General features: G+C 43.9%; 1 protein-coding gene across 1 annotated transcript; it reads left to right on the top strand.

The window, feature by feature from the left end:
• The first annotated feature begins 26,724 nt into the window (after positions 1-26,724).
• On the top strand, positions 26,725-66,439 carry CSRP1 (cysteine and glycine rich protein 1). Its single transcript, XM_082248365.1, has 6 exons — positions 26,725-26,884; positions 38,860-38,975; positions 57,114-57,282; positions 60,990-61,119; positions 64,591-64,684; positions 66,162-66,439. Exons 2-6 carry the CDS (start codon positions 38,864-38,866, stop codon positions 66,236-66,238), a joined length of 582 nt encoding a protein of 193 aa, XP_082104491.1. The 5' UTR covers positions 26,725-26,884; positions 38,860-38,863; the 3' UTR covers positions 66,239-66,439.
• Positions 66,440-72,089: the final 5,650 nt, after the last annotated feature.

The raw sequence follows: 72,089 nt of genomic DNA, 5'->3' as shown, positions 1-72,089 counted from the left end.
GGAGACCCAGAAGTTGAAGGGGGCAGACCCGTCATTCACTACATGTAGGCGTGTGCACACATACTGCTCCACCATGTTGGTGAAATGCTGCCTCCTGCTAAGACGTTCCATATGAGCTGCTGGTGCTGCTGTTTGTTGTGGCGTGCTGACAAAGCTTTTCCACACATGCTAACCCTGCCTTCTGAGGTTCTGGCAGTGCCCTGGTTGTGTTGGCGACCTCTTCCTCCTCCTCCTCCTCCTCTGCCTTGGCCTTGTGCTTCCACTGTGGCCCCGCTGTCAGGTGGGAATGCCAGCAGCATCGCGTCTACCAGCGTGCGCTTGTACTCGCCGCATCTTGCGATCGCGCTCCAGTGAGTGAATTAAGGGCGGTACGTTGTCCTTGTAACGGGGATCCAGCAACGTGGCCACCCAGTAATCAGCACAAGTTAGAATGTGGGCAACTCGGCGGTTGTTGTGGAGACACTGCAGCATGTAATCGCTCATGTGTGCCAGGCTGCCCAGAGGCAACGAAAGGCTGTCCTCTGTGGGAGGTGTATCGTCTGTGTCCTCTGTATCCCCCCAGCCACGCACCAGTGATGGCCATGAGCTGGCCTGGGTGCCACCCTGCTGTGAACATGGTTCCATCTCCTCCTCCATCTCCTCCTCATCCTCCAGAACTGTGCCCCTGCTGGACAATTGTGTCCCTGGCGTTTGTGTGTGCAGGAACCCACCCTCGGAGCCCCTTGCGAATGACTGCCCTGAAAGCCTTGGAAATGTTACCTCTTCATCCTCCTCCTCCTCCTCATCCTGTGCCACATCCTCTTCCATCATCGCCCGAATCGTTTTTTGAAGGAGGCATAGAAGTGGGATAGTTAAGCTGACAACGGCGTCATCGGCACTGGCCATGTTGGTGGAGTACTCAAAACAGCGCAACAAGGCACACATGTCTCGCATGGAGGCCCAGTTATTGGTGGTGAAGTGGTGCTGTTCCGCAGAGCGACTCACGCGTGCGTGCTGCAGCTGAAACTCCACTATGGCCTGCTGCTCGAACAGTCTTTTCAGCATGTGCAAGGTGGAGTTCCACCTTGTGGGCACGTCACATATGAGGCGATGAGCGGGAAGGCCGAAGTTACGCTGCAGCGCTGACAGGCGAGCAGCAGCAGGGGGAGAACGCCGAAAGTGCGCACAGACGGCCCGCACTTTCTGCAGCAGCTCTAACATATCGGGGTAATTTTTAAGGAACCTCTGCACCACCAAATTCAGCACATGCGCCAGGCAAGGGATCTGCGTCAAACCGGCTAGGCCCAGAGCTGCTATGAGATTTCGCCCGTTATCGCACACCACCAGGCCGGGCTTGAGGCTCGCTGGCAGCAACCACTCATTTGTCTGCTGTTCCATGCTCCTCCACAACTCCTGCGTGGTGTGTGGTTTTTCCCCCAAACAGGCAAGTTTTAAAACTGTCTGCTGTCGTTTACCCCTGGCCGTGCTGAAGTTGGTGGTGAAGGTGTTACGCTGACCGGATGAGGAAGCGGAGTAGGAGGAGTTAGGAACAGGAGGCAAACTGAAGCGCCCTGCAATCCTCGGTGGTGGAAGGACATGCGCCAAATTGCTATCCGCCTCAGGCCCATCCGCCACTGCATTTACCCAGTGTGCCGTTAGGGAGATATAATGCCCCTTACCGTGCTTACTGGTCCACGTATTGGTAGTTAGGTGGACCTTGGCACAGATGGCGTTGCGCAGCGCACACCTGATTTTTTTCCCCCACTTGGTTGTGCAGGGAAGGGATGGCTTGCCTGGAAAAGTAGTGGCGGCTGGGCACGACCTACTGTGGGACAGCCACCGACATAAGGCTTTTAAAACTGTGCGTCTCCACCAGACGGAATGACAGCATTTCAAAGGCCAAGAATTTTGAAATGCTGGCATTCAGGGCCAGGGATCGCGGTTGGGTAGGGGGGTACTTCCTCTGAAGTGTTTGGGAGATGGAAAGCTGAACGCTTCCACGGGACATTGTGGAGATGGTTGGTGACCCAGGTGGTGGTGTTGCTGACAGATCCTCTGTTTGCGGGGTGGCAGGTGCCGGTATCACTACAGATGTGGATGGAGAGGCCGAGACTGCAGCAGAAGAGGAAGCAGGAGGAGCCAGAGACCTTTCTTGGTTTTGAAGGTGTCTACTCCACTGCAGCTCGTACTTTGCACTTAGATGCCTGATCATGCAGGTTGTGCTCAGGTTGAGAAGATTTATGCCTCACTTCAGGCTCTGATTGCACAGGGTGCAAACCACTCGTGTCCTGTCATCAGCACATTTTCTGAAGAACTTCCACGCTAGAGAACTCCTTTGAGCTGGCTTTGGTGCGCTCGTTCCCTTGCTGCGTTGGGCAGTAGCAGGCGTAGTGTCTAGGGCACGGCCGCTCCGCTTCTGCACCCTGCTCCCTCTTCTGCTGTGCTGGTGGCTCTGTGCGACCACCGCCTCTTCCTCCAAACTACTCAGGTCACCTGCATGACCTTCATTCCATGTGGGGTCGAGGACCTCATCGTCCTCCACATCATCTTCCACCCAGTCTTCACCCCTGCCCTCCTTGTCGGTCTCCACAATTCTGAATGCCGCAGCAGTTGGCACCTGCTTTTCGTCATCATCGGAGACGTGCTGCGATGGTCCTTCCATGTACTCATCTTGAGAAATAAGTGGTTGGGCATCGCTGCACTCAATCTCTTCCACTTCTGGGGCAGGGCTAGGTGGATGGCCCTGGGAAACCCTGCTGACAGAGTCATCAAAAAGAAGAAGAGACTGCTGTATGACTTGGGGCTCAGACTGCTTGCCTGATTTGCAAGGGGGTGAGGTGAAAGACGGTTGGACATTGGCTGCAGGTGCCAACTCTGACCTTTCTGCAGTAGACTGGGTGGGAGACAATGTGAAGCAACTGGAGGCACTGTCAGCAACCCAATCTACTATCGCCTGTACTTCTTCTGGCCTCATCACTTCTAGAGGCGCATTATGCCCTACCAAATACTGCTGCAGGTTCTGTCGCCTACTCACACTTGAGGAAGGTGTTTCACTTGTGCGTGTAGCTGGCACAGATCGACCACGTCCTCTCCTTGCAACAGGAGCTCTACCAGCAGCACCATGACCCAGGCCATGGCCCCTATTTGACGGTCTCCTCATATTTCTGTAATTTATGATCTTGCCCTAGAAAGGTGTTTATTGAATAGCGGAACAAAACAACAACAGTATCGCACGGGTGTATCTCACAGTCAAATATGCAAACTATGCCGCAATTTAATTTTTTTTACCCCAAAAGGGTGTATATTGAATAGCGGAATAGAAAAAAGGATAAAAAACGGTGTATCTCACACGTACAAACACAGACTAGGCCCCGATTAAAATTTTTTGTACCCTAAAGGGAGGATGAGGAAGAGGAGTAGGAGGAGTTCGGAACAGGAGGCAAACTGAAGCGCCCTGCAATCCTTGGCGGTGGAAGGAGATGCGCCAAACAAATTTAAAAGGTGTATCTCACACGTACCGATACAGACTATGCCGTAATTTAATTTTTTACACTCCAAAAGGGTGTACAGTAAAACCTTGGATTGCGAGCATAATTCGTTCTGGAAAAATACTTGTAATCCAAAGCACTCTTATATCAAAGCGAATTTTCCTATAAGAAATAATGGAAACTCAGATGATTTGTTCCACAAGTCCTTCAGTTTATAGTCTATATACAAAGATTATAGCAATGTGATAGGTTGTGTAACCATAAAAAGTCCATCCACAATATGCAGCCTTCCCAAGGGGATTAGAAGCAAAATCTAGCAGAGCTACAGAATATAAGAGAGATGAGAGGCGCCTCTAAGTGTAGCAATATGGTTACATTTAATGAAGGTTCAACATTTAGCATTTCACATGGTTGATGATTAAAATAGGCACACCTAAGTATGCAGGCATCCGGGGTAAAGCTGTCCACATAGACCATCTTCTGAACCACCGGCTCTCACCACTGTCAGTCTGTAATCATGACCGGGAAGAATAGCCTGCAGTAGAGTGATCTGAAAGTGAGGCTTTAAATCACTCGTGGAGTGCAGCGGGGAAGGGATGATGAAGATGGCTGTGCAAAGGATGGTCTATGTGGACAGCTTTACCCCAGATGCCTGCATATTTAGATGTGACTCTTTTAATCATCAACCATGTGAGTTGCTAAGTATTGAACCTTCATTAAATGTAACCATATTGCTACACTTAGAGGCCCCTCTCTTCTTTTTTATACATGACGCTACTTGTATATCAAGACATCGCTTGTATATCAAGTCAAAATTTATTTTAAAAATTTGCTTGTCTTGCAAAGCGCTCTCAAACCAAGTTACTCTCAAACCAAGGTTTTACTGTATATTGAATAGCGGAATAGGAAAAAATTTATAATACGGTGTATCTCACACGTACAAACACAGACTAGGCCCCGATTACAATTTTTTGTACCCTAAAGGCAGGATGAGGAAGAGGAGTAGGAGGAGTTGGGAACAGGAGGCAAACTGAAGCGCCCTGCAATCCTCGGCAGTGGAAGGAGATGCGCCAAACAAATTTAAAAAGGTGTATCTCACATGTACCGATACAGACTATGCCGTAATTTAATTTTTTACACTCAAACAGAGTGTATATTGAATAGCGAAATAGGAAATATTTTACAAAACGGTGGTGTATCTCACACGTACAAACACAGACTTGTTCAATTTATTCATAAACAGCATTGAGGACGGGATCAGTAGTTCGATATCAGTTTTTGCAGATGACACAAAATTAGGCAGGGCAATAACTGCACAGCATGAAGCAGATATCCTACAGGATGACCTGGACAAAATAACGGAATGGGCAACGACTTGGCAAATGAGGTGTAATGTGGAGAAGAGTAAGGTTTTGCACTTGGGGACTGGAAACATAAAAGCACAATACACATTAGGAGGGGAAACCTTGGGGGAATCAAAAATGGAGAAAGATCTGGGAGTCTTGGTTGATGATAGACTAGGCAATAGCATGCAATGTCAAGCGGCAGCTGCCAAAGCCGGCAGAATATTAGCATGCATAAAGAAAGGTATGTATTCCAGAGATAAGTCTATAATCCTTCCACTTTATAAAACTCTGGTCTGACCGCATCTGGAATATTCTGTCCAGTTCTGGTCGCCAGTCCTCAGGAGGGATGTGTTGGAGCTGGAGAGAGTCCAGAGAAGGGCAACTAAACTAATTAGGGGATTGGAGGACCTTAATTATGAAGAGCGTCTGCAATCGCTTGATTTATTCTCCCTGGAGAAAAGACGCCTGAGGGGGGACATGATAGCAATTTTTAAATATCTCAATGGGGATCTCAGCTTAGAAAATAAGCTGTTCAGTCGAAGGGATTGCATGAGGACTCGAGGGCATACAATGCGATTAGAGGAGAAGTGTTTTAACCTCAGGCAACGTGGGGGGTTCTTTACTGTTAGGGCTACAAGATTGTGGAATTCTCTACCACAAGAGGTGGTTTCTGCGGGTAGTATGGTGGCTTTCAAAAGACTCTTAGACGTACATCTCAAGGATCAGAACATTCAGGGCTATGTGAGATGATTACAGCCACACACACCTACACAGGTTGAACTGGATGGACTATTGTCTTTATTCAACCTCCCCTACTATGTAACTATGTAAATTGAAAATGTCCACTTAGCCATTTTCCCTCCCCAGTGTCGTTTGACTCATTAGTGTTACAAGGTCTCAGGTGTGAATGGGGAGCAGGTGTGTTAAATTTGGTGTTATCGCTCTCACTCTCTCATACTGGTCACTGGAAGTTCAACATGGCATCTCATGGCAAAGAATTCTTTGAGGATCTGAAAAAAGAATTGTTGCTCTACATAAAGATAGCCTAGGCTATAATAAGACTACCAAGACCCTGAAACTGAGCTGCAGCATGGTGGCCAAGACCATACAGCGGTTTAACAGGACAGGTTCCACTCAGAACAGGCCTCGACATGGTCCACCAAAGAAGTTGAGTGCACGTGCTCAGCTTCATATCCAGAGGTTGTCTTTGGGAAATAGACGTATGAGTGCTGCCAGCATTGCTGCAGAGGTTGAAGGGGTGGGGGATTAAGCTGTCAGTGTTTCGACCATACACCGCACACTGCATCAAATTGGTCTGTATGGCTGTTGTCCCAGAAGGAAGCCTCTTTTAAGGATGATGCACAAGAAAGCCCGCAAACAGTTTGCTGAGGACAAGCAGACTTAGGACATGGATTACTGGAACCATTTCCTGTGGTCTGATGGGACCAAGATAAACGTATTTGGTTCAGATGTGTCAAGCGTGTGTGTGGCGGCAAACAGGTGGGGAGTACAAAGACAAGTGTGTCTTGCCTAAAGTCAAGCATGGTGGTGGAAAAGTCATTGTCTGGGGCTGCTTGAGTGCTGCCGGCACTGAGGAGCTACAGTTCATTGAGGGAGCAAACCTACAAAATCTGCAGGGGATCAAATAATTATTTTCCCCATTGTGTGTATCACTATATTGTCCAAATATGCTGCTGCATACTGTTGTTGAGGTCTTAATACTGAAATGATCCCTCAGTGGTCACAAATGTAGTCTTTTTCTGGTGCTCACGGTCACGGGGATTTGCTATTTACCTTTTTTGTCAAGTCCAAAGTGGTCATATAATGGGCCTTCCAAAAGTCTTTCTATGAGCTCATCTGCCCTGGGCGTAGGTGTCAAATTTTGTCACTGAATTAATTTTTATGAAGTCGTTACAAACCTCCAAGTATCGTCTTGTTTTGAAACTAACACAATGGGGCTAAACCAGTCACTATTGTACTCTTCAGTGACGTCTAATTCAAGCATCCTCCTGACATCTTCAATGATGTATTTTCACCTTGCTTCAGGAATCTGGTACGTTTTGAGTTTGACACGAAACCCAGGCTCAGTGGTAATGTCATGCTGAAAGGAGGCAAAAACTTTTTTTAATGTCCTTGTTGCTGATTTCCTACCTTCACCAACTATGACATCCATCTTCTTCGGAGCTCAGTAGTTCGTCTGAAATAGCCTGACGATTTTGAAGAAAAAATGTTAATCCCCAGCTACTTCCATTCCCACTTGCTGTAGTGGGCAGAGTGGTCTCACAGACCCCTGGTCTGCACCGCCCATGGAGGTGGCGTCATCCTCCTCTGCTCCCTGCCAGCACTCCATATAACCACCCCAACACCCCCGCCACCTGCCAGCCATCCACCTGTTACTGCTGCAGGGGATTATGAGGAGAGCCTGCCCGATGACACAGAGCGGGGATCTCCCATTGTGACAGATCTTGTAGATGAAACTCTGGACGCTGTAAAGTCCTGCCTCCTGGACTAGCATTAGACCAGTGTGCTGTCTATCACAGGAGGTGGTCCAGGAGGTGGGACTTTACAGCGGCTGGAGTTTCACCTGCAAGATCTGTCACAGCGGGAGATCCCTTCTCTGTGTCATAGGGCCAGCTCTCCTAATGATCCCTGCTGCACAAACCATCCCTGCTGCATTTATGGGCACAGATAAACTGCACTGATGGGCACAGATAAGCTGCACTGATGGGCACAGATAAGCTGCACTGATGGGCATTAATACAGTAGTGGAGCCAGAGGGCTAGCTGGGGTAAGAATTGCTACCCCAGACGAAGTCCTTGCCACCCCTGTTGCCACCCCGCTGAAAACATTACACTCATAGGTAGGGCTGAACGATAGAGCGTGGGAGATAGTCACATCGCCGAACGTACGATACTCAGTGGTTGTAGAAGGTAGCAGAACAGAGCCCGACATCCGTCCCACATTTTCCTTCATCCTGCTAGTTCTCCTAACTGAGCGGTGAGCAGCGGCGCGTGCCTGCACACGTATGGGGGACCAGGTCCCCCAAATAGATCCCCCCTTACAGCAGGCCAGGGTGAGGTGAGGACCCCCATATAGATCCCCCCTTACAGCAGGCCAGGGTGAAGTGAGATCCCATATAGATCCCCCTTTACAGCAGGCCAGGGTGAGGTGAGGTCCCCCATTAAGATCCCCCTTACAGCAGGCCAGGGTGAGGTTCCATCCCCCATATAGATCTCCCCCCTTACAGCAGGCCAGGGTGAGGTGAGGTCCCCCATATAGATCCCCCCCTTACAGTAGACCAGGGTAAGGTGAGGTCCTGTCCTCCATATAGATCTCCCCCCGTATAGTAGGCCTGGTTGAGGTGAAGTCCCCGGACCTCACCTCACCCTGGCCTGCTGTAAGGGGGGATCTATATGGGGAGAGGACCTCACCTTACCCTGGCCTACTGTACGGGGGGAGGTCTATATGGGGGACGTGTTGCTGCTACACTTTTCATTGGTTAAGCTGACACGCAGCTCCTTTGTGCTCCAAACGGCTCCAAAACAAAACATGACGCGGCAGCACACACAGGAACCTTTTTTTTAGTGTAATTGAACACTTTGTATATTGACCCCCCAAAATAATACCTTGCCACCCCTTTGCCACCCCTGTTTTAAAAGTCTAGCTCTGCCACTGTATTAATAAGCTGCACTGATGGGCACAGGTAATCTGCACTAATGGGCACTGATGAGGCTGCACTTATGGCACAGATAAGCTGCAATAATGGGCCCAGATAAGCTGCAATAATGGGCACAGATAAGCTACTCTGATGGGCATTAAGGCAGCACTGACAAGGCTGCACTTATGGGCACTGATAAGCTGCCCTGATGAGGCAGCACTGATGGGAACTGATGAAGCTGCACTGATGAGGCTGCACTAAGGGGGCACTGATGAGGCTGCACTAAAAAAGCAGTACTGATGGGTACTGAGGCAGCACTGATGAGGCTGCGCTTATGGGCACAAATGAGGCTGCGCTTATGGGCACTGAGACGGCAGTGATGAGGCTGCACTTATGGGCACTGATAAGCTGCATGGATGAGGCTGCACTGATAGACCGCACTGATGGGCACTGATAAACTTCACTAAGGCAGCACTGATGAGGCTGCACTTTTGGGCACTGATAAGCTGCACTGATGGGCACTGATGAGGAAGCACTGATGGGCATTTTGTTAAGCTGCACTGATGGGCACTGATGCAGCACTTATGAGGCATTGATAGGCTGCACTTATGGGCACTGATAAGCAGCACTGGTGGGCACTGATGAGGCTGGACTGATGGGCACTGATACACAATGGTTTCATTTTTTATGTCTTATTTTCAGTTTGATGTGTATTATATGTGATGCTACATATCACAGAGACCGGTATTGTGGTAAAATTTAGGTTTATTGAGATTTCCATACATTAGAAGGGTCCACCATTTTTGTGGTATTATAGTAAAACACTAGGGAAATATCTGCGCCAAATAGTAAAATGACATTAAGATTGCATGAAAGCAGCCCGCATAAATTTTTTTGATTGAAAAAAAAAAACTGTGTATAGAAAGTCCATATGCAGCTCTAAAAACAGAATATACAGTAGTCTGTTTGTAATGATGAAATGAAGAGATGAGATTCCAACACCAGCTTCAGTGTGAATTAGCACCACACCACACCACACCAATCAATTCTTCTTACCAGAGCAAAGGAAGAAAATAGGTGTATATGAATGTGTATGTGGTCAATATCAATTCATCAGGTGAACGGCTCCACATCATGCCACCTTCACTAGCAGGAATCGCTTAAATCCCTTCCTCCACACAGAGCACATACAGTATGTTATGCTGGAAGTAACGGTTTAAACCCTCACACACAAGGGTGGTGCCACCAAAAAGAAATGAATGAAACAGCACATAGTGAAAGTCCGTATGGAGTCACATAAAGTTTATTAGAAATGTACTTACAAAAGGTGGATAAAAATCAAGCATCATGAATATACAGGGAGCTGCCGTGACTCGTTGCGTACTTGTGCTTCAGCGTCCCAGATTCTCTAAATTTTAGGGGATATTTCCTTAAATATTCATGAGTTTATATATTATATGTATTATATATTGTGTAAAGAGCAGAGTTGTATAAAGTACTCGAAACCCATACTTGAGTAAAAGTACAAGTGCTTGATCAAAAAGTGACTTGAGTAGAAGTACTAAAGTATTCAACATTTTTTGTACTTAAGTATTGCAAGTAGTTTTTTTTTAAATTTTGCTACTCAAGTACTGAAAGTAAAAGTACAAGTACTGTGTTATGTAGTTATTAAAGAAAGAAGTCAAAAGTTTGAACATCATGTTGGTTTTTATTATTTCAAATGCAGCTTTTATTTATACATACAGTAGCATTTATTTTCGTATGCGCTGATAATACACATGTTTTGAGTTTCATGAAACCTGCCATCTACTGTTCTGGCAGTGGTAATTTTTATAATTGTAACGAGTAACTATGCAGCACAAAAAAAAATATCGGAGTAGAAGTATTGAAATGATTGAGAAAATGTAGTGAAGTAAAAGTGGAAGTAGGAGAAAAAAATTCTACTCCAGGAAAGTACAGATACCGCCTTTTGGTACTTAAGTACAGTAGTGAAGTAGTTCTACTTAGTTACTATACATCTCTAGTAAAGAGTAAAAAACATCCTTACAGCCACATCCTCTTTCACTGGCGTCTTGTGATATATCATAGTCGTTGTTTTCTCCTGGGAGTCTATTGCATGATGTAATTGTATATATTGGTAAAAGCATTGTTTTGGTATAGAAAACTCTTCCTGTAACTGTTAAAATGATTTCAGGAAATCATTATAATATAACTGCTCAAATTATAAAATACCCTATTTTTTCTGAAGGGTGAAGCCCTTCAACTTTGCCACTTATACATACATAATAATAGTATAAAGCAGGGATCGCCAAACTACTGCTCTCCAGCTGTTGTGGAACTACAAGTCCCATGAGGCTCCGTAAAACTCTGGCGTTCACAGACATAACTAGGCATGATGGGAATTGTAGTTACTGAACAGCTGGAGTGCCATAGTTTAGAGACTCCTGGTATAAAGTGATGTGCTGCTGTGGCTAATGCAATAAAACTGAAACTGCAATAAATATACAAAATATATAAAAAATAGATCTTATATAGCTCATCTGAGAGTCTTGTTTGTGGTGCTGAGCATGGCAGCTGTGTGTCTGATTCTCCCTTAGAAAAGGGAAAAGCCTTTTCAGATCTATTATAATACACTGCTCAAAAAAATGTAAGGAACACTTTGAAAGCATATCAGATCTCAACAGGGAAAAATATCATGCAGGATATCTATACTGATATGGACTGGGTAATGTGTTAGGAACGAAAGGGTGCCACATCATTTGATGGAAATGAAAATGATCAACCTTCAGAGGGCTGAATTCAAAGATACCCACAAAATCAAAGTAAAAAAATGATGCAGCAGGCTAGTCCATTGTGCTGAAATTTCATTGCAGGAACTCAAATGGTAGTCAGTAGTTTGTTTGGCCCCCACGTGCTTGTATGCATGCCTGACAACATTGGAGCATGCTCCTAATGAGACGGTGGATGGTGTCCTGGGGCATTTCCTCCCAGACCTGTACCAGTGCATCACTGAGCTCCTAAACAGACTTAGGTGCAACCAAAACCATAATGTCCCAGAAGTGTTTTATTGGATTTAGGTCAGGTGAGTGTGGAGGCCATTCAGTGGTATCTATCAATTCCTTCATTGTCCAGAACCTGGCTGCATACTCTCGCTACATAAGGTCGGGCATTGTCGTGCACCAGGAGGAACCGAGGATCCACTGCACTAGTGTAGGGTTTGACATTAGGTCCAAAGATTTTATCCCGATTCCTAATGGCAATCAGGGTGCCATTGTCTAGCCTGTAGAGGTCTGTGCATCCCTCCATGGATATGCCTCCACAGACCATCACTGACCCACCAACAAACTGGTCGTGCTGAACAATTTTATAGGCAACATAATGTTCTCCACGGCTTCACCAGACCCTTTCATATCTGTCACATGTGCTCAGGGTGAACCTGTTCTCATCTGTGAAAAGCACAGGGTGCCAATTCTGGTGTTTAATGGCAAATGCCAATCGAGCTCCACGGTGTGGGGCAGTGAGCACAGGGCCCACTAGAGGACATTGGGCCCTCAGGTCACCCTCATTATGTCTGTTTCTGATTCTTTGGTCAGAGACATTTACATTAGTGGCCTGATGGAGGTCATTTTGTAAGGCTCTGGCAGTGCTCATCCTGTTCTTCTGTGCACAAAGGAGTAGATACTGGTCCTGCTGATGGGTTAAGGACCTTCTATGGTCCCGTCCAGCTCTCCTAGAGTAACTGCTTGTCTCCTGGAATCTCCTCGATGCTCTTGAGACTGTGCTTGGAGACACAGAAAACCTTCTGGCAATGGCACGTATTGATGTTCCATCCTGGAGGAGTTGAACTGCCTGTGCAACCTGTAGGGTTGGCCTTCCAGTTGTTGAGAAACTACAATTCCCATCATGCCTAGTCATGTCTGTGAATCTCAGAGATTTACAATGCCTCATGGGATGTGTAACAGCTGGAGGGCCGTAGTTTGAGGATCCATCTCTATCACGATCTATAGGGTCCGGGTATCGCCTCATGCTACCAGTAGTGACACTTGACTTTAGCCAAATGCAAAACTAGTGAAAAACAGTCAAAAAAATTAGTTATTTTTCAGAGGCCTCCACCTGTAAAACCATTAATGTTTTGGGGGTTGTCTCGTTATTGCCCATCTAGTGACCCTGTTGTTAATTTCATTAACACCAAAGCAGCTAAAACTGATTAACAACCCCCTCCGCTACTTAACTGACCAGATCAATATCCCAGGAGTTTAATGGACTTGATGCTGTACTCTGATTAAAAAGTGTTCCTTTAATTTTTATGAGCAGTGTATATAGGTCCAGATAACAGGTAAGGGTTCATCTGAAATCACTGCATGGTGGTGCCCATTACAGAAAGTGTTTGGATTTACAACGCTGGGACTTTGGTTTTACTAACCAGCAGTTTTCCCTGAGGCAGGGCTCACACTGCCACATGGAGCAGCTCACAGATGGGGTCCAGTGCATCCCTGTTTACAGTTTCAGGTTCTATTTCAGTCCAAATTCTGGGCTAAATTCAGACCTGAGACGAACCAAAAGATGCACAGGATTCCTGTGCAATTTGCACCGGAGCCGAACCGGAGATATGTGAACCGGCTCCATAGAGAGCCTGTCACAATCTCCTGACATGCGAATTGGATGCTGGGAAACCCGTAACCAATTCACAATAGTGTGAACCCAGCCTCACATAAAGTTTTTTGGTGAAGAACTAAATCACTATTTAACATTTGAGTGTCGCATAAGGTTCTGAGTCTTGGGCTTCACAGTGGTACTGGGACCTGGGGATTCAGAATTTCAATTTTGCCTTTTGCTAATATTTCCTGTTGTGTTGAAACTGTACCTGTTTATTTCCTTCTTACATCAGTAAATTGATATACTGATATTCAAGTGTCATTGTTGTCTCTCTGAGCTACCATGTCAGAACCAATAGTGTCCAGCGGGTTGGAGGTGCCTCAGGGCCAAGGGAGTGTGGAGGAAGTGAACATATTTAGTAGCCCCTGTGGGGGTCGTGCTACACTGGTATTTCACTTACAGTACTGTAATAAATAATTATTAGATTAGATAGTGGATCCCCTTGCCCCAGTCCACAAAATGTCACACCTTTGCAGCTATACAATAAACAGTATATGTGGATGTAGGGTAGCTATATCTGCCTCATCAGCTGGATACTGTAGTGTTTCTATATGTAATATTTTTTTTCCTATATATTAGATCTCTAAAACATTTTCTAGAGGTAACTTTTGTAATACATATGAGTGAATTATAAAGTACAAATAATAACAGACATTTAAATCATCCTTATGTAGCACCCTCCAAGGTAGGTAGGTGGTAGGCAAAGCATCTATTGCTCCTTCTGCTTATCAGCAGAAGGAGCATATATGCACCATTACTGTAAAAATGACACTGGCAGGGGAGGGGTTAACTATATTGGTGATCAAGGGGTTATATGTGACCCTAGGGGCGTGATTCTAACTGTCAGGGGGTGTGGCTTGTTAGATCATCATAGAGACATGCAATCCTATATAGCAGGATCACATAGCCTCTGTGACCATCTAAGGGAGAATGACAGACGGCTCTGTTCTTTGGGAGGCACGATCTCAGAGGTACTCGGACCAGCCACTTCTGGGGGATTCTGGGGATTCTTCAATGTCCTCCTCCTCATGTTCCAACACACAGGAATCTGATGTTTCAAGAGCGGTCAGTTCTTCTTCAGAGAAAGGTGCAACCTCCTCCTCATGATCTTCATCATCAACTACTTTTTCTGGAAGCATGTGAAAAGGTATGAATTCGGGGGCTTCTGCCCGAAGGGTTCCTCTTTCAGCCAATTCGGATGAAGACAGGGAGGCAGGTGTGGGTTCTGGTAACTGAGATGACCACATCCAGTCAGGTACCTCCTCTTCATCTTCCAGATCTTCAGATGAAGAATTTCCCTCCCTCACATCTGGGAGTGTTAACTGAGATCTGGTGACTGGTCTGGACAGGCGAGAGGTCGTAGGGGTATCTGGCGAATCTACGACAGGAGGCATGCGAACTGCTTCAGAGAGAGGCAGTAGATGGTTCCTATGCCAAGTCTTCAATGGGCCCACACTTCCTTCAGGCCGAATTTGATACACTGGGAGGTTTGGTAGTTGCTTGCAGATAACATAAGGTTGGGACTTCCGGCGGTCTGCCAACTTGTGTTTTCCCGGGACACCCAAGTTCCTCAACAATACCCTGTCCCCTGGTTGCAAGTCTTGGATCCGAACTTTTAAGTCGAAATTCCTTTTATTCCTCATTCCACGTTGATCAGATGTGGCCTGAGCTTTATCATAGGCCGATTTCAGACTCTTCCGCAGTCGGTCCACATATCCCTTGTGCGATGCTGAAGAGGTGTGATCGGGCGAGATGCCAAAGGCCAAATCCACTGGCAACCGAGCCTCTCGTCCAAACATTAGACGATAAGGGGAATATCCAGTAGCATCACTGACAGTACTGTTGTATGCATGCACAATGGCAGCTACATGTTTGCCCCAATGCTGTTTCTTCTCTGAGCTCAAAGTCCCCAACATGTCCAAAAGAGTCCTGTTAAATCGTTCCGGCTGGGCATCCCCTTGTGGATGGTAGGGAGTAGTTCTAGTCTTTTGGATGCCTAACAGATCTAACAGTCTCTTGATCAGTCTGCTTTCAAAGTCTCTTCCCTGATCTGAATGGAGGCGTTGTGGTAACCCATAGTGTACAAAGAACTTTTCTACAAGAACTTTGGCTACTGTAGAGGCCTTCTGATCCCTTGTTGGGAATGCTTGGGCGTATCTGGTAAAATGTTCTGTTACCACAAGGACATTCCCTTGGCCACTCAGATCAGGCTCTAGGCAAAGGAAATCAATGCACACCAGTTCCATGGGTCCCTGGCTTTGCAGATGGCCCATTGGGGCTGCTTGACGTGGCAAAGTCTTCCTTTGTATACATCGGACACAAGAATGACAGTATCCTTCAACTTCGGCCCTCATACAGGGCCAGTAGAACCTGTCTCTGACAAGCTGAAAAGTTCTTTCAGGTCCCAGATGGCCATGATTATCATGAAGAGCAGCCAGAACTCTCTCCCTGTATTTAGCTGGTAAGAACAGTTGCCACTTCTCCTCCAGATCTTCAGATGGGCCTCTTCGGTAGGCCACCCCTTCTCGGATTTGTAACCGGGTCCACTCTCTATGCAACAGACGGGCCCCCTGAGGAGAGTCGGTTAGAAGCAACTCAGGGCGCTGGATCTCCAAGGCTTCCAAAAGAAGTTTTCCCAGAGGGTCTTCCAGCTGCTCCTTCCTCAAGTCCCTTTTGGATAGCCGGGGTAAATCTTCCCCTTCAACCTGGGTCACCCTGCAATAGTATTTGGGTACTCTGACAGCCGAAACCCCAATCTCTTCGGCTCTTGATCCTCCTCTGGATCGAAGTTCAGTTCCCTGATATAGGGCACGCACCCCTTCTGGAGCCAAAATGGGTCCATTCTTCATCAGGTTCGTGTGGTGCATGCAACCTTCTGGATAGGGCATCTGCATCCCTGTTCCCGATTCCTGGCCGATACTTCAGGCTGAAGTTGAAGCTAGAGAGGGCAGCCAACCATCTGTGTCCTGTGGCATCCAGCTTGGCTGTAGTCAACAGATAGGTAAGGGGATTATTATCCGTCTTGACAATGAATTCAGCTCCGTACAGGTAATCTTTCAGTTTGTCAACCACTGCCCACTTCAAGGCCAAGAATTCAAGTTTGTGGGGAGGATAATTCCTTTCAGCAGGTAGTAGACTCCTGCTCACGTAGGCGACAGGTCGCAAGTGACCCTCATGTTCCTGGTAGAGTACCCCACCCAGCCCATCTCGGCTGGCATCGACATGCAGTTCATATGGTTTCATGGGGTCTGCATAGGCCAACACAGGGGCAGTGGTTAGATTCTTTTTCAGCTGAATGAAAGCCCCTTCACATTCTGGGGTCCACTGATCCTGGATGGATTCCTTAGCCTTCCGGGGTCCCATGGTGGACTTCGTCGGCTTGACCAGTTCAGGAACGTCATCTTCCTCGTTCTTTAGTAGCTCATTGAGGGGTCGGGCAATCTTGGCGAACTCCTCCACAAACCTCCTATAATAGGAGCAAAAGCCCAGGAACGACCGAAGTTCGGTCACATTTGTAGGTCTCGGCCAGGAGGAGACAGCATCCAGCTTGTCGGGGTCGGCGGCCCTTCTTCAGACACGATGTGGCCCAGGTAATGGACCGAGGACTGATAGAATTGGCACTTCTCAGGAGAAAGTTTCAGGCCTTCTTCATGTAGCCTCTTCAGGACCTTTTCCAACCTCTCCTCGTGTTCTTCCAAAGTTCTGCCAAACACGATAACATCATCCAAGTATACCAGTACCTCTATCAAATTCATATCTCCAACGGTCCTTTCCATCAGCCTTTGGAAGGTAGCAGGGGCCCCTGACAACCCCTGAGGCATGCGATTGAACTCAAAGAACCCCACAGGGGTGATGAAGCTGTCTTCTCCCGATCTTCAGGGTGCATGGGGATCTGATAATACCCACTCTTTAAGTCCATCACACTGAACCACTTCGCCCCTGACAGGCTCTGTAGGGCGTCTTCAATTCGAGGAGTGGTATACTGGTCTGGGATGGTTCTTCTGTTCAGTGTTCGGTAGTCGATACAAAGCCTCAAAGATCCGTTTTTCTTCCGGACTACCACTATCGGAGAAGCATATGGGCTCCTGGATTCTCGAATAACCCCAGTCTTCTTGAGTTCCGCCAGCTGCTGACGTAGATCTTCTAAGTCACCCAAGGGAACTCGCCGGTCTCTTTCTCGGAAAGGTTTGTCCTCACTCAGGCGGATCTTATGAGTGACACTCCTGGCGCAGCCCACGTCGAACTCATCCTTAGAAAATATTCCTCGCCATCGAGCAAGTTGTGCCTTGGCCCTCTTCACCCATTCCGGTGGGAGGGCAGCGCTTCTAGAGCAGAGCTCTTCTATGACAACTTCACCCCTTTCCTCCTCTTTAAGATCAGATGGGACAACTGGGGTAGCCGGGTTAACTTGGCCCAACAGCACTCTGGCCGGTACCTTCACCGGTGTAGTAGAGGTGTTTCTGACACTCACTAAAACCCTTCCACGGTTTTTCTGTAACACCTTCAAAGGGATCACTTCAGGGATTACTTCTATCCCCCTCTCCTCTTCCTGTGGACCTGATTCAAAGATGATAAAAGGGCCAGGCTGTTTCCATGTGAGTTTAACCGAAGCTTTCAGACAAGCCACCTCTCCTGGCTGCAAGACCTTTTCCGTTCTGTCCAACTTCCAGAGTCTTCCAACTCCTTCTGCAGGAGTCTCTTGCTCCAATACTAGTCGTTGATAGGCCTGCCGTAGCATGGGGTGAATCCTTGGCGCTGGAGCATCCTGTCCCTGGACCAGTTGTGTCAGGAGGCGCCTTACTAGGTCAGTGTTGGTCCCTACGATGAGAGAGCTTTTGTTGGCCCCTGGCGGACGAGGACAGACCACCGCTAGGGTGTCGAAGGTTTCAGCTTCACCAGCCACTGATGGGTCAAAGGTCAACTTGATTGGCAGATACCCGTCATAGGGAAAACTTTGAGTCCCGATACCCCATATCTCCAGATCTTCCAACTTATGCAGATGTAGATGGGTAAGGTGTTTATCATAGAAGTCTCTATACAGAAGAGTCACTTGGGCCCCAGTGTCAAGGAGGGCTCTTGTGTAAATTCCTTCTACCTGGACAGAGACTACAGGGGAAGGCCCGACCAAGTTAGTTGGGAATTCTCTTGAAGTGGCCTTGTTGTCTGATTCAGTTCTCTGCACCCAGGCTCTTTTCTTCTTTTTTTTTTCTTCTGGACTTCAGTCCCCTCTGGGCCCGGTGTGCATTGATTTTCCTCCTCTCAGTAGCCTGGAGTATAGAACTAGGGGCGTTGTACCTGGATCTGACTCCCTGTCTCAGATTCCCTGAATCATTGAGTCTCTTGGATTCACTTGAAACTGGCGGGCACCCGGTCGACTCCTTCACGGGTGCCCTCTGAAGTTTTTCCGCTGGCTTGCGAGGTTCTGAGGCGACATTTCCTGGGCTGGGACATACTCCTCTAACATGTCCTACTCCCCCACAGTTGAAACAAGTTAGCGATCTCCTAGGTCTCGGTTCCGGGTCTACTCTAAGGTTAGAAGGTTTATCCGGCTTCTCTGACGCGTTCCCATCAGGTAGAGTAGATGCCTGACTAGTCAGGATGGACACCATTTCTATCAACTGGGACACCTGGGTCTTTAGGAGTTCAACTTGCGAGTCACTTTCTTTTGCACTTATCACTCTGACAAGAGCAGTTGAGTCAAACTGCCGACTCTTCCTTTTGTTGTCCAACATGACCTCTTCTTCTCTGACCATTCGGATCAGGTCAGGGTATTCCAGAATGCCACCATCTTGGCGAGTTCGCAACAGTATGGCAATGGGATCTAAGGGTTGAGCCCCTCTCAGCACCTGCCGTGCACGAGTCTCATCTACCTTCCGGGGGTCTATCCCTTTCTTTAACAAGATCTGGTGGATGATCAATAGAGATGGATGATCTGGTGGATGATCAATAGAGAGAATGGCAGCAAACAGTTAGTAATCACCGCAGGGTGTCTGTGCAGGATTGGCGGTAAAACTTCTGTGAGAGATGTACTGGGCCACCTGGTATATTGCCTTCTACTACTCTAAGGCTAATCCTGACTAAAGTTACTTCTTTGATAGACAGAGTCAGTTTTTGGGCAGGTGCCCTCTCACCAACAGGACTGTCTCCCAGGAAGCCTCCGCTGCTGTCTCAGTCTCCGGCCTCTGTCACCAGCCGCATTAGGTATTGGTGGTGGATGAGTCTGGTCTCTGTAGAACATTGATGGGACCTCCAGGAGGGATCCTCTACTGGAGATGGAACGCTGCAACTTAGTCACTTAAGGCCCAGGAGTTTCGGCCTAGCATGCAGCATCAGCCCACAGCGCTGGCTTCCTGCTTGTCTGACTGTGTCTCTCCAAGAGAGCGAGCCTGGCTCCTCCCTTCTTTTATAAAGCTTCCCCCAGAAGGCTGTGCGGTGCGGCCGTGCACCCTGGTCCTTGCAAAGCACCATGGACGATGTAGTCTCCTCAACTTCCTGAAAAGAAGGTCACAGCCCGAGAAATTCCATGCAGCTGCCACTAGAGGGAGCCTAGTTCCTTCCCAAATGTCAAACAATATCCTTCAGGCATATATAACACTGCTACACATAGTTTAGGACAGGTAGTCCAGTGTAGGAGTTTACCTAGAGAAAAGTGGATTTTACTTAAAAATGGGAAGAGTCCGCACTCAGTCAGACCTCTCCTGTGTAAACAGTTGCTGATGAGGCATATGAGGACATGCTAAAAGCATGTGCCCAGGCATGTCTGGCCTCAACAAATAGGCACCTGAACCAGATCATCATCTGATGTGATTAATGCCCCATACACACGTGCAGATTATCTGCAGGCTTTTGTCTGCAGACTTACCTTTTCTATGTAGTGCAAGGGCCTGCCGGATTGCATACAAATTGAAAGTGTTTAGGTTTGACCTCATATTATATGGTTTTGGTAAGTCTGCAGACAAAAGTCTGCAGATAATCTGCACGTGTGTATGGGGCATTAGAGTTGGAGATTATCTAGAGAGAAAGGCAGTCATTGTGTGAAGTATGAATGGATGGGCACCCAAATGCACAAACACTGACTACCTATGACAGGGCATTTTTCCATTTTTGCTGGGGCATTTTCCTCTCCTTAATGAAATGTAGTTGGATCCCAAAAAGCATGTAAGCATAACAGAAAACAGGAGGAAATAATGGTCTGGGCCAAAAATGTCTCCAGAGATAGGGGACCTATAACAGTATGACTAACCCTCACTACATCCCCATACACTTTGAATCTCTGGATGGGCACTCTGACATCTGCTCCATGGGCACTTCACATGCTAGCTCCACTTCTGTCACACTTTGTCCACCCTTTTTTTTTTCCTTCAAACAAGTTTTATTAAAGAGATTGTATCAATACAAAGTGTTGACATATTGAACATAGAAAGACATCAAAGAGATGTTCATTATGAACGTGAAAGCAATCATTGGTACATATCTAAGACACTTGAATGGCCGACAGTTCCAACATTCAACAGGAGTTTATGCTTTAATAAGAACAAGAAAGTTAACCAGACCAAAACTTGTGAAGCATGGCGCATGTTGAAGTGATATCTCGTTTTTCATTCTTATGCTAAGACTGGCTCAGAGGGGTTGAAATACAAGCTCAAGTGTCTAATAAAGAATGGAAGGGTGGGGGCGTGGCCTGACGATGCATGTGAGCAGACGTGCTGCACGGAGCTCCCGCTGCTTATCCTGCAATTCATCCTGTCCTCACCTACGATCCTGCCCGGAATCCACAACAATCGGTACCCACCGGTGCCCTGCCCTGCCCGGACCTGCTGAAAGGTGCCAAAGAGCGGATGATGACCCGGGGGAGTAGAGGAGAAGCCATGGCCGGGCGCCCCATGCAGGCCAAGATGGCGCCGGACAGTCACACCATCCTAAGCCGCCACGAGGCATGGAGAAGACAGCTGAGAAGGGGGTAAGTCCTCTAAGCCCCCAAAGTATAAAGACCAGTCTAGGGACATGCTGTACTGTGCCCAGAAGCTCCCTGTGCCTGCTGACTCTCCTATGCCTGCCGTTGAGGGCCCTGTACTCTCCCCTTCCTCTACTAGTGGGGAGGACGTGGGCCTTCTGGATGATACAGTCCCCCTAGACCAACTGACCGAATCTCTGCCGGACATGTTTGCTGATCCCTTGGAGAACGCTGCCCAGCCCTCACTTAGTGAGATCCCGCATGTTATCCATAAGTGTACGGCGTCTGTAGATGACCTTAAGGAGAAATTTGGGGGTCTGCGGGAAACAGTGTCCCTTTTACATCAAGATTTCCAGAAGATCAGGGAGCGGACCACGGCTGTTGAGGGTAGGGTGAGTGTTGTTGCTGACCAACTGCCCCCCCTGTTGCGTGATGTTCGGGTGGCCACCCAGCAAGCATCTCAGGCGTATGACAAAACTGATGACATTGAAAATCGCCTGCGGCGCAACAATGTGCGCATAGTGGGGCTACCTGAGAAGGTGGAAGGCAGGGACCCAATAGCATTTGTTGAAGAATGGCTGCAAGACATCTTTGGCAGGGACGCTTTTTCCCCTCTCTATACCGTGGAAAGGGCATGACATGACACGGTATTGCATTTTAGATTTCTACTTCCACAACAAGGTCTCATTCGCAAGGCTGCAAAGGACTGTACAGCATACAAAGGAGCGTTACTTGTAAGTCTGGGATACGAAAAGTTGTTCAAACTCCTTTTTCGAAAAACGAATACTCGGTCGTGAGAGCAGACGATCGTGCCATCATGTAATGACCTAATTTTGATCGATAAACCATTCAGTGGACATAAATGAATCAGTTTTTCATTCATTTTGTCACATTTGTGCAAACAGTTTGGGCAAGAAACACATTAACCTTTCAATTTATCGTTCGTTCGGCAGAATTTTCCAGCTCTGAAAAGTTAAAACCGATTTTCTATCTTTGCCCATTAACTGGACGAAAAACAAACGACTGGACCAAATGACAGATTTTCGAACAATTTTTCAGCTAGTGTATGGCCAGCATAAGGCTGACCATACATGTTCAATTATCTTGGACACTTCTCCTTTTAGATTTACTAAAAACCATATAATACGGGGTAAAAACGAAATAACTTTCAATTGTATCCAATTAGGCAGGCCCTTGCACTACATAGATTAAGGTAAATCTAAAAGACAATTGTACAAGAAAATTAAACATGTATGGCCAGCTTTACAGGTGATTGCTTATAGCGCTGGGCTGCAGCCTATATTAGTTAATGACAGGCTTACAGACTTCGGGGTTGTACACACATCTGAGCATTTACGTTGTACAGGGATGAATGACACAGTTTGCATCCAGGGCTGTTCATCCTTCATTGTACAGATGTATGCGTTCAGCCGCAGCATCTGTCATTGATTTGTACAGGCTGCTGTACCTAAACAACTGTGACTCCTGGCATACAATTCAAGCTCCTTGTATGCTGTACGGCCCTCTGTAGGCATGCAAATGAGGCTTAAAGGGTGTGCACCCTTTAACTACTTTAAGACCGGACGGATTTGCCCCCTTAATGACCAAGCCACTTTTTTCAACTTGGCACTACGTGACTTTAACTGACAATTGCGCGGTCATGCAACGCTGCACACAAACAAAATTGATGTCCTTTTTTCCCCACAAATAGAGCTTTCTTTTGCTCCCCTGTGCGATTTTTATTTTTTGCGCTATATACAAAAAACGAGCGACGATTCTGAAAAAAAAAATCATTATTTTTCACATTCTGCTATATAACATTCCCCCCCAAAAAAATGTAAAAATCAAAATGTTTTTAACATTTTAGGCCAATTTGTTTTCTTCTACATATTTTTGGTAAAAAAAAAAAAAAAATCTCAATAAGCGTATTTTGATTGGTTTGCGCAAAAGTTATTGCGTCTACTAACTACAGGAAAGATTTATGTCATTTTTATTGGTTTTATTATTTTTTTACTAGTAATGGCGGCGATGTGCAATTTTTTGCGAGACTGCGACATTGCAGCAGACAGATCGGACCCCTGACTGACATTTTTGACACTTTTGGGGGGGACCAATGACATTACTACAGTAATCAGTGCTAAAAATATGCACTGTTACTGTAATAATGACACTGGCAGATAAGGGGTTAACATTGTGGGTGATCAAGGGGTTAAATGTGAGCCTAGGGGGAGTGATTCTAACTGTGGGGGGGGGGGGGGCGTGGCTTGTGGAATGACCATAGAGATCTGTGATCCTATATAAAAGGATCACAGCGGCTCTATGATCATTCCAGGGAGAAGAACGGTCAGCTGTGTTTACAACGGCTGACCGTTCTTCTCTCTCAGTGGGGAACGATCGCGGGCGTCAGGTGGCAATCAGAGCCGCCTGCCCGCTGCATTGGCTTGCCCGCTGACGAATGGGGTGGAAGCGTGCCCCCTAACCTCCTGCTAGCAACCGCTGTACAGTTGCGGCGATTCACGCAGGAGCGCCTACCTACCGCAGTACATCTGTGGCAGGCGGTCGTAAAGAGGTTAACCACTTAAGCCCCGGAAGAAAGTTATTGCGTCTACTAACTACGGGAAAGATTTATGTCATTTTTATTGTTTTTTTTTTTTTTTTTTTACTAGTAATGGCGGCAATCTGTGATTTTTTTTTTGCAGGACTGCGACATTGCAGTGGACAGATCGGACCCCTGACTGACATTTTTTACACTTTTGGGAGTACCAGTGACATTACTACAGTAATCAGTGCTATAAAAATGACACTGGCAGGGAAGGGGCTAACTTTATTGGTGATCAAGGGGTTAAGTGTGTCCCTAGGGGCGTGATTCTAACTGTGGGGGGGGGCTTGGCTTGTGATGTAACCACAGAGACATACGATCCTACATAGCAGGATCGTATAGTCTCTGGACTTACATCAGGGAGAATGACAGGCGGCTTTGTTTACATCAGCCGTCTGCCTTTCTCCCTCTCCTGCGGGAGATCGCAAGTGACCGGCGGACATCGGAGCCGCCGGTCACTCGCGCGGGGATGCCTGTGAACGAGCGGAGATGGGAGCGCGCCTTCGGCGGCGTGCGCTCGCCCCCTACAGGCGACTGAGCGAGTGACTTACCCCTACGTCACTTTGCCCTGCCGCAGTATATCTGCAGTGGGCAGTCGTTATGTGGTTAAGGAAGGCTTATGTGTGTAATGAGCAAGGTGGCTGACACTTTCTAAAAACTAGGTTTAAAGCATTAAAAAGAATACAGGTACAAACGTACATTGACTAAACATCTCTTGAATGCGGCCAAATCCCTGATCCCAAAACACTGGAAATCTGACTGCAACTCGGCAAACAGAGCATGGCTGCGCTCAGTAGAAGTGATTCATGTTCTAGAGCAGGGATCCTCAAACTATGGCCCTCCAGCTGCTGCGGAACTACACATCCCATGAGGCATTGGAAAACTCTGATATTCACAGACATGACTAGGCATGATGGGAATTATAGTTCGCGAACTGCAGGGCCATTGTTTAAAGACCACTGTTCTAAAGTAATCCTTGGCTATCGCCAAAGAATTGACTGAAAAATTCCACAAAACATGGAATGCATGTCCTATTCAGAGGATTACGTAAGAATAACCATTTATTTGATAGATAATCTTTGGGAGATATCCCTCTTAGGTTCTTTATATCTCAGTTGACTGGGATATCCTGGATAATGTTACTATACACCATACTGAATTATGTCTACGGTGATTAGTTATTACTTCTCTTTCAGTTTCCACATAACTGTTGCTTTCTATCTACGCGAAAAGCAATTTTTTTATTTTTCATGTTATCCTAGAAGGCAGGAGCGGACTCCCTCTTTGATACATGGTTTGGCTCTGACACGGCCCTGGTCTTGTACAACAATTTTCCAGATTGTATTCTCAACTAGTTTACTTACAAAGCTTCTTCTTGGCGTTGCCATTTACAGCCATTTTTTAGGCGTTTTTACAGGCGTTTTTGTGCAGGCGTTTTTAGGTTGAATAGTGACCAATGGCAAAAAATAAAAACGCCTGTAATCTGCCCTAAAAGAAGCTCATGTACTTTTTTGAGCGTTGGGCGTTTTGCTTAAAATGTCAAAATGCTCAGATGTGAACAGGGGCCATTAACCACTTAAGCCCCGGAGGATTTGGCTGCTCAAAGACCAGGGCCTATTTTGCCATTCGGCACTGCGTGACTTTAACGGACAATTCCGCGGTCGTGCGATGCTGTACCCAAATGAAATTGACAGCCTTTTTTCCCACAAGCAAAGCTTTCTTTTGGTGGTATTTGATCACCTGTGCGATTTTTAGTTTTTGCGCTATAAACCAAAAAATAGCGACAAATTTGAAAAAATAACAATATTTTTCACATTTTTTTATATGAAATTCCCCCCCCCCCCCCCCAAATAAAATGTAAAAATCAAAATTTTTTAACATTTTAGGCCAATTTGTTTCCTGCTACATATTTTTGGTGAAAAAAATTGCAATAACCGTATTTTTCTTGGTTTGCGCAAAAGTTATTGCGTTTACTAACTACGGGAAAGATTTACGTAATTTTTATTGTTTTTTTTTTAACTAGTAATGGCGGCAATTTTTTTTTGCGGGACTGCGACTTTGCAGTGGACAAATTGGACCCTTGACTGACATTTTTGACACTTTTGGGGGTACCAGTGACATTACTACAATAATCAGTGCTATAGATATGCACTGTTACTGTAAAAATGACACTGGCAGGGAAAAGGGTTAACTTTTTTAGAGATCCAGGGGTTAAGTGTGTCCCTAGGGGTGTGCTTCTAACTGTAAAGGGGTTTGGCTTTTGATGTAACCACAGAGACCTACGATCCTACATAGCAGGATCGTATGATCTCTGCTGTTACATCAGGGAGAATGACAGGCGGCTTTGTTTACATTAGCCGCCTGCCTTTCTCCCTCTCCAGCGGGAGATCGCGAGTGACCGGCGGACTTTGGAGCCCTCGGTCACTCGCACGGGGATGGCAGTGAACGAGCAAGGGCGGGAGTGCGCCTCCGGTGGCGCGCGCTCTAACCCTATTGGCTCTCGGGCAAGTGACGTACCTATACGTCACTTTGCCCAGGGGGGGCTGAGTCAGCAAGTGGTTAAAATGAATAGGATTTGTCTTGTTGGGCATTTTTTGAGCTGATCCTAGAGCAGAAAAACGCCCCAAAACGCCTATATGTGAACTTAGCCTTAGTACCTTATAATGGGCTACAAATCGCTGTTATACGTCCAGTTGTCCTTTCAATACAATGGTTAACATGATTGTCATTGATGATCTTCATGCCACCTTCAATTTTAATCATACTGTTAGCCTCCTTTTTTTGTTTTCTTTTTGCATTTTATTTTATTCTTACCTTTCGTGTATATTGATGCTGAAATGAGTATGTTATTTTATGTAAAAGACATATCTCGATAAAAATCTTATTGTTCAAAAAAAGGATTACAGACAGCCAGCGGCATACGTAAGATGATGGAAAATACTATAGATTTCCTTTAATGCACCTAGGCTGTGCCTTCCGCCTGACATTTCCCTCCCTCTCTCTGTTCTATGGTATCTAACCCTCCCTCCCTCTTTTATGTTTACACATTCTCTCTGCTGCATGAGTTCTTCCCTTCTTCCCCTGTAAGGTCACACCCAGTATCCTGAGCTTCTCTTTTAAAGAGGGAAAAGAACAGGCTCACGTCAGAGAAGCACACACTTAAGAAGAGAAGACTTGGAAGCTATCAAGAACATCTGTGACCAGGTATGTCTATTTTATTTTCACTGTCCTGTACAAGGGAACCCAGCACAGTGTGAGATCAGAACAGCTGGACGCAGCAGCTTAGGGATGGTACGTTTCACCACTTAGAACAGAAAAGCAGCTGTGCTATTCACATTACAAAACCTTCTATGTGCGTTACTTAGTACAGCTATGTAACAATGCAGTCGTACCCCTTATAGAGGAACTGCACCCTCTTTTCTTGTTTTTTTATTAAATCCTTTCAATTACTTTTGTTACTTGGTTATACTTAATAATTATTCAGGATTTATATAGCGCCAACAGTTTGCGCAGTTACAATACAAGAGGATTACTTTATAAACGTACCCACGTGCCCAGCGAATCCTGTGTTCTGTTGTAATCAGCCACTGCACACCTAGTGCCTGGGGTTGCCACCTCATCCCTTTAAACCAGGACACTTATGAAATACACAGGTTCTGAGGCTAATATAAGGCACTAAGTGAGTTTAATTACCACCTTAGTGCCGGTTCACACTTTTGTGAGTGCGGCGATCACATGTAATTCGGAGCGCACTTCTCCTTCATTACATGCGATCGGATGTGCGGATGCAAATTCAGCCATACACTTTGTATAGCTGAATTCGCACTGCATCCGCACAAAAGACGCACAGGACCCTTTTTTCCAGCCGCATCAGGATCGGATCGCACAGTGGTTCACACTTGTGCGATCCGATCCTGTGCGAACTGTCAGATCGCACTGCGATATGCGATCAAACTAGGGGTGTCGTTAACATTTCATTGACACCCCCTGCGTATCGCATATGGCAGTGTGAACTGCCAGATGTGCGTTTGCGATGCGGGAACAGGCTGCGAATTCGCAGCCTTCCCGCATCGCACAAGTGTGACCCGGGACTAAATCAGCCACAGAACCTGTGTAAGTAATGTGTGTCCTGGTTTAAAGGGATGAGGTGGCAATCCTAGGGACTAGGTGTGCAGTGGCGGATTACAACAGAACATGGGATTCGCTGGGCGCGTGGGTATGTTTATTGCCATCTTCCTCTTCTACGCCATTTGGAGCCTGCTGTCTCTTGGTTCTTGCAGCTGGCCCCCAGATGATGCGCATGCGTCACGACTTCTCATAAGGTGGATGGTAACAAGTATCCGGAAGACACAGCCAGCCCCGTGATGGCGCGGCACATGCGCATGTTTTTTTTTTTTTTTTAATTGCCCCAAAGCCCCCTGAAATGTGTGAGGTTGGTGTACCAGGAGGTTGCTAGCTGTTGGGATACGTCAGTGGGTCCAGCTTGAGTAAAAAAAAAAAATGTTTTTAGAATAAAAAATAAATAAAATGTATAAAATCAAAAAATGTTTATATATTATATATATTATACTCATACCCACAAGCAATTTTATGTAAAAGGAGGGGGGATGGAGTAATACTATGGAAAGTGTTTTAAAGAGGATGAAGGTCTGCTTTAATTGTGTCAGCCTCAGTCCAGCCCTATTACAGTAAGCGGCAGGAATGCTTTTCAGTACAATCTACCTTTTATGGAAATTTTTACAAGTCTTGCTGCCCGCAGACAGAAGGGGTGTGGTATGTACGTCTGCTACTGTCTGTACTTCCATCCTACCTCCCAAGACTAAAAGAATTGCTTTTAAAAGGATGCCATGCTGCATGCTTGCAGATCTCAATAGCTGGACTTTAAGTGAGGGGGGGGGGGGGGGGGAGACCAATTCATTTACAGTACACTATGGCAGTAGCTTGAAAACAAGTGCTGCTGCTGTAGGTATAGGCAGCCTTTTTATAGCCACAAATGTTTTACCTCCACTGACAGTAACCAGCTGCTTCCTGTGGACTAATCAGACAATGACTCAAATAAATCACATTAGACAAGAGAGACATTACCACTCCTTGAGCAAACACATAATTTATAGAAGATCCCTAAAAACACTTTGTTTCAATAAAAAACAAGAATAAAACAAGCATTTTATTGAATTTTGGTGATAAAATGCTATTGTATGTATCAGGGTTATTGTTGTAACGCAGATTACTCTCATAGTGAAACATGGCAATTTAATGAGAATTTACCTCTCACTTACAGCCCATTCGGACTGGCGCAACACGACTTTGTGGGGCGACCTGCTGTGCGCCGCGACTTCGGCGCGACCTTCACGGACTTCATATAATTGAAGTCAATGCAAGTCACCTCCAGGTCGCCCCAACGTAGTACAGGACCCTTTTTCTAAGTCAGAGCGACTTGTGTCGCTCCTATTAGAACGGGTCCTGTACTACTCAATGGCGAGCGACCGACCGCGACTTGTCAGGAGACTCGGTCACCTGACAAGTCGCGCTAGTCTGAATGGACTCTTAATGTGACTAAAGCTGGCCATAACCATTTTTTGTTTCATGCAGGCTGAAGCAAAAAAGTAACAGATTCCTTCATCTACACCAGGGGTCTCCACCCTTTTCAAACAAAGGGCTAATTAACTGCCCTTCAAACTTTAGAGGGGTCGGACTGTGGCCAGTGGAAGTTAAAAATGCTCTGACATTGGTGGAGGTAAACAATGCCATAGGCTTGGTGGTCGGTGGGATTAAAAAATTGCATTACTGGTGTCCGTGTGAAGAATAGTACCCCATAACCGGTGTCAGTGAGAGAATTAGTTCCCCATCTCTGGTGTCAGTGGGAGGAATAGTACCCCATAACTAGTGTCAGTGAGAGAATTAGTTCCCCATCTCTGATGTCAGTGAGAGAATTAGTTCCCCATCTCTGGTGTCAATGGGAGGAATAGTACCCCATAACTAGTGTCAGGGAGAGAATTAGTTCCCCATCTCTGATATCAGTGAGAGAATTAGTTCCCCATCTCTGGTGTCAATGGAAGGAATAGTACCCCATAACTGGTGTCAGTGAGAGAATTAGTTCCCCATCTCTGGTGTCAGTGGGAGGAATAGTACCCCATAACTGGTGTCAGTGAGAGAATTAGTTCCCCATCTCTGGTGTCAGTGGGAGGAATAGTACCCCATAACTGGTGTCAGTGAGAGAATTAGTTCCCCATCTCTGGTGTCAGTGAGCGGAATAGCACCCCATTGTTGGTGCCAGTGGGAGAAATAGTGCCCCGTCTTTGGTGTCAGTGGAAGGAATAGTGCACCAAGGGCAAGATAAAAGCAAGCAAAAAGGCCACGTTGGGCCCGCTGGGTGCAGTTTTGGGGCTCTTGATCTGTACTATACAGTGCAGATGGCTGAATCTCCCACTGAGGCTATTGTATTCTGACAGCCAGAACCAGTGGCTGTCAGAATACACGCATAGCAATGGAATCTGATTGGATGCAGCCACTTGTCACCTGATAATCTTTCCTCTGGCTCCTTGGATTTCTTTTTAATTGGCAACAGGGCCACCCACAGAAGAAAGTTCGTAATTTGTATAGTGTATGGCCAGCTTAAAACATGATTGGCTGCCATTTGTTGGTGCTTGAATACCACATTATCCTAATAATTAAAGCTGTATGAAGACCAACAGTAGGCTTTTTCAAAATGAGTGCTTATGCAATTAATTCTTTGTGTCCCAAATTCATCCCTGCTTTCCTGTAGGCCCCTTGCACATGGGACTGTTCAGCTGCAGTGCAACCCTCCTAGTGGTTTAGTAGTGCACCCAGGAGCAACAAATGTATCATGCAGTCCCCCTGTCAAAGTTTATAGCAAGCAGGCTGTGGCTGGATGGGGCCGAACACTATACTGTTGTTTTTTTTTTTTTTTTTTTCTTTTTTTAATGAACTAGATTTAATTCTGACATGCGCCACAAGTTCCAGTGATCAGTAAACCAATTTGCAACTCTTGATAGTTCCAGTATGCCAGATGGCAAGCCTAATTACCAGCTAATAATAATAATTGCTAGAATAGATCAAGTGTTGTATCAAAACAGACTACAAATATTTAAAGTTGAAAAAATACATTTTACATAAACAAAAACACATAAACATATAATAACATTCAGCAAAATTGTCATTGCACAAGCTAAGTAAAATGTTATATGGAATAGGGAAATAATGAGTTTCCTAGGAACTCAGATCATCATGCTACTTTTGCAATAAAAGGAACCATGCTGAATGACCGCTGAGATGAAGGCTTACAAAATGCTTATCAGTAAAAATTTCCCCATGTGAATATGCATAGGGTGATATACAGGTGCATCTCAAAAAAACTAGAATACCATCAAAAAGTTATTTGTTTCAGTAATTCAATTCAAAAAGTGAAACTCGCATATTATAAATGGATTAATTACACACAGAATGATATGTTTTAAGCATTTCTTTCTTTTAATTTTGATGATTATGGCTTATTACAGCTAGTGATAATCCAAAATTTAGTATCTCAGAAAATTAGAACATTAAATAAGACCTATAAAAAAGGACTTTTAATCCAGAAATGCCGGCTTACTGAAAAGTACTGTATGTCCATATAGTATGCACTCAATACTTGGTCAGGGCTCCGTTGCATGAATTACTGCATCAATGAGGTGTGGCATGGAGGCGATCAGCCTGTGGCACTGCTGAGGTGTTATGGAAGCCCAGGTTGCTTTGATAGTGGCCAACAGCTCATCTGCATTGTTGGGTCTGGTGTCTCTCATCTTCCTCTTGACAATACACCACAGATTCTCTGTGGGGTTTAGGTCAGGCGAGTTTGGTGGCCAATCAAGCACAGTGATACCATGATCGTTAAACCAGATATTGGTACTTTTGGCAGTGTGGGCAGGTGCCAAGTCCTGCTGGAAAATTAAATCGTCATTTCCGTAAAGCTTATCAGCAGAGGGAAGCACGAAGTGCTCTAGAATTTCCTGGTAGAGGGCTGAGCTGACTTGGGACTTGACAAAACACAGTGGACAAACCCCCGCAGATGACATGACTCCCCAAATCATCACTGACTGTGGAAACTTCACACTGAGCCCTCATGCAACTTGGATTCTGTGCCTTCCCACGCTTGCTTCAGACTCTGGGACCTTGATTTCCAAATAAAATGCAAAATTGACCTTAATCCAAAAAGAGGACATTGGACCACTAATCAACAGTACAGTACTTTTTTCTCCTTAAGCTGGATACACACTATACAATTGTCTTTAGACTTACCAAAACCATATAATATGAAGTCAAATCTAAACACTTTTAATTTGTATGCAATCAGGCAGGCCCCTGCACTACATAGTTGAAGGTAAATCTAAAGGAAATCTATCAACAAAAGTTGTATAGTGTGTATTCGGCCTTAGCCCTGGTAAGACGCTTCTGGCGTTGTCTCTGGTTCAGGAGTGGCTTGACATGCAACAGTTTTAGCCCAGATCACGGATACGTCTGTGTGTGGTGGTTCTTGAAGCACTGACTATGTTTATGATTAGGCAAATTTAGTTTGTGAAATGCGTCAATTTATCCTGTGGTTTGTCTGTCTTTGGTATTGTCAAGATTTTTTATTAAGGAATAAAGAAATACGTTATATCCTTTTTATGCTGGATTGCAGTCAAAACTTTTCTTTGCTCTTGAAGCACTGACCCCAGCCGTAGTTCACTCCTTGTGAATCTCCCTGAAATTCTTGAATGGTTTTTGCTTCACAAACCTCTTACGGCAGTGGCTATCCCTGTTGCTTGTGCACCTTTTTCTACCACACTTTTTCCTTCCACTCAACATTCCATTAATATGCTTAGATACAGCACTCTGTGAACAGTCGGCTTCTTTAGCAATGACCTTTTGTGACTTACCCCCCTTGTGGAGGGTGTCAATGACTGTCTTTTGGACAACTGTCAAGTCAGCAGTCTTCCCCATGATTGTATAGCCTACTGATTCAGACTGAGAGACCATTTAACAGCTCAGGAAACTGTAAGAGGTGTTTTTAGTTAATTAGCTGATTAGAGTGACACCATGAGTCTACAATATTGAACTTTTTTACAATATTCTAATTCTCTGAGATACTGAATTTTGGGTTTTTACTAGCTGTAAACCATAATCCTCAAAATTAAAAGAAATGCTTGAAATAGATCACTCTGTGTGTAATGAATCTATATAATATGAGTTTCACTTATCGAATTGAATTACTGAAATAAATTAACTTTGATGACATTTTAATTTTTTGAGATGCACCGGTAAGGGCAAAAACATGTAACTTTTTAAGGTGTGTTTTCTTTTTTTTCATGGCTTTTCACAGCAACCAATGGGAACTCCTAATCCTAACTCATAATTTGACTAGAGTAAATGCAGCTATTATCAGTAAAATACATCCTGCATCCTATCTCCATTGCTCCCTATTTTACCAGATTTTTTAAGCCCATATATGTGGGAGTGTTTGTACAAAGGTATGACTTCATGGTTTTGGTATACTCCTTTCCTTTTAAGGTGTGTTTTCTATGCTAATTGAACATGATGCTGGGCATGAAGGATGAAGACATTAAAATCATAGTTGAGCTTAACTTGTTCTAAAGCCACAAGTTATATTCTCATTTTTGTTCATGTCAACCCATATATACAGTATCTTGTCTTTAAGAGACAAAATACCATACAGAGGGATTTTTTTAAAACCCAAAATGTAAAAGTCCTCCCTTGCAGGGGTGCTGTGCTTGCAGTGCAAAGGTTATCTGCTCCTATCTGTCTAGGGGGCAGCACATTTACTTCCAATCCCCAGCAGACAGCACTCCTTTATGCTCCAGCAGTGGACTATTCCTCAGCATCCTCATGTCCAATGCAGGGCTTATGGGCGCTGCAACTGTCAGCAAATGAGGTCAGAGGACTGGCTGCAGGGGAGAAGAGGCTGCAGGGACTGCTCTAGCAGTACGGCAGAGCCGGTAAGTAAAAGTGCTTTTTAAAGGCCCCTAGACAAAAACAAGCTCTTCGAGTGGTATTGCACCAAAAAGGTAATATATTGCAGCTTACCATCATTAAATGTAGTGGCTGCGTTTATTTATTTTTAAGGCTTTTATTTTCTGTTTTCACCTGGTGATATGGCCAGTAACACACCTCTTGTACTGATGTGCCTACACTCTGGATGAAGGAGCAACAGTAACACCTTTGGACAGCAGCATTTTCATTCTGGGGGGGGGGGGGGGGGGGGGAGTGGTGAAATGTATTAGCAGATTTAAATACAATAACAAAATTAAGTCAAACCCCAGCTCACACTGCAGTTACAGCAACAGTTTTCTTTTGGGATAAAGGTTTTACATGAAACCTTTAGAGGACAGTTCTAAACCCATATAAATGTATGTAACGATTTTCAATGGTGCAATTCACACTGTGCATCTACCTCCCCTTCAGATACAGTCAGTTTAGAGGTAATAAAATTCTTTGCATCTAGGATCTGGGCCAGGGGTTGGTAAAGACAGGTGGTTGAGCTGCAGTTTGTCACCTCCCAACTGCCCATCTAAAAATAGTTATAAGTCCTGTTGCGTTAGGTGGGCGATGTTGCTGGCAAATGCGATTTATTCATATAGATCGGTTTGTGCCGCAACTGCCCTGCATACATTGAGACCTGAGTGCAGTCACCTGCCAATTGCCCTCTGAAAAGAGCTGCTACAAGTGTGAACAAGCACTAAATAGGGCTAAATGCATGTAAAGGTGTCAAAACGTTAAACATAGGAAAGAGTGACCTAGAGGGTATAAAATTGTATTTATTTATTTTCCCAGATAAGCTAAATGCAGGAGTATTGGTGTCAATGAGTCCCTAATTTCTTGTACTATTGTGTTCTATCTTAGTACAGCTGCATCCATCATTTTGAATTTCAAGATAATCAATACCAATTGTACAGTGTGTTCCCCTATACATAGGAAGATCATTGGAAGCTAAGGCCTTATGCAGGCCATACACTAGTGAAAAAATCATTCAAGCTCCTTTTCAAATACTGAAAAAGCGGTCATAAGAGCAAACGATACCACCATGTAGTGACCAAATTTCAAACGAGCAATCGTTCAATGGACATAAATTAATCTATTTCTAGTTCAATTTGACCTTTCCACTTGGGCTCTCCCTCCTCTGTATTCCTGGTACACTAGTGCGAAAGAACGTTGTTAGTTGATATTTTTGGGGGAAAAAAATTTGCCAATAAAGTTGTATTATTGTATTCATTCTTTATATTCTCTGTTACTTTGTCGAAGATATAAGTAGAACGAAGTAACCATAATAATAAAAAAAAAAAAGTTCATACAAATTAGCTACTGTGTTGGTCATATTGCTTATGTGTCCTGACTCCTGTTGCTGTTTACCATCTTCTTCTTTCCTTTTTTTTTCCTGGTGACATTTTGTGTATGAATGACCGTTCTTTTATACATGAACATTTTGTTCACAAGAACTTTTTTAACTTCTGGGTTAAAGTACGATTTATAAAAGGCCAGGAAACACATTAACCTTTCAATTTATTGTTCCTTTGGCAGAAATTTTCCAATCTGTTCCTTTTTGATTTTTTTGTTTCCTTTGCTCTTGATTTTCCATTTGTGCCCAAACCTGGACAAAAAAACAAATGAATGGTCCAGATGGTAATATTTTGGAATGATTTTTCATCCAGTATATGGGAGACATAACACGCCTAAGGTTGACCTCTTTTAGCAGTGCTTAAGTGCTGATACTGCCAGCTATTGCATTCAAATAGCTGCAGCACCTGCAGCTGCCTAAATGCCTGAACACCATCTGAGAAGATGTAGTCCGTGTTCAGTCAGAATTTTTCCACCCAGCACCTTTGATTTTGTTTTTTCAATCAGCTTTTGTTGCGCTAGGGGGTGCAGTTGGTCAAAACTCTTTTCATATGCCCTTTTACATTGGTGCTCAGTGCCCCCTAACATTGAAGGTCAGTTCTTAGTGCCTTCTCCTTCTTTTGGTAGTCAGTTCTCAGTGCCTTCTTCTTCTTTTGGTGGTCAGTTCTCAGTGCCTTCTTCTTCTTCTTTTGGTGGTCAGTTCTCAGTGCCTTCTTCTTCTTTTGGTGGTCAGTTCTCAGTGCCTTCTTCTTCTTTTGGTGGTCAGTTCTCAGTGCCTTCTTCTTCTTCTTTTGGTGGTCAGTTCTCAGTGCCTTCTTCTTCTTCTTTTGGTGGTCAGTTCTCAGTGCCTTCTTCTTCTTCTTCTTTTGGTGGTCAGTTCTCAGTGCCTTCTTCTTCTTCTTTTGGTGGTCAGTTCTCAGTGCCTTCTTCTTCTTCTTTTGGTGGTCCGTTCTCAGTGCCTTCTTCTTCTTTTGGTGGTCAGTTCTCAGTGCCTTCTTTTTTTGGTGGTCAGTTCTCAGTGCCTTCTTCTTTTGGTGGTCAGTTCTCAGTGCCTTCTTCTTTTGGTGGTCCGTTCTCAGTGCCTTCTTCTTCTTTTGGTGGTCCGTTCTCAGAGCCGCCTTCTTCTTCTTTTTTTATTGGTCCGTTCTCAGTGCCACCTTCTTCTTCTTCTTCTTTTGGTGGTCCATTCTCAGTGCCTTCTTCTTCTTTTGGTGGTCTGTTCTCAGTGCCTTCTTCTTCTGGTGGTCCGTTCTCAGTGCCTTCTTCTTCTTTTTCTTTTGGTGGTCCGTTCTCAGTGACTTCTTCTTCTTTTGGTGGTTAGTACTCAGTGCCCCTTTTACATTGGTGTTCAGTTCTCAGTGATCCCTTGCATTGGAGGTAAGTTTCTCAGAACCTTCCTATACATTGGTGGACTGTGCTATGTGCCCCTCTTACATTGGTGATCAGTTCTCCATGTCCCTCATACATTTGGTGGTCAATTACATTGATTTTTCACAGTGGCTGCCACCTCCTTGTAAAACCTTAGCATCAGCATACTAAGTTGAAATGTTGCCACTGGCCTTGAAATCAGGGCACCAAAAATGCAAGTTTGAATGAAGCCTAAAGTAAACAATTTCCCTTTTTTTTTTTTTTTTTGGCTTTTAAAAGATATAATTGTTTTACAATGATATTTTACCCACATATTCTACCCAAAATTACTATCAGAGTGTTTTTTTTTTATTTATTTTTTTTTTTATCGATAGATACTGGAGCAATATGTTATCTAACAGTCTCTCTATTGGGTACTCCAGTAGTGAGAGCATCTTAACCGACCTTGTTTGGTGTTGGCTGCTATTAAAGTACATGTAAATCCTCACCTTGTAAAACAACCCATTCAGTTTAAAATGGAAATGAAAGGCAAAACCTATAAAAAATTATGTTTTTTTGAAAATAGAGACCCCTGGCTAGCATTATTGCATTTCAAACCTCCTGGTGTTACTAAGAGACAGTTCAAACTTACTCATTTAGTCCTTTTAGCTTCTAAAGTTACCATAGCCAGGGCATGGAAAAACAGTTTTTCCCCCTTCTCTGAAGTTGAATCCCAAATAGTTTTTTTGTGAAAGAACAGTTATCTAGAATCCTTTGTAATAACCATACCATATTTCGCAAAATCTGGAACCCCTCTAGACCGCATACTGCCATCGAAATCTAGCTGTCTAATTTAGGCCCTCATTAATCCAGTCATTGATAATGATACTCCCCCCACATCCACTATCCCCCCTTTTATTTTTCCCCACCCCCTCCCTGCATCTCCTTTCTTCTTAATTTCCTCCCTCTCTTCTTAATTTCCTCCCTCTCCTCCTGCTATGTACTGACACATCAGTCTAATGTATTGTCATTAAATCTTGAAAAATTCAATAAACACATTGAAACTGAAAAAATATTATAAATAACTTTTTTGTTGCTTTAATCGCAAACTATATGTTCTCAGCTGAATAAGGAACCTAGAGAAGTGGGAGAAGAGAAACTGCAGCATACTAATCTTCCCAGTGAATGGCTGTGTGTGCGTGTTGGGGGAGGCATGTAAGCACAAGTGCAATCACTGGAGATGAGCGGGCTGAGTTCTAGCACAGCTAGAGAACTGACCATACTGTGATCACATGCTGAGTATGGTCAGTTTTTAATAGGAAAGCAGAGGGACTGGCAGGAACACCAGGGGTTTTACACAAAGAAAGCAATACAAAGAGAACAGAAAACTTTTTCGTACAAGGTATATCAGGAATATGAAATGTTGGGTTTACTTATTCTTTAACTGAATTCCACAATGAAGAAAGTTTCTTGGTTGGAAGTCGCCTTTGTTTTTTCTTTATAAGAAGTGCTACTCCAACAGCAAACTTGCTTCTAAGATTCAAATCTCCTAATAGGATATTAAGGAGGTCCCTATTTGATGTTCCTATTCGCTTTATATTATGGAAAATGCAGTGGAGATTTGGAAACACCCCAAGATGGACATGAAGAGAACTAGGAGCTACAGTATGGTAGACCGATCTCTGCAGGAGTCTCCAAAAGACAAAGCCAGTGTATGGTTCAGCCTACCAGACTCCACCTATGAGTGACATAATCCATTTGGGTGGAATGACGCCATTAATTGCTCTGTGGTATTCTACAATATTTACACACAGCAAGTGATACTTTGTCATAGCTGATTGCCTCATTATTTAGAATGTAACATTCATGGTTACATTCACCTTTTCGGTTTTCCAATATATGACTTATACCTTTCTGTACATGGACATGAAGTAAGGCAAAAGTTGGCCATACAATGATAGTTCTTGTTCCTTATTTCTAGAAAGATGTAATCTAAGGCTACGTTTCCACTAGTGCGACGCCAAACTCGTGCGATTTACAGTGCGACTTTGATGCAACTTTTTTGATCTGACGTGACACACTCTGACTCAGTCGCATCAAAGTAGTGCAGGCACCTTTTCAAAGTCGCTGCAACTTTAAGTCGCATAGATGGGAACGGGTGACATTGAAATTAATAGGTTTTGACTTGTCTAATGCGATTTGCCATGTGTCAAGACGCACAACAAGTCACACTAGTGGAAACGGGGCCTAACATATGACCAAAGCTTGATGTGAAAAAATGAATAAGAAACAGAAATTCCTTCAATTATGCAACAGAAAAAAAATGTTGGATCTGATTGGCTGTTGTAAACTGCTTAAGTCATTTTTCCTTATAACTGTGACCCATTCAGAGAAAAATGTATGTCATTTTACAATCCTGTCTACGTATTTTTTTCTCACAGGAAAATGCCAAATTGGGGCGGTGGAAAGATCTGCTCAGTCTGCCAGAAGGCTGTCTACTTTGCGGAGGAAGTCCAGTGTGAGGGTGGAAGCTTCCACAAATCCTGCTTCTTGTGCAGTGAGTCAGTCCACTTCTATTATAAACACTTATCTTTGTTCCAGCTGTGAGGCTTGTGTTGATTATAATTCTTGTTCAGAGATTTACATATGGAAGCATGGCTTGGCAACGACTGATGTCTGCATACTCTAGAGGTGGCAGGAAACAAAAAAACTCTATAGAACTCCAGTACAGTTTTTAAAGGGAACATATGCCAGAATTTTTTTTTTTTCAAATTCTTTATTTGCAACAACCATACAGTCCAAGAAAGCAACCTGATTTAACACAAAATAGACATTACATCTTGGCATTTTTCAGGAGAGGATTAATAATGGTAAATTGAATAACAACAAAAGAGTAACCCGATTCATGGAAACACAAGCCATATAATCATAGATTAGTACCATGTCTGAAGGATATGCCAGCGTTTAATCAGGATTCATTAGAGATGTTTTTTCTGCAAAGTATATATGACTTTAATCCTGTTCCTATTATAAAAGAAGAATATGGGAAGTAAAATGGAATTTTAACTTTCCCCTTAAGCTGGGCCATACATGGATCAAAATTGTGCCGGTGTTCTGCCAAAAACTCCAACTTCCACTTCACTTCTGTTGACTCTACACCAGGAATAATTGGAGATTTAAGCCTCGTACACACGCACCGATTGTTGGCCGTGAATATTCGTCCGATCGGCCGATTTTTGGCTTGTTAGTATGATGCTTCCGACAACCGACTCCGACTTTTCGGCCGAACAAAATCTGGTGTGCATGCTATAAAATTTTTGTTGGCCGTCAACAGAACGGCCGATTTTCCGTCAGTCAGTACAGATTTCGGCAGACAAAAATCAGATGAGCAAGACTGGGCATGCTCAGAGAAGAAAAAACACACGGAAAGTAAACCAGAACATGACATCACTTCTGAAGTTGGTTTTTGTTGGCCGAGAAAATTCGTGTGCAGTCTAGAGCACATTTCAACCAACACAACAACACTGGGCAAAAGACGGCCGATCGGTCGGCCAACAATCGTTGCGTGTGTACGAGGCATTAGACCACTTGGTGTTTTCACAGAACAACGGCAGCCTATACACTCCAGTACACACTATGAGTGGACATTGTTAGTCCGCCTGCTAGTTGTCCCCACCTTGAAGGCGGCCATATTGTTGTTTACTAGTGGCCAGACTAAAAAATGTCCATTCATGCTAGCATGTATTGGAGTGTATACGCTGCCGTCTGTTCTGTGAAAACACCAAGTGGTCGAAATCTCCAATTATTCCTGGTGTAGAGACACTGGAAGTTCTGCATGTTCCTGCAAAATGTATAAAGAAACTGGTCGCACACCACTACAGGATCCAATGAAAATAATTTCCTTTATTCACATGAATGGTACAAGGTACAGCTGGGTAGGACAGTAGATGCGTTTCACACGAATACTACGTACTTGTTCACTACCAGTGAGTGACTAGTGAACAAGCATGTGGTATTCGTGTGAAACGCATCTACTGTCCTACCCAGCTGTACCTTGTACCATTCATGTGAATAAAGGAATTTCTTTGCATTGGATCCTGTAGTGGTGTTACATAGTTACATAGTTACATAGTTGGTGAGGTTGAATAAAGACAAAAGTCCATCCAGTTCAACCTGTGTAGATGTGTGTGGCTGTAATCATCTTGCATACCCCTGAATGTTCTGATCCTTGAGATGTACGTCTAAGAGTCTTTTGAAAGCCACCATACTACCCGCAGAAACCACCTCATGTGGTAGAGAATTCCACAATCTTGTAGCCCTAACAGTAAAGAACCCCCCACGTTGCCTGAGGTTAAAACGCTTCTCCTCTAATCGCATTGTATGCCCCCGAGTTCTCATGCAATCCCTTCGACTGAACAGCTTTTTTTCTAAGCCTAGATCCCCATTTAGATATTTAAAAATTGCTATCATGTCCCCCCTCAGGCGTCTCTTCTCCAGGGAGAATAAATCAAGCGATTGCAGACGCTCCTCATAATCAAGGTCCTCCAATCCCCTAATTAGTTTAGTTGCCCTTCTCTGGACTCTCTCCAGCTCCAACACATCCCTTCTGAGGACTGGTGACCAGAACTGGACCGAATACTCCAGATGAGGTCGGACCAGAGTTTTATAAAGTGGAAGGATTATAGTTTTATCTCTGGAATACATCCCTTTCTTTATGCATGCTAATATTCTGCTAGCCTTGGCAGCTGCCGCTTGACATTGCATGCTGTTGCCTAGTCTATCATCAACCAAGACTCCCAGATCCTTCTCCATTTTTGATTCTCCCAAGGGTTCCCCTCCTAACGTGTATTGTGCTTTTATGTTTCTAGTCCCCAAGTGTAAAACCTTACATTTCTCCACGTTAAACCTCATTTGCCATGTCTTTGCCCACTCCGTTATTTTGTCCAGGTCATTCTGTAGGATATCTGCTTCATGCTGTGCTGTTATTGTCCTGCCTAATTTTGTGTCATCTGCAAAAACTGATATTGAACTACTGATCCCGTCCTCAATGCTGTTTATGAATAAATTGAACAAGGTTGGTCCTAGGACTGAGCCTTGGGGGACCCCGCTTACTACCTCAGACCAGTCTGAGTATGTGCTGTTTATTACCACCCTTTGGATACGCCCTTTTAGCCAGTTCCGTATCCAAGAGCAAACCCTGCTGTCGATACCTGCAGACCTTATTTTATAAATTAAGCGCTTATAGGGAACTGTATCAAACGCCTTAGCAAAATCTAGGTACACCACATCCACTGGTCTGCCCCTATTTAGCTCACAGCTCACCTCCTCGTAGAATGTTAAGAGATTGGTTTGACAAGAACGCCCATTTGTAAACCCGTGCTGGTTACTACTGATGATGCTGTTGTTCTTAGCAAACTCTACGATATAGTCCCTTATCATCCCCTCCAGAAGTTTACATACTACTGATGTCAGACTGACAGGCCTATAGTTTCCCGGTATATGCCTCTGACCCTTTTTGAATATCGGAATCACGTTAGCTTTCCTCCACTCCCCTGGTACATCTCCTGTCCTAATACTGTCCGCAAAGATCAGGAACAGTGGTCTGGATATAACCTTACTGAGTTCCTTGAGTACTCTCGGATGTACGCCATCCGGGCCTGGTGATTTGTTTGTGTTGAGTTTATCCAGCCTTTCCCTGATTTCCCCCTCTGTTAGCCATAGTGGCAAGTCCTGTGTATTACTACTAACTATACAGTCATGGTCAGTGTACCCCTCCGATTCCTGTGTAAAGACTGATGAGAAAAAGGCATTCAGTACGGTTGCTTTTTCAGTGTCCTCTGTAACCATCCTCCCATCATTGTTAATTATGTGTGCAATATGCTCTGCCCTAGTTTTTTTGCTGTTGATATACTTAAAGAATTTCTTTGGGTTTTTTTTGCTATCCTCCGCTATTTGTCTCTCAAAGTCTATTTTAGCCATCTTGATTTTGTGTTTACACTTCCTATTTGCCTCCTTGTATTGGTCGAAAGCCAATACTGTGCCCTCTGATTTATATTTCCTGAAGGCCAATTTTTTTCCCCTAATAAGTTTTTTAACGCTCCGGTTTAGCCAGCCAGGTTTGGCTTTGTCCCTTCTAAATTTATTTCCCATAGGAATGCACTGCAAGATGCCTTTGCTTAATATGTTCCTAAAGCATTCCCATTTTTCCTCTGTGGTCAGTGATCCCAGGGTTTGGTCCCAGTTTACCCTTTCCATCAACAAGTACAATTTTGGAAAGTTTGCCCTTCTGAAGTTAAGGGTTCTTATGTTCCCCACTTGCCTTGCTATATTGTTATTTACGCTAAATGTGATCATCCTGTGATCGCTAGAGCCCAGGTTGTCCTGGACTCCTACCTCCGAGATTAGGTCTGGGTCATTAGTGATCAATAGATCCAGGATTGTGTTTTCTCTGGTAGGGGAATCCACCAACTGTGACATGTAATTATCCTGTAAGGTTTCCGTGAATTGACGGCCCTTATGTGAGTGTGTAGTCCCCTCTCCCCAGTCAATGTCGGGATAATTGAAGTCCCCCAATATGATGACTGATCCTAGCTTTGCCACTTTACCCAAAAGTGCTAAAAATTCCAGCTCTACCTCCTCCCCTTGTTTAGGTGGCCTATAGCAAACCCCCACAATTACTTTTCCCTTTTCTCCTTCCCTATGGAGTTCTACCCACACGGATTCTAACTCCATACTCATCCCTTCCGTAATGTCACTCCTCTCTATCACCCTTACATTATTCTTGACGTAGAGACATACCCCTCCCCCTCTTTTTCCTACCCTGTCCTTCCGGTACACTGAATACCCTTGGATATTTGCCAGCCAGTCATGTGAGGGGTCGAACCAAGTCTCCGTTATTCCCGTTGGTGTGCAACCAGTTTCTTCATATATGCTTCTCCTGAGGTTTAGCACCCACTTTGGATCATGGACATTGACTGGCCTGAGCGGTGTTATCCCTTTGTACTTTCCTGCAAAATGTGACAGGAGGCAGAGGTGGATTAAGCATTGACAGAGGGTCTCAGTCTTAGTGGTGTCAGAGTGCAGGGGATAGTGGCTGCCATACAACAGCTGGTTACTTTAAAGTGACCAGATTTTTAAAAATGAAATCCAGGGACACCCTACTGGCCATGCCCACTTAAGCCACACCCACAAACCATACCCCAATTTGAAGCCCCAACCACAAATGCACACCCCCTATATTTAACACAACCTCAAATAATTGGTCATAAACCTCTGGAACAAGAGGCAGGCATTTAGGAAATAAAGACAAATTAAACCGACTGTCAATAAGGCACCAAGATATGCATGCGGAGGGGGGGCTTGATGTAAGAAGAAAATAAATGTGTCACTGAAACATATTTAATGGTTGTGGCAACCTGTGAAACGGTCCAAGTGGTTGTGGCACATTTGCAGCGATTTGAAAGGCTTAACATTGGTGCAAAATATAAGGGCCAATATTGGCGAAGAAAGAAATCCTTGTGAAGAAAAATGATTGCTGTGTTGGTGCCTTGACGTCCATGACAGTTGGATAAATAGGGGAACTGAGAGGCTGGGGTAGGGGTTGGCTCTTTAAAGTTCGCTGAACTAAGGTGCCTTGAGTTGAGAGGAGGGGCTTAAAAGAAGTATGGCCTCTTCTTCCTTTTTTTTTTTTTTTTTAAGAATCACCTAGGTGAATGCAGCATCTGTCCAATGCTACATCTGTCCCCCGCCAGCTCTAACACTGAGAACCGAGCAATCAAACACCACCAATTGCTCATTTCTAAGACCTCCCTAAGCAGAGAGCTGGTGGCTGTCAGTCACTACTCTCTGCTCTGCTCCTCCCGCGCTCACTGGAGCGTTGGGCTCTCAGCGGCTCGAGGAGAGGCTGAGCCGGGTGCCAATCCAGGCATGTGGGCGGATCCGACTTCTTCATTGTCCTGATCTTGCCTGAGCCTTGACCGGCTCTGTGACGTCAGCCGACAGTGGTCTTCAGCCTCCTGTCTGCTGAAAATGGGTCACAGGAGTGCAGAACGAACTGCACTCCTGTGATCCACAGGAGAAGTACAGCCAAACGAGCTTTGACTGTACTTCTCCATTAATATTATTATTATACAGGATTTATATAGCGCCAACAGTTTGCACAGCGCTTTACAACATGAGGGCAGACAATACAATTCAATACAGGAGGAATCAGAGGTCCCTGCTCGTTAGAGCTTACAATCTAGAAGGACACTGACATCTGTACTGGTGGCTACTAGAGGCACTGTGATCTCCACCGGTCACCTACACTTCCTCCTTGTCAGTGTGTATCACAGATATAGTATAGGTCCCTGTATACTGTATGTCCTGCCTCTGCAGCATAGTGTGCCACAGTAGGGATGTTGGTAGGATTATGAAAGTCCTTGGGCAACCCTTTGTCCTCCAAGGCGAAAAAGTGAAACGGTGCACTATGGTGAATAGTGGTTGTGGTCCTATCTATTCTGATTCTGCCCGTAATCTCAAATCTCACTACAGTTGCAAAATGCATGTTCGGGTGCCATTTTGATTTTCAATGGCACCCATACGCAGTGCTGTTTTGGCGCAATTCTGTCTCTGATTCCAAAAACACCAAATGTGAATGGAGCCGAACAGTTTTTTAACTAATGCATTCTCTGCATTATTGTAAAAAATACCCTACTACCTGTTTCTTCCTCTCTTCCCACTAACCTCTCAGCAGTCTGCTCACATAAGTAATAAAAACATATTTGCCATTCAGAAACTTTCCTCCAACCACTTTGCATAACATTTTATATATATACTGTGATTCTGTACTTGCCAAATATGCTGCAGAAATCTCTCTCCACTAAGACACACACACCACTGCTTGCCTGTACATTCATCCTCTCTTAAAGAATACTCCTGGATCTGCAGTCTCCTGTTATCTCTGCCCTCACCCCCCCCCCCCAGCTCTCCTTGGCTTTCCTATGACTCATCCCTCCTCCCTTGCTAGCAAACTCTCAGTAGAGATAGAGAGAGAGAGAGCTGTGCATGATGTCATTACCCTAGGCTTTTTACCAAACCAAGAGGAAGTGGGCTGTATAAGGTATTTAGTGGCAAATCATTCTTTTTTTTTTTTTACTATCCAAAGTTAGACAGAAGATTTAATAGATGGAAAAAATGACTGAAGAGCAGCTTTAAAGTGGACTTCGCTTCAGGGATAATTGCTTCATGTTAAAGTGGAACTGATGTACAATGTTACAGGACATTTTTAGAAATGGTAAATGTGTCTAAGTAATATCCTGTGCTTTTTGTCAGGAATTCCTCCTAAAAAAAAAAAAACCAAGATCTCAGTGTAATATACAGCGTGGAGACTAAGGCACTACTACCTCTGTCTCCATGATACTCACTGTCATTCATACAGGAGTCTACCTCTACTAAGTTTACCACCACCCCACAGAAACACAGTGCAGAACAGGGTATTGAAAGTCCATAATGGGAAACGGTCAGCTGCAGGGAGACCACAGGCAACACTGGTGACTAGTTTTGTGACCTGTGATTGTCTTTTACTGGGCACAGGTTTCAGTGTTTCGTTCCTCTTTAAAGTGTTTCTAAACCCAAAACTTTAAAATCGGCCTGTATATGCAGTAAAGCGTGCTTGTTATACTCACTGTGCAACTTAAGGTGTTAATCCTGTGCATTGCGTAAAAAGGCTGTTTGGTCCTGTCTTCTCTCATCCTCCCCTTCTTCCACAGTCCCCAATCAATCTCCTGATAGTATAGAGCAGTGAAGGTGAATCTTGGCACCCCAGATGTTTTGAAACTACATTTCCCATGATCAACTACACTGCAGAGTGCATGAGCATCATGGGAAATGTAGTTCCAAAACATCTGGGGTGCCAAGGTTCACCATCACTTGTATAGAGGCTTGGATGCACTCTGCACATGCTGAGTTTGGTGTGTATTGCTAGTGAGTATTTTTTTTTTTTTTGGGAGGGTGCATGTGATCAGCACAGACCAACCAGCACTGTCTAGAGTCTAGACAAAGGGTTAGGGGTCATGCAGCTTCTGACAATGCCCTTGCTTGTTTTTTTTTTTCTCCAAATGGACAGTACCATCTTTGTTCCAGCACCATTCAGAGTTTGCATTTACTTCCTGGATGTAGATGCTGGTTGAGAGATTACACAATCATTTATGTCCCAATACCTGTGCAGTTTTCGGCTCTGTTCACATGCATTGTCTAATCTTTGGCCAATTCACTTGACCTGGATTTAAAGTGGCATTATACCCTCAAACTGCAGCTTACAAATCCTTAGACGTGATTGTTGCATTCCCTTTTTTTTTTTTTCCACTTGATGATCTGGCCAGTAACATGCTTCCTGTCTGAGGGTGTCTGCATTCTAGATAAAATAGTAAAGCAGACACCAGTACACAGCATCATTGTCAGGCTTGGGGTAGTGTTAGGCCAGCCATAAACAGAGCGATTTTCTGCAACCATGGGTTGCAGGGAAGAACATCACAAGATTCCCCCATCAACACAGTCAGAGTTAATGGGGGGAATCACCCCCGTGTATTCATTGTGTTCTCCCAGCAGGGGAAGCCATCCCCGTCGGGAGAACACTGTGATTATTGCTTGGGGCTCTAACAGCCGCTAGCAATAATCGCATGTAAAATCCGACAGGCTAGTTGTACCCAAATCAATGAATTGATTTGAGGTGGAACTTTAGTCAGAAAATGAAGTCCTGCTAGATCACTTCAGGCTGGCCGCTTTTGCAGGTATAGCTATGTAAAACATTAAAAATAAGTGTCTGTACTGTTTAAAATTCAGTAATAGTCTCACCCTGCTCTGCACATGCTCAGTTGCTCTCTATTTTTAGGGCACTGCCGAGTTTGTAGAGGCCGATCTGCTGACAGTCTTAAAGCAGAATTAAACTCTCTTATCCTTTACAGCCAAGGGAGCTGCTTCTGTTTGATCTGCAACTGCCATGGTGCTGCACATGTGATCAGTTATGACTAGGGTTGCCACCCCATCCCTTAAAACCAGGACACATATGAATTACACAGGTTCTGTGGCTGATTAAGGTGGTAATTAAACTCACTGGTGCCTTATGTGCATTATATCAGCCTCAGAACCTGTGTAATTAATATGTGTTCTGGATTAAAGGGATGAGGTAACAACCCTAGTTATGACACCAGCTGTTTTATTTGACAGTTTGGTTGAGAGTACAACTAATGTGACAGTTAGCAATCCTGGCATTCCCGGAATGTAACTGTATGAAACTGTTAAATCGATGGCTTTAGTTCCACTTTGTGATTTACTGCTGTTCAGGGGCTCTGGGCTTTAGCAAAATGGCAGCCTCCAGCAAGAAGCAGGAGCAAGATGGAGGCAATTTACAGCTCAGTCAATTTAGTAGCATAATTATTAATGTGGAACGTATGTGCCTTGCTAAAGAACATTACGGTATTTATTATCAAGTTGTTATGGGTAAAGTTCCTCTTTTAACTTGGGTACATTTAGCCTGCCCATGCATGGTTCGAATGATCTGGCTTTAGGCTAACACTAACAGATTTAAATGGACTTCACAAACAAACCGAAGCTGAAGAAAGGAAGTTGAAAAATAACAGATTTATCTGCCGGATCACAAGGTGAAAATAAGCCTAAAAAAGAAAACTAAAGCAGACACTACACTACATCTAAGAATTGGCAAACTGCAATATATTTCATATTTTCTGGGTTTTAATAACGCTTTAAGGATGGCTCTTTACTGATAAATGGTACAGCGTTATTGAAAAATGATACCGTAGCTGTACATTGTGACTTGTCAGGAATTTTACTTATGTAGACATGTCAAATTACTCAAATATTTACTTTAACACCTGTCAGGGACCAAACATTTTTTTACTACTTCTCCTTTCTAATGGAGAAATAAGTGCCGGTTCACATTTATGCGGTGCGGGAACGCTGCGAATATACAGCGTGTTCCCGAATCGCATCCGCATCCCTGGTAGTTTACACTGCCATATGCGATACGCATGGGGTGTCAATTAAAAGTTAACGACACCCCCAGTTGTGATCGCACATCGCAGTGCGATCTGCAAGTTCGCACAGAATCGGATCGCACTACTGTGAACCACCATGTGATCCAATTCTGCTGCGGATAAAAAAAAGGGTCCTGTGCGTGTTTAGTCTGATTGCGGTGCGAATTCAGCCATACAAAGTGTATGGCTGAAATTTGCACCGCACAGACATCGCATGTAATTTAGGAGCAGTGCTCCATTCACATATAGGCGTCTCAGATCGTGGGTGAAATTGCCTCAAATCTGCCACCAATCCCGAACTATTACACGTCGCGGGACGTCATTACATAGTTACATAGTTACATAGTAGGTGAGGTTGAATAAAGACAATAGTCCATCCAGTTCAACCTGTGTAGGTGTGTCCGTGCGATTCCCGTGACTTGCAATGGCACACCAAACGAGGTGCGATTTTGCCACAATTGTTGCCTGACGAATCCCAGTAAAATTGCGCAAACAGAATCGCGGGACGCCTGTCGCCCAAAAAAGTACAAGAACTTCTTTTGGGCGACAGGAGTCCTACAATTCTGTTTGCGCAACATGACAGCGATTCATTAGACGACAATTGCGGCAAAATTGTACCACGTTTGGGGTGCCATTGCAAGTCACAGGAATCGCATGGGCGCCCCGCGACTTGTAATAGTTCAGAATCACGGCAATTCTGCCAGCGAGCTGAGTCTCCCATATGTGAATGGAGCCTAAGAAACAACATTGAATCTGCTACTTATTATTGTACTAGCATGTTACAAGTTACAGCAATGAATTGGGTACAATTCTAAATACAGCAAGTGTTTAGGTTACATAGGCTTGTTGTTTCTTTAACCCCGGTATGACATTCTATTTTAGCACACAATGCTAAACTGGAAGAAGCTTGCAAGCGACAGGCCTTAATAATCTTTTCTGTCATCTACAGGAAGTGAAACAGAGCAGGCCATTAGAGATAGCAAGAAACCGGTTTTGAAACCAATGTTTTTTTTTTTTTTTGTTCTAGGGTGGTGGAGCAGTATACTTCCATTCCTGCCCTGCCTCCTTCTGTGCCCAGACAGAAAACTATCACAAATTGCAGCCAATAACATGTTTATGCAGGCTGTGATTATAGGGAACAGATTTGTTAATAGGACTATTATATTTACTCCAAAGCATGCAGGCTTCATAAATTCTTAACCACTTGCCGACTGCCACCCGACTATATACGGCGGCAGTCAGCCCCTCACAGGCAAAGTGACGTAGGGGTACGTCATTAGCCTGTGAGGCTCTAGGGAGCGAGCGCGCACCGGCGGAGGCGCGCTCCCGCTCGCTCACGGACCCCCCCCCTGCGCGTGTGCCCGGCGGACCTGATGTCCGCCGGTCACTCGCGATCGTGTGTTACAGTGGGAGAAAGGCAGGCGGCTAATGTAAACAAAGCCGCCTGTCATTCTCCCCTGTGTAAGAATGGAGATCATACAGCTCTGCTATGTAGGACCGTTGATCACTGTTCTTACACCTCAAGCCACATCCAATCACAGTTAGAAGCACGCCCCTAGGGACACACTTAACCCCTCCCTCTCAAAAAAAGTTAACCCCTTCACTGCCAGTGTCATTTTTACAGTAACAGTGCATATGTATAGCACTGATTACTGCAGTAATGTCACTGGTAACCCCAAAAGTGTCAAAAATGTCAGTCAAGGGTCCAATCTGTCCGCCGCAATGTCACAGTCCCGCAAAAAAAAAATCGCAGATCGGCGCCATTACGCGTTAAAAAAAAACAACAAAAATGACAAATCTTTCCCTTAGTAAACGCAATAACTTTTGCGCAAACAAATCAAAATACGCTTTTTGGGGTTTTTTTATCAAAAATATGAAGCATTAAACAAATTAGCCTAAAATGTTAATTTTTGATTTTTACATTTTTTTTTTGGGAATTTCATATAAAAAATTTCAAAAATATAGTTATTTTTGCAAAATTGATGCTATTTTTTTGTTTATAACGCATGATCAAAAAATCGCACAGGTGATCAAATACCACCAAAAGAAAGCTCTGTTTGTGGGAAAAAAAGGACGTCAAATTCGTTTAGGTACAGCGTCGCAAGACCGAGCAATTGTCCGTTAAAGTCACGCAGTGCCGAATCGCAAAATAGGCCCTGGTCAGGAAGGGGGTAAAATCTTCCGGGGCTTAAGTGGTTAAAATATCTAAACCTGCAAATTAAAAAAAATAATGAAAATGCATTCTCTGGAAAACCATATTCCATGGCAGCGGTGCAAAGCTATGAAGTCCATCCATCATAGAGGCATGACATGCTAAGGTTACATTGACAAAGACATTTGTATCTGACAGCAGCTAAATGCCAGTAATCTGCACTTGAAAAAAGTTGAAATCTTTCCTGTGGATAGGATCACTGTTGGATGCATTAGCTGTGGCCACCGGTGACCTTCTTGTGAACAGGGCCGGCAGCCGTACTTAGCCACTGAGCTCTGGGGCAGGAACTGCTCTTACAATTCCCAATGGTGTAAATGTAGCCGAACACCGAACAACAGACTGGCTTGACTCAAGCGCTTATCTATTGTCTTTTCTGACATTAAACCAAAAGTTGATTCTAAGTGCCGGTTCACACATATGGGATGTCAGACATCGCATGTGATTCGCACCACACTGCTATGCAAATCACATATGATGTCTGTGTGATGCAAATTCAGTCATACAGATTGCATGGCTGAATTTGCATCGCATTTGGACCAAAGTCATGCAGGACCCTTTTTTGGTCCGCACCAGAATAAGATTGCATGAGTGCTCACAGCTATGCGATCTGATTCCTGTCCGAACTGACATTTCACACTGCGATTTGTGAACTAATCTGGGGGTGTCATTAACTTTGTAATGACACTCCCAGCAGTTCGCATATGGCAGTGTGAACTGCCTGCGAGTCGGTACGCAGTGGAATTGCAAGATTCCCGCATCACACTAATGTAAACCGCCCTTCATCCAGGACAGATTTGCAGCTCTCTGAGCAAACTTAACCTATTGTCTGGAGGTGGTTTCCAAAGCTGAACGTCAGGCAAATGCACAACTATAAATATCACTTGTTTTACCTGCCAACCACATTGTGTTTTTATTCCACTCCCATGTTGTATTATTTTTACACATAAGATAGTCACTTCATTGGTAGAGTTGCATATAACAGTTGCCAGTAACAACAGGTGTGGCAAAGTGTTGCATTTGTATTTAGTTTTTGTTTTATATATATGATTTTTATACAAACTTCCATTTCACTTTTTTTTTTGCATTTAAAGCCCAGTATCCTTGTCCCTTCCTGTGAATTTAACAATCAATACATGTCCTCTTCTGTCCAAGCTATTTTCTGTAGCCTACAAACTCTAATATAGAAGAAGAGAGAAAGAAGGGTTTTTTAGTCCGGAGCCGGGGTGACAACTGTTGCTTCCTCCATAGATACAGCAAAGTAATTAAAAAATACCTCTAGGCCAGTCTATCTCAACTCCGGTCCTCAGGGCACAATAACAGGCCAGATTTGCAAGATAACTGAAATACATCACAGGTGATATCAGTGATTGCAGTATTCTAGTCTGCATCTCCCCAAGGTAATACTTAAAATCTGGCCTGTTATGCCCCGTACACACGTGCAGATTATCTGAAGACTTTTGTCTGCAGACTTACCAAAACCATATAATGTGAGGTCAAACCTAAACACTTTCAATTTGTATGCAATCTGGCAGGCCCTTGCACTACATAGAAAAGGTAAGTCTGCAGACAAAAGTCTTCAGATAATCTGCACGTGTGTATGGGGCATTAGTGTGCCCTGAGGACCGGAGTTGAGAATCACTGCTCTAGGCAAAACCTTGTTTCCCCCCCCTTTTTTTGTGGGGGGGGTTACCTCCTTTTTTCTGACTAAAGAATCGGAGGGAATTTCCCCTCACTGTGGGAGATTTACTTTGACTTTCTGTTGGGACATGCAATGAAGGACGATTTCCCCATGGATTTACAGATGGCAAAAGGGGAAATAACCTAGCGTGAGCTTTAATTCCTCTCTACTCTAGCCAAAGCTAGAGAATTTTTGTTGGGCTATAAACTTTCAATTTTGATACCCTATGACAGGATGTGTGTTACTGGCAGGATTACCAGGTAACAATAATGGTAAAATTCCTGAAGAAAAGAATCGAATGGAGCCACCACATCTAAGGTGGTTCCTGGTAAGCTGCAATAAATGTTATAATAAAGACATTTTCAATTTTTGGTGAGAAATATCTTCCTTATGTTTATATTTTTTTCAACTGAGCAAATCCTTCCATGACAGAGCAGATGGCACGTGCCAGTGTATCTGATCAGTGGAATCATCCGGCCTAAAGCCTCGTACACACACAACGATGATCGGCCGTCTTTTGTCCAGTGTTGTTGTGTTGGTTGAAATGTGCTCTAGACTGCACACACATTTTCTCGGCCAACAAAAACCAACTTCAGAAGTGATGTCATGTGATGGTTTACTTTCCGTGTGTTTTTTCTTCTCTGAGCATGCCCAGTCTTGCTCATCACATTTTTGTCTGCCGAAATCTGTACTGACTGACGGAAAATCGGCCGTTCTGTTGGCGGCCAACAAAAATTTTATAGCATGCACAGCAGATTTTGTTCGGCCGAAAAGTCGGAGTCGGTTGTCGAAAGCATCATACTAACAAGCCAAAAATCGGCCGATCGGACGTTGGCCGAAAATTCCCGACCAACAATCGTTGCGTGTGTACGAGGCTTTAGGAATTCCAGCTTTTCCTCCTGAAAACAGATGCATTGTGCATGTAAATGAATCACAACCCCACTGTCAGCAGTTTATGTGTAACTTGCCTCCTTTAGCTGTATACAGCAGGATACTGTGTCTGTTATGTCACTCCTCCTCCTCAAAGTGACTTCCTGTTTCCCTCCTTTTCCAGACCTGATACTACATGTCCCATGATCCTTTGAGCCTCAGTAGTTTCAGGGCAGGCTATAGGAGCCTGTCAGGGGTACCACATGCGGGCTTCCAGTAAGGGTGATCAGATCAGTTGGCTCACTAAGGAATCAGGACCCAAGACGGATAAGGTGTAAATACGTTTTTTAAGCTAAATGACACACTCCAATACCAACACAAGTAAACGATAAATGTAACCGTGCAAAACCTCAAAAGTGACCTAACTAACTATATACAAAAGGAGGGAGCAAACAAGAGCAAGACTGGATAGAGACAGGAGACAAGGGGAGCAGGAAGCAGGGTGAAGGAAACAGGACTCAGGATCAGGCACAGACAGGGACACGGCTAGCAGGTAAAATACTAAAGCCCTGAACCTCAGCAAAGGACGGGCTTATATTCCATCAGCATCATGTGGACCATCAAGTTCAGCCTAATTAAATGTACAGTCCAGCTGCTGGCGTCAGTTCCAGGAACAACAATGCTACCAGCAGCTGACCCACGCAAAGTCACTTGTAGCAGTTCTGGGAGTTGATGTGGGTGGGTCTTAGGGTTACTGTGGGCAATTTTGGGCCTTCGGGTACAATGTAACAATGTTAAAATGTATCATGTTCTATTTGCATTGCTACCTGCTTTCTTATTTCAAACTGACCACGCTAGACAAAGAAGCACATCTTTCCCCGCGTGTTCAGTATTATGGCTGTACAAGGAGCACAGCCTGCCTGTCCTTCAATTGTCAGACTTGTAGTCTCCACCCCCACCCCCACCTCTCCAAGCCCTGTATGCAGCTGAAAACAGAGATTATGTGATGGTTGTTTTACAAGATAAGGGTTCACATATACTTTGTAAATGCTAGCCTTTAAAGCATCAGTCTCAGCAAACCTTTGCAATCTGACAATCATGCCGACTTTAGCTTTTAGCAGGTTTCATTATCATTGCAAATGATTTAGAAATCTTGCTTTGAGAAATAATGTATACATGTACATAGTGGCATATATGTTTACAGATTACATATACAGTTATCTTAGCAGTTGTTAAGCAGGAAGGGGAAGTAAGACTGAAAGAAATACAGAGTGTATTCTAGTCTGCAGATCTCTCTGGAATTCATATAAAAAATGATCACTCATTTAAAGCGGAACTGCAAAGTTCCACTTGGAGGACTCACCCCCCCCCCCCCCCCCCCGGCTCCTCTGGCACTTCTGAGGAGCGGGGGGAGCAGGTTACCAGATTTTGACAGGTATCTGTTTCCCACTTTGCTCAGCAATGGAAGTTCTGCTTCTTCCCTCCCCCTGCAGTCTTCTGCGACACTGAAAGGTCCCAGAATACTGTATGCACCATTTACAATGCACAACTCGCGCATGCGCAGTGGGCAGCCGGCTGTGAAGCCACAAGCTGTCACAGCTGGGTGCCCATAGTGAAGATGCCAGCACTGCCAAGGGAGGACAGAAGGTGAAAACGTCTGGGCTGGGAGCACTGCTGGATCGTGGTATGTTTCCTTGCTCTGATTCTATCCAGCTAGACTACCATTCTCAATAATTTAGTTGGAGGGTTCTCTCACATTCCAATTAAAAAGTAGATTAAATATTTTTACTAGTTATATTTTGTAATTTTACCTAAATCAGCATTTTGAATTACAACTAGAAAAACGTACAATTTCCGGGGAGATTGTGTGAGAGTGGGAGCAGTGTGTGTGGGAGTGGCAGCTGTGTGTCGTGTAGGTGTAGGTGTAGGTGTGGGTGTGATGGGGTGTGTGTGTGTCTATGTGGGTGTGTGTTTGGCAGCAGTTAAGACATTTTGGCAGTTGGAAACAAACGGTCGTAGTCTTAAAAACTATAAATCCTACAGTGAAGAGCTTTATATTGTGAGAATCAAAAGACCCAGACCACATTTTGATGCATAGTAAGGCCTCTTTCACACGGGCGTTCCGCATGTCCGTATATCACCCCATCCGTTTGCGGGTGATATAACGGACATAATGCATGTCAATGGGATTGCAGATGTCAGCGGATGACATCCGATTTTCCTCCTTTCAGTTCTGTTTCGTTTTTTGGAACGGAACAGAACTCTATTTTTGTTCCGTTTAAAAAACGGAACGGATGCAAAATCGGATGTCAGCGGTGTCATCCGCTGACATCCGCAATCCCCATAGACATACATTATGTCCGTATATCATCCACAAAAAGATGGGATGATATGCGGACATACAGACCGGATGACACAAAAGTCATCCGTGTCCGTAAAAAAAAAAAAAAAAAGTGCTGCAGCGGAGGAAAAAATCGGAGCGGCCGTGTGAAAGAGCCCTATGTCTCTGAAATATTAAAAATGAAGGCACAGTCGCAGTTTAGAAATTGCCCTTCAAATTCGAGGTGGCTAGAGTGGAGTTTCAATGAATGTCAATGGGCAGCGGGAGTTGCAAACAAATAGTCATATTGTGAAAACTATCAGGACTATGGCATAGCCATGGACATTTTTAGTGGCATCAGGGATAGCTGAACGTTTTGATATAAGATTTGTGTAGGTGAAAATGAGGGAGTGGTGGCAGTTTAGAAATCATGTCCTGATTTTTCAGCTCCCACTCTAGCTTTGAGCATTCCGCTATTCATTCCTATGGGACCAATTTCGCCACAAAAACGCTGATATTTCTTGAACCATTCGGCAAAACGTTCCACAAAGTAACAGGACACCAATCGGGAACAATCTACGCGTTTTGGTATATTACTGTCTATGTAGTGTAAAAACTGTGGGAGGAGTTAGGGTGGTAAATTTGGCTACAATAATAAGAATATATATGTGAGATAACAGTAAGTGGTCTTGCCATGCAATAACACTTTATTAGCGCATTTCTTAAACATGACCATTTAAGCCACAGTTTACATACACATGAACCACATGTAAATCACACAGGAACCACCCCACATTTCTGTTTATTTCACATGCCATTCAGTGCAGTGAGATTTGAGCACATATATTTTTGAATGGGCCTGAATCGCATCAAAATTGTGCATGCAGCAATTTTGGAACCGTAATGCAACCGAATCGCATAGTACTTTTGTACCCTGGGATCCAGTGCAGGCAAATGCACTGTATTTGCGACCAAAGTTCGGGGCGTTGTTAGGATTGCACTGATCCACGCTGCTGATAACAAGGGCAGTGCGATCTGTATGCGGTGCTGGAAATGCAGAGGATTTTTAGGATTCAGAGGAAAAATTTGAGGTCCAATGTTCTTTTCAAGCAGGAATTATAATCTAGAATCATAATTAAAGGCTAATTCCTTTTAGAATAGGTAAATCTTTGTTGAGTGGATGAGATGTTTATGCAAACAATCTGTACTTCTAAACCTCCAGTTACAAGGATATTTAGCTCATATTCCAACTCACCTCCCTCTGCCTTGGTTATTGCTATGATTTCTGGTCCAAGTGAGAAAATATTTTTTTAACTTAATGTAAATTCAGGCCAATTGGATTTCATGCAGCAAAAAAAATTAGGACACAATCAGGCTTATTCAGTAAAGCAACACAAATTATAGTGACTGTTTTAAAGTGCAATATTCTTTACAAAGTAATATTCCTTACAACAAATCACACTTTTAGTATCAATGCAATCTGCATCAGTTTATTGAGTAAGCCTACATTTATCAATAACTATTACATTTGTGGAATCCTTTAATTGTACAACTTTTAATTCTCAATGCATTTTTTTCTGCAGTGGTATGCAAGAAGAATCTGGATAGTACCACAGTTGCGATTCATGGGAATGAGATCTACTGCAAGTCGTGCTATGGAAAGAAATACGGGCCTAAAGGATACGGATTTGGACAGGGAGCAGGCACTCTAAGTATGGACCGAGGTGAAGCCCTGGGAATCAAGCATGAAGAGTATGTTTATTTCAATATTTGCTGATACTGAGTCAGGTTTTTGTTTCTTAGTTTAAACCAGGATTAAACCCAAAACCAAAAGTTTAACATATGGCAGCTTACCAATCATTAATTGTGCTGGCTGCATTAATTATTTTTAGGCTTTTTTTCTCTTCTTTTAACCTGATGATCTGGCCAGTAACACACCTCCTGTATTAGAGTGCACCTACTCTGGAGCACAGAGGGCACACCAGACAGCAGAAGGGCCCTCTTTACTATTGATTGGATACAATAAATAGCAGCTAGACTCAAATCATTTTATTGAATAGGATCAGGCAGTGATTGCGATTGGTTGCCAGAGGTTACAGCATTTGAGTAGTGCTCACTGACTGGCTGCTACAGGTTACAGCACACATTGTGGCTCACTTAATATTTGCTAGAGGTTACAGCACATGACTTCTGCTTGTTTGGTTGCTAGAGATTACTGCACATCAATACTATTCACTGATTGGTTGCTAGAAGTTACTGGACATCCTTACCACTCACTAATTAGTTGCTAAAGGTTACTGCACATTATTACTGATTGGTTGTTAGAGGTTACTGCACATCCTTACCACTCACTGATTAGTTGCTAAAGGTTACTGCACATTATTACTGCTTACTGATTGGTTGTTAGAGGTTACTGCACATCCTTACTGCTAACTGATTGGTTTCAAGAGGTTAGTGCACATCATTACTGCTCACAGATTGGTTGCTAAAGGTTACAGTACATCATCTCCTCACTGCCTGCACAGCATGGACTGGGGAGCAGTGTTAATTTTGACATCAAATTTCGATTTAGTTTTAGTTATAGTTAAAATGCCATTTTAGCTTCAGTCGTATTTTAGTCTTTTGACTAAAATGCCATTTTATTTTGTCGTATTTTAGTAATCTGAGGTTTTTGTCATATTTTAGTCGACTAAAATCGAATAGGTTTACTTAAATTTGAAACATTATATACTCCTGGAGTAAAAATCGAATAACCTGTTTATTATTTATGGTATCAAGGTTTCAACATGCACAACAGACACCGATTTAGCCATTGTGATAAAAATTGTATGTAGTTTTAGTCCAAGTCTTTTGACTAAAATGTAATTTTAGTCATATTTTAGTTGACTAAAATAGTATTAATTTAGTCAACGAAAATATTTTAGTCAAAAACATTAACACTGCTGAGGAGGTGAGGGGACTCATCAATAGACAGAAAACTCCTAAGGAACCTAGGACTCCTGGGATCAGTGGTGGTGCTGGGGGAGTGGAGGGTGTGATCAGTGGCAATGCTGGGGGGTGGATGGGTTCGGTGGCTGTTGTGGGAGGATGGGATTAGTTAGGAGGCAGTAACCTGTGGCAAATTCTGAATCATGTAGTGCAAAGCTGGAAATCTTTGGCCAGTTTGTAGTAGGGGATTTTACACTGGCCACCAATGTAATGGGGAATTTACAATGACCACCAATGCGTGGGGGATTTTACGCCACCCACCAATATAAAAAGGGATTTTTACATTGACACCAATGTAAGGTAATTTACACCAACCACCAGTGTAAGGGGAAATATACAATGACCTTCATGTAAAGGGAAATTTACACTGACAACCATTGTCGAGGAGATTTTGTACTGTACTGACCACTAATGAAAGGTGACACTTCTACACTGACCACCAGTGTTAGGGGAATTTACACTGACCACCACTGTAAAGGAGGATTTACACGGACTCCAGTGTAAGGGCAATTCTGCACTTACCACCAATGTAAAGAGAAATGTACACTGATCACCAATGTAATGGGGGATTTTACACCAACAACCAAGAAAAGGGGGATTTCTACAATGGCCACCAATGATTTACACTCTCACCATTAATGTAATTGGAAAGGAGGATTGTAAATGTAAAGGAGAATTTGAAACTGACCCCAAAAGGTAGAATTTTTTTTTTTTTTTTTACCGACTACAAATATAAAGAGGAGTTTCTGCACTGGCTACCAATGTAATGCGGATTTTACACTGACCACTAATGTAATAGGAGCATTCACAGTAACCACCAATGTAAGGAGGGATTGGCATTCACACCAATGTAAGGGGGCATTCTCACTGGCCACTAGTGTGAATGAAAGGATTCCACACCAAGCCCCAATGTAATGAGAAGATTTACACTGACCACCAATGTACTTGAGACATTTAGCCTGTGTTCACACTTTGTGTGTGTGTGTGGAAGGCATGCAAAATCGCTTTCTTAACACCACAGAAACACGCTTCCCTTTAGCAGATACACAGCAGTGCCATTAATTGTTAAATGACATCCTCATGCATCCGCTGACATGTGCGTTTTCAAATGTACCAAAATTCACGGGGCCGTGGCACCATGTGATCTTGAGAAGGGGTTAGGGACTTTTTCTGCATTTCTAGTGCATAGAGTAGCCCTTTAAAATGAATGGCCTGCCCTATGCATGACCTACATCTTTATCCACCCTGTCAGTACACATTTACATTCTAAATCACCTGCTAACCAATGCACCTCAATCCTCTCCACTCCAACCCCACCCCCCCTTAACTCTACTTGTCTTCTCTGCTCATCTTTTCACCCACCTTCCTTACCTCTATACATCCCCCTCCTTACCCACCTGTGCACCCCAAATTGTAATTTCCTCTTCCTCTGCACACCTCCCCAACCCCCCCCCCTCCCCCCCCCCCCAAAACACACACACACCCACACACACCCGCCCTCCATTTTTTTTACCTTTGCAGAACCGGCTGATGGTAAGCTTAATGACCACAGTTTCAGGCAGGACTTTAAAGCATGCTCCTTTACCTCCCCAGTGGGCAGCATTCAGCAGAGGTGATGGTGGATATGACCTCAGGGGGGCATGATACACATATGAATGCCGCCTCTATTTGCATATCAATGCCGCTGTTCTGCCACTGTTTAGATATTAATTCTGCCACTATTTGCATATCAATGCCAGTTATTTACACATACAGTAAGCACAGGGTCTGCAGGTGAGTCATCTGTACATGGTAATAGGGTAGAACTGGGCAGCATTATTAGCAGAACTTCACACTGAGATATCCGGACACAGCATGGGACTAAAACTTCAAAGGACAAGAGAATTTAAGGCGGAAAATTGGCAAGTATGAGGCAGCTGCTTTGGGCTCCACAACAATGATGGGGCCCAGGGCAGCTGTCCCTTTTGCCCACCCTAAAGACAGCCATGGACAACAGCATTGTCAGTCTGTGGGAAGGGGAGTGTTAGTGTATCTAACTCAGCCAGTGCATCTAACACATTGACGCCAAACTCCAGCTCCTCCTGCAGTTAAAGTAACTTTTTTTTTTTGTCTTTTTGGAATAAATGCTGTACATAAAAAAAAAAAAAAAAAAGCTGATCATTGTAAGCACCCTAGTCAGGGGTAAGTAGTTTGTCTGAATACTCTTAACTAATGCATTTGTAAGAGAGCTTTTTCTGTTGAAAAACAGATGTACTGGCTGGATCATATGGTCAAAATAAAGGTACGAAAGCCTTAAAAAAAGAAACTAATACAGCCATCACATTTAAGAATTGGTAACCTGCAATATAATAAATGTTTGTTTTTGGGTTTAATACTTCTTAAAATATGGACTATACTGCATATCCAGTCAATGTATTTTTTTTTTTATTGGTAACTACACATAAATTGCTTATACCTCTCTCTCAACACAGCCCAGGAAAACATCAGCCTACAAACAACCCGAATGCTTCCAAGTTCGCGCAGAAAGTAGGAGGCGCTGATTTGTGTCCTCGCTGCTCAAAGACTGTGTATGCTGCTGAAAAGGTGATCGGTGGAGGAAATGTAAGTGTTATGCCATTTTATTTATAATGGATGGATCAGACACTAGAACTGTGTCTCATCTCTGTACAGGATATGACCATGCATGCAACAGATTGATAATAAATCAGTCAGAAAGATGTACATTAGGCCGGCCATAGATGGAGCTTATTTCTTTCCTGCAACCAAAGAAATTAGTTTGATTTCCCCAAATCAACACAGACAGTGTTGATAGGGGAATCTGCTCCCCTCCCTCCAACTTGGGTACTCCATGATTTCCAATGAGCACCATTCATATCTATACAACTTAAAGTCTCAATGACTTCGAAGTAATATGATTTGAATGCGTTTTGAGGTCCAAATACATAGGCATTGCTTCAAGTCCAGTCATAATCGCAGTAAAATCGTGTGACTTTTAGGTCGCATAAGTGGGAAAGGGGCCTTATAAAAACTTGTTAATTCCATTATATTGGATATAAATGCAGCCTTTAGATAGAGGATAGTATATGATATGCCTGAAAAAGATGCTCCTTCACCTATCTGTGCCCCAGTCAGTTGCTCAGTGACAGGCTTGTGGTACTACTGGATTAAATCCGTACTGCTTCACCTTCAGATTGGCTTTGGACTTCTTGTGGCTTTTATTCAGTGGGACCACAAGCCTGTCCTTGTGCCACTGACTGGGGCACAGACAGGTGAAGAAGACAGATCTTTTTCAGGCATGCCACGCTTCATAAACTATCCCTTTATCTTGAGGTTGCATCTAAATCTGAACAAATAATAAATCCCTTGTCACTCGCTCCCTCTCTAAGGCTTATTTTACACTTGTGGTTAGAGGATGCTAAAAATGCACAGTTGAGCCTCAATTTACTGCCCCCCCCCCCAACTACTCCTCCATAAACTGAAAAAGCAGTGGAAGGGGGTGTACATATGCAGTGGCTGCCGTGGCTGCAATGTTTTGCAAAAATGATTCCCACTGTCAAGTTCAACTGAATAGAGGCAGCCCAATTGCACGTAGTTGTGATGCACTGGTGTGGGATTTAAGGGGTTAAAACAGGCAGTCAAATCCAAACACGAATTGCTCTTGAATTGGGAATGCAAGAGTAAACAAGGCCTTAGATAAATGTTCACAGTGAATAACAATGTCTTGAGATCAGTACGCCCATCTCTTCAGTCAAAGCTCTCTGTCTTAGAAGTACAGTTCACATAAGATAACCATTAAGTAAGACCTGAAGCTGCAATAGTTACTTGTCAGTTCCTGCACATCAGTAGGCGTATTGACAAAGCAGAATAGTAGATAAATCTTGAAGTCCAGTGTGAAGAAGCATAGTTATTAGCGGTCTATGCCCTGGCACAATTGGCAGCAACAGTACTGCTGTCCAGCCTGCTCGAATGGCTGTAGCTGTGAAGTCAGCCCAGTAACCACAACAAGTAGAATACTGATTCCAGACATTGTTATTCAATGTGAACATTTATCTAAGAGAAGGAGCAGGCGCCAGTTTATTATTTTGTTTATCTTTTGTATATTTATGTTATTTTTGTTATAATTAGTGGAATATCTAGAGCAATTAAGCTGCTGCTGATTAGAGATGAGCGCTGGCATCCTTCAAACTCTATCTGAACTTCAAAAGATGTGCTTTTTTCAGTCCAATCAGCTTAATGTCATTGATTATATATGGCCATGAGTCTAAATTAGGCCATCGACGTCACCAGCATCCTAAACCTTTGTTTACTTGTGCTGCAAGGTGGTAAATGAATGCCCAGACTCAGCTCTATTGTTTATGGATCCCCCAGTAGACAACAGTATAGATGTTTCAAATATACCCACTGTGAACATATGTAACAATAATGGGCAAATATATAAACTATGCTCCACAAAAATGCTTAGTGTGCACCACACATTTGCTGAAATGTTGAGGAAACTATCTTCTTTGCTTTCCCCATCTTTCAATCCATAAATTAAAATCCCTCCACGCTCCAAATCCAGAGTGTAATTCATTAGTGTTTCCTGTACCATAAGCACCTCCAAATCACCACAAATCTGTGCATACACTCCAGTGGAAATAAACTCGCCAGAATAAATTGACCAGTTCAATCAATAAACTGATCTCAAAAAGTGCTTTTATTACAAACTTGTTTATCTCCTATGACAGACCTTAAGGGTAACATATGAAACAAAGAAAAAGGAGCCATCATCGTGTAACCAAATTTATTGATAAAACAAATGGAGAGACACTTACAACAAAAAAAGGTGTTCTCCTAGCACTAAAATGGATAAAACTTAGATTAAAATGGCTGCAATTGTTTGGATGGAAGAGCAACCAGAGCTCCTCCAAAGATTTTGCCCTTACTGCTGATTATATTTACCAGAACCTTCAAATCCTCAACCATGTACTGTGGAATTTCCATGTAGTTGCATTGATATCTGTTTTACTGAAATTTTTAATAGAAAAACAGCAATGTTACTGTTTACATCCACTATTGGGGTATACTATACATCAGTTTCTTAACCAGGGTTTCATGGGGTTTCTCCAGAGGTTGCTAGGGGTTCCTTGAGCAATGACCAATTTCTGCCTCTCACATACTGTAAGTTAATGGGGTAAAGGGGGGCAATTCTTTCCTTTGACCACACGCGTAAGGAGAGTTCTTTCCACTGACATCGCATTAATGTATCTTGATTTGTAGATCTAGAAATTGTGAAAGTAATTATTATGCTACATGTTTATATGATTCTGGCTCTCTGTGCTGGCAAGAGGTGGCATCTATCAAGAGTTATTCTCGCTAATATGAATTTTGAATATACTGCTACATTTTATTAGTCACAGGTGGTTTTAAAGAAGAGCATAACCCTTTTATCCTTTACAGCTAAGGAAGCTGCTATCTTAACCTCGTCCTGATCTGTAGTTGTAATGGTGCTGCACATGTGATCTGTTATCCTCTCCTTTGGTCTCATGTCACTTTCTGTAATTAAAAGGTGTGCATTTCCAGTGTTGATTGTAGGTCCTGGCTCAGTTAGAGAGGAAGGCCGACCGAAGCTTTACATAAGACACTATCCTACTCACTGATTATGGGCACCGTGCTGAGAATACAGGATAATAAAGGCTGCGCAGAGCAGGGTTAGACATGGCTTTAGGTTGCTAGTTTTTATTTATGTTTTACATAGTGGTACCTGTAAAGGGGTCAGCATGAAGTGATCTATCCAGACTTAATTTTCCAACTAAAGTTCCACTTTAACTCCAAAATGGTGATATTTCTTGATGAATTTGTTGCAGCCATGTTAGAATAGTGTCACAAATAAGAATTATTTGGATTTGTTGCATGTGTCAAAACTATCTCGGAAAGTGTTGCAAGGTTACAAGAATTTGGCGCTAAAGTCCCCTAATGCAACATTGTGGACATTGTGCCCTGAAGTACATAATTATTAAAGGTTCATTTATGTGTACGTACAGTAGTAATTATTTTATAATTAAGCCTGATTATATTCCTCGTGTCTTTTAGTCTTGGCACAAGGCTTGCTTTCGTTGTGCTAAATGTGGGAAAGGTTTGGAATCCACTACACTGGCAGATAAGGATGGAGAAATATTCTGCAAAGGTAAAAACCTATTATATCTTATTTCCACTGTCAACATTATATTGAATACACTTTGTTTATACTTGTTACTAACCTTCCCTATTGCCCTGGAGAGAGTATGAGAAAGCTACAATTTCAGGCTAAGGAGACAACATGATAATAAGACAAATGCCCAGTAACCTATTACAATTTGGAAATCAAAAATATTCGGAATAGCAAAAAAAAAAAAAAAAAACACTCCTAAAGTGATTGTAAAGGCTCCAGTTTAGTTTTTTTCATTAAATAAAAAAAAAAAAGATGTTATACATACCTGCTCTGTGCAAGAATATTGCATAGAGCGGTCTGTTACCTCCTCTTCTGGGGTTCCCTTCCGGCAATCTCCGCTCCTCCTCCTCCCTCAGTAAGTGGTGTCCAAAGACACACACACCATGGCTTGGCCTGGCTCCTGCTCCCCTCCTCACAGGATTTGACTGACAGCAGCAGGACCCAATGTCTCCCATTGCTCAGTCTCCAGTGAATAGTGGAAGAGAGAAGAAGAGCTGCAGAAGACAGGCACAGCACTGAATCGACAGAGGCAGTGCCATCTTAAGAGCATTATAGGCCCCCGGGCAATACAGTGCACTGGGGCCCTGCCTACACAATCACCCACGAGAATAAAAATGCAAAATATCGATAAGGCGATATTTATTGGTACAGCAGTGCAAGCCTAATGACAGCTTCCAACTTCGGAAGCTGGGTCCAGAAAACACACACACGGACAGGAGTCAGACTCGACGGTCCTGTGTGTTCCTGTTCCCGTTGAGGCGGACAGGCATTTCTGCAGTTGTGGGCTCCCTCTCCAGGGCCCAAGTGGCCTGACAGCAGTGCAGGGCCGACAGCTGGCAGTTGGATGCACACGGGAATTGGGACTGGGTAGCTGGGCAGGTGGGCCCCCGGGCAACTGCCCAGCGTGCCCATTCGGTAAGATGGCCCTGGACAGAGGACTGAAGTAAGTGTTGGGTGGAGCTGCTTTGAAAGTTTTTTTTACCTTAATGCAGTAAATACATTAAAATTAAAAAACCTTTTAACTTTTGAACCACTTTAAGTATAAGTACACTTTATCGTTAATCACTTTATCGGTAATACTAAAACCACATTAATCAATTTATTACAATACAAGTAATTGTGAAAAAGGCCCCAGTTTACACAGCTCAGACGGCTGAGGAGTGGTTTGCAGTAGGGTCCTGTGCGTCTCCGGGACCATTTCAGGTTCGAATTTAGCCACAAATTTGGACTGAATTCGGACCTAAAACTGTGAACAGGGATGCACCGGACCCCCTGCTACGAGCCACTCTGCACAGTGTGAACGCAGCCTGAGACAGAGGGTGAAAGTGGTGTTATGAGAAGTCACAAGACTTTCTGAACCTCAGGGAACATGTTTGTATCACTTCTCAGTGTGTTTGTTTTGCATGTAAATAGAGCTCTTATTTATTAATTCAGTATTTTTCCTCGTACCCAGGATGCTACGCAAAGTGCTTTGGTCCAAAAGGCTTTGGATTCGGACAGGGTGCTGGTGCCTTAGCCCACACTTCATGAACAGATGTTTCCAGCTTGTCCTTGCTTACCATCAGACAAAGTAAAATGATCAGTGGCAGACGCAGTTGCTTAGCACTGCTACTAACTGCTGCAGCTTTGAAGATTCTTTTGTGTGCTGAGGTGTGTCTACAAATATATGAAATGTATTCGTTAAATTTTAAACATGTATTCAATCCTATTAGGATGTCAAATCAAAACAAATTAAAGTGTAAGGAGTAGTTGCAACATTGCCACATGGAAGGAAATTGGAGATTACTACTACAAAACACATTTTATGCTTTTGTGTAGTATTACTCACACACCCTAAAGCAGCCATATACAGTATAATGTTTACTTACAGCTTGTTGCTGCCTTTGAACACTAATGACAGGAAAAACATGCTTAACCTGGGATATTTTTTGGCTATTTTTGTATAAATTTTGCATTTTTTTTTTATGGTAAGCAATTGTAATGTGCAGCTGTTGGGTGGCTTTTTCACGCTGCATTAGTGGTTTTCACATAATAATAATAAAAGTATATTTATAGCACTGTGTGTCTCTATATTCAATTTTGTTACTTAAAAAATAAAAGTGTCTGCAATCCTATAAAAGCAGCATGCATCATTTTATTAAAATGTATATATTTGTACTTGTCTCAGCAGTCTCTGGAAATATGCCAGTATGACATGTTATTTTTTTTAAGAAAAATTCCTGCTTCCAAAAATATTGCCTGCAGTCTCCTTAGTACTTCCCTGAAAAATCTGCTCTCAGGAGACGAGTTGCTGATTAAAGCCATTGCAAAGCCGGTCTTCTGTGTCCAAACAGTACCCTCTAGTGGTTGAAAGGAACAAAACCATTTATTAATGGAAAAGTTGGATGCAAACACAGGGCCCAGGTCATGTAGCCAGATACAGGATATGTCTTGGGTAAAGGTAACCCATTATATGCCAGCATTTGTGCATGGACATACAAATGTATAGTTTTTATTGAAAGTTCAGTTCTACTTTTAACTTAGCAAAGCCGGTTAGTAAATCAATATACTTCAGTCAACCTTTGTGAGGCGAGGGCCTGGTAAACGCTTCCAAAATCTTCCTTGGCCCACCATAAATAAAAGTGTGGGAATGTAAAACGTTTATTTAAAATGAATCAAACTGGGGTACTGAGTAACTAACTAATTATAATAGACCTAATGGGATTATGGCCCTTAGGGGGAGATTTGCCCCCCCTCCCATTCATTGGTGTCAGTGGAATAGTGGTCCCCAGGGTAGAATAGCCTCCTAAATCATTGGTGTGATTGGAATAGTGGGCTCTGGGGAGAAACCGACCCTTCAAATCATTGGTGGCATTTACCTTTGAACAGAAACCAGCATCACCTGCAGATAAAAACTGTTTATTTTCAATGCACAGCCCTTCAATACCTCTTACAATGACATCTTTCTGTGTGCAGGTGCAGCAGTGTTGGAGCCATTTCGGATTTGTCATGTGCTGATCAGTTCATTAAAAAGTGGTAGTAATACTGTGGCTTTCTCAATGATGCTCTGATGGGCCAGTCTGAGCCTGGGGTGATACAGTAGCCTTCAGAGCAGACAAAACTGCAGGTCACTACTGTTTTACATTATTTGCAAGCTGATAGTACTAGTTTCACACAAATCAGCCTTCAAAAAAGTAAAGTTTATAAAAGTACCTACTGTCTTTATTTTTCCTGGTGCCTATCCAGGGCAGCATACCAGTGATAGAGCAAAACCAATAATCACCTCCCCCAGGACCAGTGAACAGCTTTGGTAGCCTATATAAGGGTATAGGACTTTAGCAATGCTAGTGAAAAAATTCAGACCAAGGATGGGTATGTATGCTGCCATGGACAGGCACCAGGAAAGGAGAATTAAAACAAGTATTGATACAAATTTATGTTTTCCTGATGGCTTCATGGCAGCATTACAGTGATAAAAACTTACGGACAGGGAGGGTAAATGCAAAATTATTTATTGATGGATAGAAGAAACTGAAGCCTGAATGGTTCTGCTGAATTCCACCGTGGTTAATGCTAAAGTTGTATTGCCTCGAGATGGTGTCTAGCTGGCAGCCCTGCAGATCATATCAGTAGATGCCGCCACTGCCCTTTTAGAATGTGCTCTCACCACTAAAGGAGAATCTAGCCAAACTGCTTCATAGCCTCCTTACTTTTCCCCTGGTAGGCCAAAAAAAAAAAACCTTTTTGAGGATCTGAAAGAAGCTGTTGAAAAAAGGTGTTTCCTTAGCAGAGCCGCTGTTAGAAATCACGGGGCACCCTACAGCCTACCTAATCAGCCCCCAGACCCCACCCACCTCAACAAAATGCAGCCTTGTCCTCAAGTGATATTTGTTTTTCTCCTGCCTGTTATAAATTTGATTAGACTAGTGTTCAAAGACACCTGAGATCATCCCTTTAAGGCATACTGTAGATTTTCTTTAAAGCATAAGTTGACCTTGACCACCCAATTTTGGGTGGAACATGTAACATGTCCCAAATCCTGCAGCCGCCACGTTGATGTCCCCAAATTTACGCCAAATTTTTCAGTTTTTTATCTGTTAAAAAAGTTTGAAATATCCAATAAATTTCGTTCCACTTCATGATTGTGTCCCACTTGTTGTTGATTCTTCACAAAAAATTACAGTTTTATATATTTATGTTTGAAGCCTGAAATGTGGCAAAAGGTCAAAGTTCAAGGGGGCCAAATAGTTTCGCAAGGCACTGTATAAGGTGCTCCAATTGATGCAGTTCCGCTGTCTGGAGAATATGATAGGAGGCCTTCTAGCCCCCCCAAGGCTTGTAATTCAGAAACTTCTTTGTCAAAGATGTTGTCCCAGAAAAAGCATTCTTCCGATGGTGCAATTGGAGGTTTTTACAAGTCCCTGCTGTGACGAAATAAATAAAGACTCACTGGCCCACCTATTGAGACTGTAACTGTTGAGATTGCAGCTGACTAAACTTTGGGAGAACTGAGGCCAATTCCTCTATCTGTTTGTAGGAAGGCCAGTATGTGCGAGACAGATGAAAAGATAGCTTTGATATTCTTGGATGTTGCAACTGTCACAAACTTGTCCCAGATATAAGATTCTATTTTCCTTGATCAGAGAAAAATGACACTTGACGCTTTGAATTGAGGCAAAAAACGCTATGCTTTGTTCATTTTTCATATCTGAGGTTTACCATCCCTCCCAACCATCCTGGATTCTGCAGGACTTTCCCATGGTCCTGGGCTGGAGTCCCAGAGGCTACTGCTGGAACTGGGTTCACTCAGTGGAAGTGCTCTCAATGGATGCAATGCTCCCAGTGAGCATTCTTGCATGCCTGCACTCTCAGCCTCTCCAACTCCCCCTCCACTTCAATCCTCCTTGCAGTCATTTGTTGCTAGGACCGACGGCATCCTAGCAACTGATCATGTGCTTTGCAGGCACACACTTGGAAGAAACGACCTACCAAGCAGATTCAGGACCTCTCCTGACTCCCGACTCCCGCTTTATGCCTTCCAGAGGGGCACCACTCGGCCGGCCCCCCCGCCACCCTTTCAGAAGTTCAAGGGCTGTAATTAAACCCTACTGATCCACCTGCGCTTGGATAGCTGCCACCTCCCTGGACTCTGTCAGCCGCTCCCTGCACCCAGAAGGTATCTCAGGTCCTCCTGTACAGGTCTCGGCAGCTTTATTATTATACATGATTTATATAGCGCCAACAGTTTGCGCAGCGCTTTACAATGTGAGGGAAGACAATACAGTTAAAAACAGGAGGAACTAGAGGGCCCTGCTCGTTAGAGCTTACAATCTAGAAGGGAGGGTCAAGAGAAACAAAAGGCAATAACTGTGGTGGATGGGTTGATGGAGAAAATGGAGGTACATTTGTTAGGTGTGGGTAGGATAGACTTCTCTGAAAAGGAGGGTTTTCAGAGATCGCCTAAAAGCTAATGGAGTAGGAGATAATCGGACAGATAAGGGTAAGGAGTTCCATAGGATTGGAGAGGCTCTGGAAAAGTCCTGGAGGCGAGCATGGGAGGAGGTGACGAGGGGGCTAGAGAGCAGGAGGTTTTGAGAGGAACGAAGAGAGCGATTAGGTTGGTATTTTGAGACGAGGCTGGTGATGTAGCTGGGGGCTAAGCTGTGGATTGCTTTGTAAGATGTTGTTAGTATTTTGAATTTAATTAGTTGGGTGAGCGGAAGCCAATGGAGGGCTTGACAGAGGGGAGCAGCGGACACTAAGCGATTGGTAAGGTGTATGAGTCTGGCGGCATCATTCATGATGGATTGAAGGGGGGATAGCCTGTGAAGAGGTAAGCCAACGAGAAGGGAATTGCAGTAGTCAAGGCGCGAGATGACCAGAGAGTGAACTAGGAGTTTTGTTGTGTCTTTGGTTAGAAAGGGGCGTATTTTGGAGATGTTGCGGAGGCTGAGGCGGCAAGATTTGGACAGTGATTGGATGTGGGGTTTGAAGGAGAGTTCAGAGTCCAGGACAACACCTAAGACCATGGCATGCGGGGATGGGCTGATAGTAATGCCATCGATATTGACGGAGAAATCAGGGGAAGAGGCACGTGGTGGAGGAAAAATTATAAGCTCGGTTTTGGATGCATTGAGTTTGAGGAAGTGGTGAGACATCCAGACCGATATATCTGATAGTAAATTAGTGATACGTGAGGAGACTGAGGAGTGGATAGATAGATTTGGGTATAGCGTCAGCGTAGAGATGGTATTGGAAGCCGTGGGAGGCTATCAGCTGACCCAGAGAGGAGGTGTAGATTGAAAATAGGAGGGGTCCAAGAACAGAGCCTTGGGGGACCCCAACAGAGAAGGGAAGAGGAGAGGAGGAAGTAGAATTGGACATAACGCTAAAGGTGCGGTTGGATAAGTAGGAAGATAACCAGTGAAGAGTACAGTCACGGAGACCAAAGACGTGGAGTTTTCTGAGGAGGAGGGGATGGTCAACCGTATCAAAGGCAGCATAAAGGTCCAGAAGTAGGAGTACAGAATAGTGTCCATTGGTTTTGGCCATTAGTAAATCATTGTCAGTTTTAGGAGAGCAGTTTCAGTGGAGTGTTGAGGCCGAAATCTGGACTGAAGGGGATCAAGGAGGCAATTCTCGGCAAGGTGGTCGCACAGTCGGTTGTAGACTAGAGGTTCAAGGAGTTTGGATGAAAAGGGGAGCAAGGAAATAGGGCGTAGGTTGTTCAGATCGGTTGGGTCCAGTGAGAGCTTTTTGAGTATGGGGCTGACTAGTGCGTGTTTTAGAGAGTTGGGGAAGATGCCAGAAGAGAGGGAGAGAATTGAAGATGTGTGTTAGAGAGCGTAGAATAGGGCCAGAAGGTGAACGTAGCATTTGCGAGGGAACTGGATCCAGAGGGCAGGTGGTTAAGTGGACGTTAGCAAGTAGTTTAGCAACCTCATCGGTAGTGGTGGGGTTGAATGAGGGAAGTAATGATCGCACCTGTGGGCATGAAGCATAAGGCATGGAAGGTATCTGAACAGCAACGATCTCCTTACGAATTGTATCAATCTTCTGTTTGAAGTGGTAGGCAATCTCCTGGGCAGTGAGTGAGTCGGTGGGAGGGGGTAGTGGAGGACGGAGTAGAGAGTTAAAGGTAGCGAAGAGTTGCCGGGGGCGTGATGACAGGCTGTTAATGAGAGTGATAAAATAGGTCTGTTTGGCAGTGTTGAGACTGGAATTGTATTTTTGGAGGGCAGATTTATATTGGTTGAAATCCTTCTGAGACCCAGTCTTATGCCATAGGTGCTCAAGAGCACGGCTATGCTTTTTCAGACTTCTAGTGTTTTCAGGTTGCCAAGGTTGAAGGGGTCGGGGCCTGATTTGGTGAGGGAGGCCAGTGTGTCCAGGGAGGCTAAAG

This window comes from Pelophylax lessonae (assembly GCF_965119305.1).
Source record: "Pelophylax lessonae genome assembly, chromosome: 2".
NCBI classification, from domain to species: domain Eukaryota; kingdom Metazoa; phylum Chordata; class Amphibia; order Anura; family Ranidae; genus Pelophylax; species Pelophylax lessonae.
The sequence above is the reverse complement of the archived record's forward strand: the minus strand, read 5'-3'. Positions and strand labels throughout refer to the sequence as shown.

What these genes read in the sequence shown, in the direction of transcription:
- CSRP1 (XM_082248365.1), top strand. Translation starts at nt 38,864, where the DNA reads ATGCCAAATTGGGGCGGTGGAAAGATCTGCTCAGTCTGCCAGAAGGCT. An exon ending in CTGGGAATCAAGCATGAAGA is followed by an intron (nt 57,283 to 60,989) that starts GTATGTTTATTT and finishes CTCTCAACACAG; the next exon opens with CCCAGGAAAACATCAGCCTA. An exon ending in TGGAGAAATATTCTGCAAAG is followed by an intron (nt 64,685 to 66,161) that starts GTAAAAACCTAT and finishes CCTCGTACCCAG; the next exon opens with GATGCTACGCAAAGTGCTTT.